The sequence below is a fragment of the Dendroctonus ponderosae genome, unplaced genomic scaffold, assembly GCF_020466585.1.
Source record: "Dendroctonus ponderosae isolate FM_Combo_2020 unplaced genomic scaffold, Dpon_F_20191213v2 Dpon_F_20191213_8, whole genome shotgun sequence".
NCBI classification, from domain to species: Eukaryota; Metazoa; Arthropoda; class Insecta; order Coleoptera; family Curculionidae; genus Dendroctonus; species Dendroctonus ponderosae.
The window spans coordinates 11,288,925-11,345,717 of NW_026019016.1; the positions used below are offsets into that span (position 1 = coordinate 11,288,925).

At 32.6% G+C, this 56,793-nt stretch overlaps 4 protein-coding genes and 2 long non-coding RNA genes across 6 annotated transcripts; 5 read left to right on the forward strand and 1 right to left on the reverse strand.

Moving 5' to 3' along the window:
• The first annotated feature begins 1,203 nt into the window (after positions 1 to 1,203).
• On the forward strand, positions 1,204 to 8,596 carry LOC125505468. Its single transcript, XM_048669292.1, has 4 exons — positions 1,204 to 2,121; positions 2,691 to 2,743; positions 4,290 to 4,476; positions 8,328 to 8,596. The coding sequence occupies exons 1-4, from the start codon at positions 2,098 to 2,100 to the stop codon at positions 8,502 to 8,504; spliced, it is 441 nt and encodes a 146-aa protein (XP_048525249.1). The 5' UTR covers positions 1,204 to 2,097; the 3' UTR covers positions 8,505 to 8,596.
• Positions 8,597 to 21,708: 13,112 nt separating this feature from the next.
• On the forward strand, positions 21,709 to 26,591 carry LOC109536192 (glycine-rich protein DOT1-like). Its single transcript, XM_048669243.1, has 9 exons — positions 21,709 to 21,863; positions 22,135 to 22,196; positions 23,436 to 23,623; positions 23,760 to 23,957; positions 24,028 to 24,516; positions 24,642 to 24,884; positions 24,980 to 25,724; positions 25,804 to 25,878; positions 25,941 to 26,591. The coding sequence occupies exons 1-5, from the start codon at positions 21,846 to 21,848 to the stop codon at positions 24,279 to 24,281; spliced, it is 720 nt and encodes a 239-aa protein (XP_048525200.1). The 5' UTR covers positions 21,709 to 21,845; the 3' UTR covers positions 24,282 to 24,516; positions 24,642 to 24,884; positions 24,980 to 25,724; positions 25,804 to 25,878; positions 25,941 to 26,591.
• On the forward strand, positions 24,484 to 25,077 carry LOC125505401 (glycine-rich RNA-binding protein 3, mitochondrial-like). Its single transcript, XM_048669142.1, has 4 exons — positions 24,484 to 24,520; positions 24,642 to 24,719; positions 24,810 to 24,884; positions 24,980 to 25,077. The coding sequence occupies exons 1-4, from the start codon at positions 24,484 to 24,486 to the stop codon at positions 25,075 to 25,077; spliced, it is 288 nt and encodes a 95-aa protein (XP_048525099.1).
• LOC125505454 lies at positions 25,467 to 41,796 on the reverse strand. The gene is made up of 2 exons (XR_007282179.1): positions 41,606 to 41,796; positions 25,467 to 25,748 (listed from the first exon to the last, which is right to left on the reverse strand). It is a non-coding gene; the product is annotated as an uncharacterized LOC125505454 (long non-coding RNA).
• Positions 28,037 to 35,584, forward strand: LOC125505452. Its single transcript, XM_048669245.1, has 3 exons — positions 28,037 to 28,441; positions 30,726 to 30,790; positions 32,802 to 35,584. The coding sequence occupies exons 1-3, from the start codon at positions 28,427 to 28,429 to the stop codon at positions 33,118 to 33,120; spliced, it is 399 nt and encodes a 132-aa protein (XP_048525202.1). The 5' UTR covers positions 28,037 to 28,426; the 3' UTR covers positions 33,121 to 35,584.
• Positions 41,797 to 41,927: 131 nt separating the features above from the next.
• On the forward strand, positions 41,928 to 43,344 carry LOC125505453. Its single transcript, XR_007282178.1, has 4 exons — positions 41,928 to 42,027; positions 42,130 to 42,188; positions 42,627 to 42,849; positions 43,168 to 43,344. It is a non-coding gene; the product is annotated as an uncharacterized LOC125505453 (long non-coding RNA).
• Positions 43,345 to 56,793: the final 13,449 nt, after the last annotated feature.

Genomic DNA, 56,793 nt, shown 5'->3' on the forward strand with positions numbered 1-56,793 from the left:
ATTAACAACTTACCAAATGGCTGTTCAAACAATCCAAGCAATGAATGTTCAAACATTAGATATTACACATACTGTCTGTCTCATTTACTTATACTGTTCCTCACTAAAGAAGTATTTAGCTTATACAGGGTGTCCCGTAAGCTCATGATCAAAAGGGTATATATATTCTTTGGACCAAAAGAAAACTATCTGACCTAACTTTTATTAACAAAAAATGTCTGGCTCTTCTGCTATTGATGGTCAGTTCTTCAAAAAATTTATCTTTTTTCAAATACCGGGAGAATGGTACGATGTATTTTAGTGAAACTCCCTGTGAATTTGTTCTTATGTAAGAGATTTTGATGAAACAATCGAGTTCAGCCGTTTTAGACACGTGGTGAATTCTTGAGTGTCGTGGTACAAAAACTACCAGCACTTTTTAGTTGAAGGATGAAATCAACTCATTTTTTTTAGGTTGATGCACTAATCATTTATTCACAATTTTGTGCTCTTTGTAAAATCTTGTAGCATTCATAGTTTTTGCAAAAAAAAAAAAATCCTTGCCACTTAAGAATTTTAGACATTAACTACAAATATCGTGATACGAGGCATAAAATCATTGTCAATTAATCTCACAAATTCGTGTTGAATGACGTTTTCTCACAAAGAAGTGACCGACATGGTCAAAGTATTTTTCAGGGTTTTGCGAAGACAATTTGCGTGAACGCATACGCGTTCACGCAAATAGTTCAGTAAATGTCTAGCATTGCTAAGTGACTGGAAAACAGACATATTTTTTTTACTCAAAAACTGTGAATGCTACAAGATTTTACTAAGAATACAAAATTGTACACAGATGATTAGTGCATCAACCTAAAAAAAATGAGTTGATTTCATCCTCCAACTAAAAAGTTCTGGTAGTTTTTGTACCACGACACTCAATAATTCACCACTTGTCCAAAATGGCTGAACTCGATTGTTTCATCAAAATATGAGTCTTACATCAGAACAAATTCAGGTTCACCAAAATACATCGTACCATTCTCTCGATATTTCGAAAGAGAGACTTTTTTCGAAGAACTTTGACCATCAATAGCAGAGGAGCCAGACATTTTTTTTTTAATAAAAGTTAGGTCAGCTCGTCTTCCATTGGTCCAAAGAATATAGCAGTACCCTTTTGAATATGAGCTTACGGGACACCCTGTAAATAGCGGTAGTGCCAATCATAAAAATTTGAAAATTTTTACTAATAAACGTTTTTGGTTATTTATAAGTTTACAAGCTAGTAAAATAAGTGTAGTAAACTTGAAACACCTATATGACAATATAAAAAATCACTTAGAAATTATGTACTTAGGCATTTACAAGTACCAAAGGATCATTTATCAAATGGCTTTTAAAGGCTCAGAACTTGTTGGTAAAAGAGAGCCTGGTACTAACGATTCATTGCATATTTCTATCAATGGATAGTGAAAACCTACAGCAAAATGCAATTGGTTTTAGGCTTCGTAGAGCCACATATGAATTTCTCCTATTAAATGGTCGGCTGGTTTCATCCGTGTAATTTTGTCAACTTATGCTTCCTCTAAGGCAATTTTCCAATTGCGACACCTATTGCATATATTGCCGATTGCACAATACGCAACAGGTGCTCATGTGATGGGAAGTAAATTCAGCGACATGTTTCATTTTGAATACATATAGTTTTTACGAAATTTATGTTCGCAAACTTCGCAGTTCTTTTGCCGATCCATCGAGGTACAGGAGCCTGTTTCCGGGCTTTTTTCGTCTCAACAACCGATCAACGTTTTATGGGAAAAGCAGCGGAATAATTGACTTCAATTAGTTCTTCTCGACTACCTCCGGACTGATCAACTCGCACTTTCATTGATACCTAGTGTTATTAGATTTGCGTCTTTTCAAGGATAGCAAAGTTTCGCGTATGTTGCATTTAAACAATGTCCGTCGATGAGTAATTATTCGTGGTTTGAGACTTCAAAAAGTGGTAGATTTAGCGACAAGCTGAACTTTACTAAATGAAGCTTTCTTCGTTAACTAGTGTAATAAAAGAGCGCGTACAATCGACAATTGAACCAGTTTTGCGATCATTAAAACAATATGAAGATCGTTTTCGTTTTGCAGGTGAGTGATTTGTTTATCTGCTATTGCATGCTAGTGATAATTGTAATTAACTTGTTACTTTTTTACGGCAATTATTAAAACATTAATATAAATGAAAGATTGAAATGATTGATCTTCAGAACGTTTTTTTGCATTAAAATTTTTAATTTAATTTAAATTTTTAAGTATTATGCAGTCTTTTATTCTGGCGCTATTCAATTGAGCTTTTTTGTGATTGCTCACAGTAAATAATTCGAATATTCATATCAAATTCAAATTAAGGGGAACTTGTCTGGAAATCAGAGTGTTTAGTACAATTTGAAGATTCTTTTGGGATAGATTTTTCATTTTCGTTTACTTTCTGAAATCTGCTGCCTAATCATCTATGTAATAATTTTCATTAGGCAAATAGATTGTTAACTTTTATGCTTTTGTAACGTATTTCAATCATTTTTATCTCATGCGGTTCAGAAAATACCTTTTTCTCTGCATGAAAGTGTAAAATAAACCAAAAATGACTGGGGCGCGTTATTTTACATGGTGTTTACTTTGTTTTCATAGTATATTTGTTTTAATGTTTACATTTTTAGGTCTGTTTGATAATTCATCAAAATAAGGCCGATAGTTCATTATATGGATTTGGGTAAGTAGTAACATTTCTTTCTGCTAATAAACTAATATTTCAGATTTGAAATGTATATTTCCTTTGAGCACATATTAAAGTTTCTATTTTAATTTTTTAACATCTTCACCTGATGTGTGCAACCGCAAATTAGCACAATAGATAAAGTAGCTTATAAATAATTAGAAAGCATTGGTTTTTGAAAAAGCGAAGTATTGGAACCTTCGTTAAATATGTTGAAATAAAGTTCCTTTCTTGGAAAGCCTTTAATTACCAAAAACCCGCATCTTCTGTTCCTTTTGACTTCACATTGCGACATTGGAATAACCGACATACCATATGTAAGATTGCGTTCTTTGATGTGTTTCGAAATGAGGTGAAATATTCCACAAAAATAAGCAGGTTTTAGTAAATAATTCTTATTGTTTGGCATGAATACCCGCATTATTACATATTGTCGTGAAAGATTGCGTATCCCATACACTAGTTTTCTGATAAGAACAATAGAAGGAACTAATTAAATTCCATGTAAGTTAGGATTTTGTTAAACTGAAGCTTTCATTCTTTTTATACAAAGCTGTTCTTAATCACATGCCACAAAGTGAGCTTTGAGTGAAAAAAAAGCGAGTAATGGCTCTATCAGCATCAAATCTCCCTTTCACCACATCTCTAAAGTGCTTAAGTGATTCGTGTTGTCGTTTAAACTGAAATTAGCGGGCAAGGGAAAGTCTTTAAAATCTCGTTAGAAGGAAAACACACAAGTAATAAAAACAATAATGGCGTAATGGACTGCTTCGAAGCAATGGATCATTTACTAAACCATCAAATTTTGAAGGAATTTGGGACAACAGGGTTTTCTACGTTGTTGGAACTAAGCAGGCAACGAAATATTTCATTAAAAATAAACTGTTTTGCTTTAATGAGCTAATATTATCTTAGCTGTTTCACACATTTTTCCGGGATTTCGATGTCTCTCAATTCAGGTTTTATTAGAGCCATAAACGTTAATTTTACCTGTTAAGGTGTGAAAAGAGTGTGTTATTTATTAAGTAATTTTCAATCCTAGCAGAAATAGAATGCAGAAAGGAATCACCAAGAGGACTTAGTTTTCGTATTGAAGATACATAGAAGGGTGATTTTTCCAGGAGTTTACAAAGATAATTCAATAATTCCCCGCTTTTCCCAATAAGTAAATAATAATATTTCCTCGTTTGTTTCTTCAAAAAATACAAAACAGAAAGTTAGATTTATATAATTTCAGGTACCCTTCGGAAGATTACGAGCGCATTCGAATATATCTGGACGATGACGAGAAGCTGTTGGTTCCAAAAGATTCAAAAGTCGACTATATTAATCCGATTAATAGCGAAGCAAGCGAAGAAGAGTACTTTGAGAGTGGCCCAACATTTCCCACTTATATCACTAAGTATGAGGTTTGAGCAAACCCTTACGTCTGCACAACATTTCCATTGGCACCGTCGTTGTTCATTTTGCACATTTTGGATCTTTTGGAAGCACCATCTTCGTCCTCGGAAATATTTGCTCTAACGGAAAATTTTCATTTCAGGGTTGCTAAAAAGCCTTCGTATGCACATTCATTTTACTCAAAGGCAACGGAGAAACCCTACTTTACTTTGGAGGATCTCAATGTGAAATCCGCACCGGTTGAAAGCCACTTTGGTGGATATTTGGGTGGATATGCTCCATCTTATAGGAAACCGAAAGCGGGAAAATACCGATTGTTGACACCACAGGTAACTATTTTTTTCAAATTCTCTGGAATTTTATTTGCCTTGATTTGGGTTAATTTTCACAATATTTTTCAACAAAGCAATTGAGGTTGAGAGGGGAACACAAATATGACGACTGGCAGAAAAGCTCAATACAGTGAAAAGCAGCCAAAATGGAAAAACAAGATCTTTGATGAAGATCAAGACTAAATTGGTATTTTTGCCTTAATTTGGTCCTTAATTTTTCTGAAGTTTAATTTGTTACATTCGTAAAATGTAAAAGGATTTTACATTTTAAATTTATTTAAACATTTAAATAGAAAATTTATTATTATACGTGCTAAATATGCCGTTATCAAAGTTTTTTCGTGACCTTAAATGAAATAACTTTTGATCTAATAGATAAATCATGGTGATTTCTTCTGAATCAAGCTTAGACAACCAAGAATTTTGGAAAAATATTAAATATGGTCATTCGAAAATATTCAATATATATATATTATTCAAGAAATCGTTCCTAATCTTATTTCTCTTTTCTGAAGAAACGCCCGGGATGCATAAATCGATAAATTGATCTTCAATTTGTATCTGGTGCTCATTTGGGTTGTCTAAAGGGACGGGTTTCGTTAGGAAAAAAATATTTATCTTTTGACGTTTTTAGGATGGGTTTTCACCAGGTTCTTCTTAAGCGAGTCTCTAAAGAACCACTGCCAGTATCTTGATATAATCAATTTAAATCTGTTGTGAATTTGGGTTCCTTTAAAAGACGGCTGTAATCAGCAAAAATGTATGAATTTGCACGTTTTTAGAGTTGGTTTTTGCTTCTGCACCATGTTTCTCTTGCGCGCGTTTTTAATCAACCACTGGGAATATCTGACTGCGGGCTTCAAGTTCCTTCAGACGAATCCTCAATTTATATCCGGTGTAAAGTTGGGTTCCTTGAGAAAATGGCTATAATCAACAGAAATTTATGAAATTTGGACGATTTTGAGCTGGTTTTTGTTTCTATACCATGTTTTTCGTAAGAGTGTTTCCAAAGAAACACTGGCAATATCTTAATACAGGTTCAGTTATCGACAGATGAATCCGCAATTTATATCTTTTTATGAACTTGGGCTTTCTGAAAGGACGGGTTCGGTCATAAAAAAATCTTAATCTTTGGACGTCTTAAAGGGCGGTTTTTTTTTCTGCACCAGGTTCTTCGGAATCGCGTTTCTAAAAAAACCACTGGCAACATCTTGATAAGAGTTCCAGCTACCGACAGATAAAGCTTCAGTTTATATGGTGTGAATTTGGGTTTCCCAAAGGGACGGCTTCCTTCAGAGAAAAATTTTGACCTTTGAATGTTTTTAGGGCAGTTTTCTTTTCTGCACCAGGTTCTCCTTAAGCGCGTTTCTAAAGAACCACTGGCAATATTTTGATAAGGGTTTCAGCTGCCTACAGCGGAATCTTCAATTTATATCTGCTGTGAATTTGGCTTCACGCAAAATCGGCAAAGTCACAGAACGTTTATGAGCAAGTCAAGTATAAATCTAATACAATTTTTTAAAAGTTTTTACACTATGAGTTCGCTCCAAAATACAAAAAAAATTACTACAATTTTTTTAAAACCTTTGAGTGGCTCCTAAAAAGTTGTTTTAGGGTTTGAAAAAATCTTGTGCTGCCAAACGTGTACCAAAATAGCCGTTTCCAGAAACAACCAGCGCTGCAAATATCTTTGATAATTTAAACTCCCCGGGCTCTAAAGCGATGATCAAAATGAACTTTGGTCCTGAAACATATTTTTACGCCAAGTCTATGGGCTTTTAATGAATTTTTCAAATTCTGAAAAATTTTGATACCTGACCAAGTTACAAGGTAAAGAGTGGAAGAATGTGCAAGATTGAGAGATTTACGATTGCCAATATCAGAGTCCATTTCGTTCCAAACTGTCGCAAATGCAAATTTTCTTATATACAGTGAATGTGTCGAGAATGCACTTTGCCAACAATCTGGTGTTCTATTTTGAAAATGAGTTAATCGAGGTAACATTATTTTGTTCGGGATTGAGAAAATCGTCTTTTCGACCTTAAAATCATCATAAATTTTTCAATCGATTGCAATTTTTAGAGATGCAGTTTTTATAGAAAATCGTACGTTTTTCGAAAAACCCAGTTTTCTTTCTGAACATTTCTACATACATAAAACATACATTTAAGTCTCTTATCTGATTTCAAGTTTGCAAAATACGATTTTTAGATCAAATCACTCGCTTTCGAACGAATTTTCAATGGTCGAAATCGGGCCCGTATTAAGAGAGTTACCAATTTCGCCAATTTGTCCGGATCCAAGTATATGTCTTTAATTGGCCTTTAAAAATTTTTACAACATTCCTGACTGCCTAAGCTTCATTTAAAAAAATCACGATGATTCATTGATTAGATACTGAACAGTTGCTTGAGTTTCAAAGAAGAAAAACCAAAATGTGACACTGTGCACCGCTAATATTGAAAAATATTCAATTTAAAATGACTATTGTAAATTTGGCTCTTCGAAGCAACGATCATGTGGTGAATAATACTAAAATAACATTATTTATTCAGCAATACAAACCTAATTAAGGAACAAACAAGAATCTAACCGATTCCCAAACCAGAAAAGCCACAAATAAAGTCATTTTCCCAGGCGGAGTAACTTTTAACTTGAACCATACAGAGGGACAAGGCAGAACCGTTTTGTGTAACTTTTTGAATGCGATGGGAAGTTGTAACAACGAAGCAGGCAATAAAATGAATAAAATTAGAATTAGGAAAAGTACCACCATATATCTTCTTTTTAAACAGCAGGGTGTCTGGGAGTGTGTGGGCGATCGAATTGAACTAGAACCATGGCGGTACCTTTTGCGGTCCGCTATGAAGAATTTATAGATCAAATGGTTATTAATGGTACCGATAAAGGAACATGTTATTTAAAGAGGAACGTGGAAGAACAACTTGTATTTTATACATTACAGCTGGAATTAGGCGCGGTTAAGCATTCTAAACTCAAAGGGTTTGATTGGAGTTTTCAACAAAAGTGCTTCATTACTTTTGAAGAGCTGTTGAAATTTTATCTCTCTCACTACGCAAATCAGTAAGAAAATGAAGGAAGGGAATAAAAAAGTTCTGCTTCATGGAGTTAATTTGGGTTAGTTTGTCTTATAAAGATTTCTTGCAAATGTTGAGGCTGCAGTTTGTTTTACTGGTCAGATCACAGTCACTTCAGTTGTTTGCAATTAATTTATTTGTTCTTTAGTTCGATTTCTCTGTGAGATGTTCAGGTTCCTACAGCTGCAAAGAGCTGAAACGATATCGGCAAAAACAAAGCGAATGACGAAAGCAAACTCAAAACTCCAAAAAAACATGTGAACACAAATTGAAAAATCACCCTGTACAAAACCAATTTCCTTGCTTCTTCCAAGCGCGTATGGTTATGCCCATCTTAAAGCTCCCAGCTAAGCTCTTGTGCTTCAGTTTTAATCAATAGACATCGGAAATTAATTAAGAAACCCTCCAGAACCCATCTCAAATCGACCATAAAACCGAGTGGTTCATATTAGATCAATTTTTAATTGGGGAGACGTTGACCCTAAGAAGAATACGTGGGCGACTTGACCACTGATCGTGTGTGAAACCTGCTAAGCCCTTTACTAAGTGAACACAATCTTGATTTAAAGATACGTAATTTCAGGGTTTTCTAGTTAAGTTAATGGGGATTTAAATATTTTAAGAATTAATTTACGCTGGTATTGGGGAAACCATTGTCTTTGTGTTCTCCTAAAAAGATGCATTGGGGTAATGAGTGAAGCTAATAAATGTAAATTGAGTGAACAAAGTAGCAATTATCTGAACTTTTAGGTTACTAAACAGCCACCAGCTTCTTTAGGCAAATTTATACTGCCGATCTTCCTTCTGCCTAACGCTTGGACGAAAGGTGTAAACCTCCAGGAATCCGAGCAAGTTAAACCTGTTACCGAACATTTAGAGGACGACTTGAAGTATGACTTCCGCACAAAAACGCACTCATTGCGTTGAAAATTAGCTCCTATTTTAAGGTCTTGTAATATGAAGTAGTCAATAGTGTTTAAGTAAGTTTTGTTAAAATAAACCGAAAATTATATGTAAAATAGCTTCATTTAAGATCATTTAGACTATAATTACTTATTTAGTTTGGATTTTAATGTCCTTAAGATAAAATGCCGACAATGTTTTTTTCGGGAAAAGTGTAATAAGGAATTTAAAACATCTTTAGTATGGGTTGTTATAAAGCTTTCACCCACTCTTAAAAATGTTGATTAAATCAGGAAAACATTTCTGTGAAAGAACGTCAACAACTTTCCGAAATAGTTAAAATATATTTAGGCAGCTGCGGTAAAAAATCAGTTAAGTTTTCTTAGAATATTCAATAGTTTTGAGTTCAACCGCTGACTGATCACAAAGACGCAACTTATTGAACTTGAATTTTTTTTAGAATTTTAGCCAATTTACGGATCCAAAAGAGCTCAGTTGTCCATTTATTAGTTCAACTCACGTATCTTCATTCAGTTCTTCTCCTGCGTATGTAAATAAGCAAAATGAAGCAATTATTTAAATGAAGCTACACAAATTTAAATGAAAGAGACCACAAGAACGCCAGCCAATCTCATTCGGATATCATTAATGAAATGGAAAAAATTAGTACGGTTAATCTGAAATTCGAATTCGACTAGAAACCAGAAAATTAAGATTTCTCCAGAAAAAAGCGGCGTTCAGTTTTAATCGGGATTCGTGCTTAATCAACTGTTGATTTTATCATGTGCAGTTAACGTTAGTTTGATTTAGGACAAATCCGATGGACTTTAACGGTGAATTTACACGTGCATTTCGGCACGTAGATCGAGGTTTTATTTCGGCTTTATTAGGATAATATTTCATCGAGCAGGTATTAATTTATCAAGTGGAAATCGGTGTAAGATCAGATTAAATTTCTTAGATTGCGGCTAGTTTATGGGTAATCGATCTAAGCACTGATAGGTTAAAAAACCTTTATTTGCTTTCTTGTATTTGTGCAATTGACAAATTTGATCATCAATTTTTTTGAAGTTATTCTAAGAGCGTCATTGCGAGGTAAAATGGTGATTTAAAAAATGTTTCATGTCGAAAACAATCAGGCAGTAAAAAATGTTTAATAAATATTGAAAGGACCTAATTCTGAAAAACGATTGTTTGATTATCTAATTTCTTAAATAAATACTGTGCCAGTTTCAACAATCAAAATAAGTTCTTTAACTTATACTGAGGCTTTTTATGTAGAATGTTTGAATTAGTTTAGCACGTTCGATAAATTTAAGTATGTCCAAACCTACTTATAAGGACAAAATAAGAAAAATTTAGTAAAAAACCTACCTGTCTAGAACAAGTTAAGGAGCGCTCGCCATCTCTACCTCAGCGAAGAAAGTAGATGAAGAATTGTTGAAAAACGCCCAGAACATTTTTTGAAGAAATCGCACCAGATGCTTTACAGAAGTAGCTTTAGATGTCGCGTTGGACGACAAAATTCAATTTTTTCGTGGTTTTCCAAGCGTTATTTGCATTTCAATAATTGTTTTTCTTAACTAAAATTAATCTAATTAAAATTTAAGCAAGCAAATAATTGATATAAAAATGTAATTCATTTGGACATATGTAAAATACAAACTTACTTGTTTGAAAATGTTTATAGGACGTTTCTAAGCTGAGAAGCTTGAAAAGCAAGAAAATAACCATAGGTTTCCGTGACCATTGCTTTAAACTTGAGAGTTTTTCAGTCTTTTAGGCCGGCTCAAGGATAATTTGTTTTGGACGTTTCGCAAGCTCAAGAGCATCCTCAGAGGTATGTTCGCATCCGTATCGAACACACCTCTAAAGAGCCAAAACACCCGTGCTTGGAAAACATCAGAAATATTTTTTTCACGACGGTCTGAAAAACTCGCCAGCTTCTGCCTTCGTTGAAAGGATGTGATATTCTTTGTAAAACTAAACTTTTTAAGCTAGCGGCTTTTTGAAACTGATGAGTTTTTCGTGCTTTTAGGTCTTCTTGGTCAGGGAGCCAACATGCTTCTGAAGATGGAAGTAACTCATGCTTGCGAAACGTCAGGAAGAAATTCCTATCGCCGATTGCCTAAAAGTTTCAATCAACAATGTTAATTGTTTAGAAAAATGCTTGTGAATCACAGTAATTTACATCACATGATTAATATTGAAATTTATAAAAAATTATGAACGATTATTATTATTTATGAATATTTTCTGAAAAGACACGCGAAAGAAAAGAGTAATTATTAGTTAAAGCTCTGCTCAGAGGTAAAACATGAAAGTTGTTTTCTTACTTTAAAATTTTCTCGTTTATAGCAGGCAAAATATGTTTTATGTAAATACTTTTCTGATATGTTTGTCTCTAAACCTTTAAATAATTACGTCTTTTGTGTTTACCGGCTATTGATAATTTTCAAGTATAATTAAAGATAAATATAAAATTTACAAAGGCAACATCATAGATATTTGTTGAAAATATCCTTATGGGTGATGCAAAGAATTAATTTCGGCAACCACAAAAAGTTCACACAGTTTATTAGGGGTGATATTAAAGTTTTAAAAGCAAAAGCAATTAGAAGCCAACCAACAAAGGGTTTCTTATCAAGCTCAAAATTTTAAATTCATTTACCATTGGCTTAAATTCCTAAAACGTTTTTGTTCAGCCTCTGAATAAAGTTCACTCTTTATCCCAGGCGGATGCTCTTTAACTCATCTATGAATGATATAACAGTTTCAGTTGCGAAATCGACGGTTTCCTAGTTAAAGCTCCACTGGAATAAATAACTTTCACCAAATCGCTTGAACTTTAACGAACTGGCTTTTCTATCAATTCGCTTTTGGCTATACATATTTAAAACCCATTGAAGTTGCTGTGTTTCGGCCATTTATTTGTGCCATAATTCTAACACACCTCGGAACTGGTTCTGTAGTAACATTTCCATATTTTCAAATTTATTTTGTGGTCCCGGAAACCTTGCCGTAATTTTTTTAACGAACTGGACTAAATGAATAAACATTTTACATTAGTTTTTACTAACAACTAGAGTCAAAGTATTCAATATAAAAATGCAACTTTGGTATGGAATCCTGAAGAGATATCGAACATGAATTTTGCCAATTAAGCTATCAGCTGGCGAGCAATTACGCGAATTTCTCCCATTTTATGTGACATGATGCATTTTTTGCTAGGTTTATAAAACTTTAAATAGTCGTTTAAGTATTTAATAGGAATTTTCAACGATTTCTCAATAGTTCATTCCCAGTATCTGTTAATTTTATTAGGGTTTTTCGTGAGCTTTGCCTTGAAGTTTCTCCAAGTTATTTTATCATACAGGCAAAAGCTGGAAGTTTTTAGGGATGTATAGTCCAAGTTTCATTTATCCCCATTTACTTTCTCCAATACTGGTATTGTTTCTTAGTCTTTTTTTAATAGTAGCGTTAATAAAGCTGCAACTTAAACAGTCGTTTAGGTATGACGAGAATTATCTCCGATTTTCCGACAGTTTTTTGGCAGTGTCGGTTAGTTTTATTAATGCTTTTAGTCAGCTTTGCTTTAAAGTTTATCCAGTTATTTCATTATAAAAGGAAATCCTGGCGTTTTTTGGGGGTTTATAGTTTATGTTTGGTTCTTATAGTCTCGCATATAACGAAACTAATTTCACTTTCTTCCAGTCGTCGCATTTTCTGTTGCGCAGACATTTTTTTCAGGCCTAATAAGTTGTTCCAACTAAAATATTTGTTTAAATATTTAATAAGAGATTTAAGCGGTTTTTCAAACATTTATTTGCAGGGTATTATTTGCAAGTTTATTAGTTTTTCTGAGCTTAACCAGTTTCTTTTTAAATTAATATAGCAAAATCTGGTCGTTTATGGTCTTAATTTCATTCATGTAATTTAAGTTATTTCACTTTCTTCTAGTCGTCTATTGCTCATTGGCTATTTTTTTACCAATATTTTAATTTAAATAGTTGTTTGATTATTTAATAAGAAACTTCAGCAAAGTTTTTCATTCAATTCAATTTCAGGCAAAATCTGGAGCTTTTGTGTGGTTTATGGTCCAAATTTCATTCAAAAATCCCTTTTCACGTTCTTATAGTCCTGGCAGTGGTTCTTAGTATTTTTTGTCAGACTTGAAAAAACCTTAAATTAAATATGTTGTGGTTGATTAGATGTGTGCTCTTTAAATTTTTAAATTTGTATTGTATAACGATGTCACACACAAGTGTTGAAACTCCACCAGGCTCTAGGCTAAAAACCTCTGTTTTCGATTTTAGAGCCCTGAGGATGACTTGAATAAAGTCGAAACGTTGGCCCACGAAAAAGTACTGTTTTATTTTGCCACCATTCGTTGACCGAAAATCCCACTATTGAAAAACTAATTACTTAAATTAAATCCTGGTTTAATTATTTAATAAGATTCTTCCCTAATTTATCAAAAAAAGTTATCAGTCCTTAGAGCATTGCCGTTCTTCAGCTGAGTTTCTTCCGTTATTTTATTATGAAAGCAAAATTGGTAATTTCTTAGGGGTTTATTTTTAAAATTTCCTACGAAACTTCCCGTATTACTAATCTCTTTCTTCCAGTTCTAGCATTATTTATTAGTACTTTTTTTCGAGACTCAATAAAACGTTAGCTTAGAAAGTTGTGCTCGTTTCTTTTTGTGAATGTATTCGGATATTTTATTATCAAAGAAAAACCTGAAGCTTTTTGAGGTTTTATATCCTGAATTTCATTATTAAATTGCTGTAGTTATATAATTCAATTAATTTCACTTTCTTCTAGTTCTCGTTTTGCTTAATAGCCTTTTTTGTTTACTCTTCCCTTAACAAGACTTCATAATAGTCGTTTAACTATTTAATAATTATTATTTTCAACAATTTGGCAATAATTGATGGTCAGTGTCTGTTAATTTTATTAACTTTTCGTGCGCTTCGCCTTAAAGTGTCTCCGGTTGCTGCATTATCAAGGCAAATTCTGGAGGTTTATACTTACTCTAATTCCATTAATAAATTCCTGTGTTTAACTACTCTCATTTTATTTATTTCCAGTCCTAGCATTGTTTCTTTGTCATTTTTTACTAGATTTTAAAAAAACGTGAAATGAAACCGTCATTAAATATCTAAAAGAATTTTGGCAATTCCTCATTAATTTTATTAGAGCTTTTTGTAAATTTTTGCTTAACGCTTATTTCATTATTAAGATAACGCCCCAAATTTCGTACAAAAATTCTCCCATGTAACTAGTCTCATTTCACTTTCTTCTAGCCTAGTCTAGTGGCATTATTTTTAGTGATGATTTTCCTTGCACTGGTTATTTGCTTGCACTTTTCTTAACATGTTAACTAAAATTCCAGCAACTTTCTATGCAGTTCCGAGGCAGCTAAAATTATGCAAATTTGCGCCGTTTTTCCTCGAAGAGTATCAGTTGAATTGGTGATTTACCTGAGGAAATTCTTAAAACGTTGATTATTCAAGAAATGTCAGATTAATCTTCGAACTCACTTTCACGTGATGATATATATGTACATAAGTGTAGTTTGCGGAAATTTAAATTTTAGATGCAACCATTACAATGAATTCGCAATGCAAATAGAAATAGCTGTGTTATATGCATGCTAATGGACACTTGAAGATTTGAAAGGATTTGCGTATGCTTTGGGCAATTGGAGATATTGAGAATATTGATAGAAAGATCAAGCCAATAGGTGCTAAAAAGTATAATAAAAATACATTACAATGAGAAGAAATACGCAAGTATAATAAAAATTGTATACGCATAGGTATTTCGGTTTTACACGGTTTGAGCCAAACGTGTCAGTTGCAATTAAATAATGATTAGTTTTCAAATTTATCAATGATTATGTAAATCCCGCCAATACAGTAATTTCTTCCTAAGAATGATGAGGTGAAAGGATTTATACGCAATTAGAGAGCAAAGACCAGACTAAAACTAAGCAGGAAATATATGCATCTTCTTAGCCTTTAACCTCTATTACTTTCTTTTTCCTTTATTCGCGCATTTAGGTAGGCATCGATTTTCGTTTTTCAAAGCATGGATTAACGTTTTGGTTTTTAAAAATTTGAACTTTTCCCGCTCACAGTTCTGCAGCTGATTTGTTGTTTTTTTACGCAATAAAGTGAACAATTTTGTTCTCTGAAGAACAATTGCACCAAAAGAGTTTAATTGTTTCAAGTGCGTAATTGCTAAGTGAAAGTATTAGTTGTTGCTTTCGAGAATTTTTCACACTGAGCAAAAACAATAGGAAACTATTAAAATGACATAAATATTGAAAGATGCTTATAAATGATAATTAAATGGGAAAACGTTTCTTTTAGTTCTTCTATCGCTTTCAGGACATCATTAAGGATTGTAAGTTTTAAACGCCTGAGGCCATTTTCTTAGATTTTGTAGTTAATTCTCTGAAAATAACGAAACTTCGTCTAAACCATCTTTATAAAAAGTGTTTAATGGATATTTATAGGCTGGGGTTATTAGTAAAAAAATATATAATCAAAAACCGTGATTATATTATTGTTTATGCCGGCCGTTCCCATTACTCCCGTTATCTATGATCTTCTCACGCTTGTGGTTTAGGTGAAACGCATTTCTCGTATGTTGCGACTTCGTTGCATCATTTGCTCAAGACGACAAAGCACACACGTATTTTAATAATAAGAAAAGCTGAAGTGTTCCTTGATAGTCCTTTCACTAGCATAGCGGGATAGTCTTCCCTGAATGTAAATATACTGATGTAACAGCATTATGAAGAGTTCTGAGTGCCAATTTAATAGCCAGCAAATACTCTCAGTGGTTTTCCTTACAACCTAATAATCTGTTGCGGCCTGGCCAATTTTTGCCATTTTTTTGAAGTGGAATGGAAAAAGTATTGCCTCTGCCTGCATGTCTGTTGGGTGACTTGAGTAGCTCAGCAGCCATGTTGTGTAGGGTCTTAAGCCCGGATAAAGTGAGGAGGGTTTTGAGGTGAGACTAGCAACCTACCTTGAGTAACAAACTGAAAAAGGCTAACAGATCAAAGAGAGTAGCCTCGGAGAGGACGGAAAAAACTTAWGTCGAYCCRGCGAGATTAAGAAAAAGACGATTTTGGAAARGAGAACACCTAGGAATATCCACTTGGAATGCCACAAGACTAATGACTACAGAGCAAGAAATAATAATAGAGCTCAATAACGATAATATAGATATATGTGCATTGTCACAATCGAAAAAGAAAGGCAAGGGAAAATTATAATTAGCGGAGTATATAGGAGGATTTTCAAGGACTGTTGCGCATTAATTTTGCAGTATTTCAGAGATATAGCGTTGAATTTAATCTTTTATGGCTTCAATCGTTGTTGGTTTGTTCGCCTAAACTTGTGGCTTTAAAAACCCCCAGATACAAAAGTCCAAAGGCGTTAAATCGCATTATCTGGGCGGCCAATGCCGATCTCCAAAACGAGAAATTACACTACCAGGAAATTACTCGTGTAGTAACTCAACAGTTTCTCTGCCTGTATGGCATGTTGCACCGTCCTGTTGATACAACATACTGTTGAGATCCATATTTTGCAATTTTGGCACAAATAAGTTAGTTAACATTTCACGATAACGAACACCACTCACGGTTGATGCTTGACCAACTGCATTTTCGAAGAAAAATGGTGCCCATGATCTTCCCGCTTTAGCTCTTGAGCCAATTCAACTTTGTACACATAAAGGTCCAACTTTTTTGTTAAAATTCRGTGYRTAGTGRTGGAAACACAAAAGTAAAATCTAAGACATTAATWAATAAAATAAAATAACTCCTGGTTCTTATTCATTAAAAGTCTCCAAAAAGARCGAGAATTTCTCCGACAAACTGGAGTTGCACTGGAATATAACTGCTGAATGCAGTTTTTAGGCTTACACCGTCATTTTTGCCATTTTAGCTATTGTTGTTTCTGATACCGTAGTTCTTTCTAAAACACATATCAGCTTTTCCTTCCAAGAAAAAATTGATAATTTTTTGAAAATGCGTTGTCTGGTTTTCCCCTTTAATTTTTATTATATTCTTATTCTTCCTGGGTCCAGGGGCGGTTACGTTTCGGCGAGGCAACAGCGCCATCATCAGATTTAAAATTGACACAAACTGCAAACACCAATTCACAATTCAAACATGTTCTATAAAAGCTATAATTTATAAAGCGTTAAAACATTCATCAGCTCTGTTTAACTCTGTAGCATTTAACGCATTTTTTTTAACATGCAAAGGTTTTTATACCTTTTCTGCATTTTTAGCTGTAAATGTGATTCCTTTTCTGTCCAAAATTTTGCCTGAGTATTCTGAAACTGAGCGACAATAGTTCATAAATTTAAGATTCAGATCACATTTATACCTGGTTAGAAGTGTTTTTCATATTTAGGTCAACTTTCTGACAACCTCTATACCTTCTAGTTTAGAATGCGTAAAGTTTTTTTTTAGTTTGGACAAAAGGTGCGACCAGGATTCCATGCCAAAATAACCCAATTTTCGTCAAATTCTAGCTCGATTTTGCCGTCTCCCTCGTTTGTCGAATTGTTTATGCTTCGATTGCACCCGTGGATGCGTTTTTTAAGACCGTAGTAGGAAGTATATGTTAAATCAGTCATGGATCCGAAACATTCCTTTTTATTTGGCTCCAATCGGAGAACGTAAAATTCCGATAAAAATTATTGATGCATCAGAACGAATCGCCAATCGCCCCGAGTGTAAAAAACTGTAAAAGTAAAATCGTAATTAATTAATGGAATAAAATTACTCGTGGTCCTAATTCATTAAAAGTCTCCAAACAGAACTAGAATTGCTCCGAAAAACTGGAATTGCACTCGAATATAACTAACTGTTGGATGTAGTTTTTCGGCTTACACTGTAATTTTTGGCGGTTTTCGCTCTTGTTGCTCTTAAATCTAAAATGAAAAATTCAGAATTTTCTGAAAATGCGTTCTCTGGTTTTCCTCTTTAATTTTGTAGCGCTTATCGTAACTTTTTTTGAAAATATGGAACGATTTTTATTCCTTTTCTGCATTATTTACTGTAAATCTGATTCCTTTTCTTTCCTATTACTTTTTTCTAATTATCTTTTCTTCTATTACTGTTTCATCTGTTTCCGGCCGTCACCTTACATAGTCGGCTTTTATTGTGTTTGCGTTTTTTATTCGGTTGTCCGAGTCTTTTTTTCCTCAAAGTTGCAATTTTCATCGTTTTCATGTCTCTCATCTGGTAAATCACTTCGGTAATTTTCTTATCACTGTATTTCCTTCAACTCTCTCATTATCTAAGTTACTGTATCTCGTTTTTTTTATTTGTATCACGTGAATTACTTTTTGGACCACTATTATTATTTTTGTAAATTATCTATTACAAGAGAAAGTTCAATGTCATCTGAATGTTCATCATGGTCAAAATTTACCTTTTCAAGTATTTGTTAGTATAGAATTACTGTTTGGAGTTTCCATAAAACTTTGTTTAAAATTATAAAGCTTCTTGAACTTTTATTCATTCGGTAAAACGTCTTATTGTCCGGTTTGAGTAAAAATAAATATTAAACTAAGTCTTGTCATGAAGTTGTTGAGCTTATTTTCTTCGTGAAAAAATGTAATGGCATCAATGTAAATATATGTTTTATATAATATAATTTAGTATCTTGCCTGAAATATTTGGCAACGTGATTTATTAATTATATCTACTTGACAAAAGATGCGATTTTTTTCTTTTTTCTTAATCAAAACCTACTACTTAAAATTGATCTTTTGAAAACCTCTGTTGTCTTACCATCCGTATAAACTAATTCAAATACAATAATTGTTTAAATTAGACCTAAACTGAAATAATTTTTTAGTGAAACTGTGATTAATACTTTCGCCAATTTTTGGTCTACTTTTTATAGAAACAATGCATGCAAAAAATATGCTTCAAACATGCGACACTTTCAGAGCATCAATTTATTTATTTACTTCGTACGTCCATAAGTACTTCTCCGTAGCACTTTAATGTATACACGATAATGCAATAACAATTTCGCTTAAAACAGGACTTTTACTTTTATTGACTGACCGCCAGTGAGGAAATCTGATTGACAAATGTCTCAAAGAACCGCTTGAGCCTTAAGGTATTGGAGAAAACTATTAACACATTTTTAAACTCTTTTGTTTAATTGACAAATAAGACGACTTGTTTTATGTAGATGTGTTTGTTTAAGTCGAATAATCATAATTTATGGTAATTCGCGTGCAAGAGTTTGTTATTTCGAATGTTTTCAGGAAATCATGGAAAATTTATATAATTTGTTATCTCTTAGTCAAATTTCATGTTTGTATATTTCCACGAATTTTCTTTATATGATATCAGTGAACTGCAATGCCTCTTAATGAGCGGTGATCCCATAAATTACTGGTCTGTGTGTCTGTTGATCTTTCCTGATGTTCTTTAATTGAAAATATTATATGCTTTTTGAGGATTTTAAAGATTAACTTGAATTAAAATAGTGTTAACTAAAAGCCATTTTCTTTGATTATAAATGACATGACGTGAAATGTTAAATATTTTCAGAAATGCGCATTTTTTATTGTCTTGTCGCAATTTTCAGTCAAAGGTTTGAAGATGTTTTTGGATTTATTTCAATGAAATCTGAAATTTCTCAGACATGTTTAATTTTTTTTAAGTTTAAAGATTATTAAATCCTCTTCGCTTTATTTTAATATTTACAGATTTTTATAAATATATGTTTATTTACTTGATATTTAAAAAAATCTATCTGATTTATTAAACGACAAACATATGTTGATATATGATTTTCCCATTAAAACAGTAAAGTTTTGGGCCGTGGAAGTTTTACTTGAAACTTTTTATTAATTTTTCATAAGAATTTTTTTTTAAGACGAATGAACTAAAAATATTTTTAACGAAATTTTACGGGGTTCAAGTAAAAACGAATTTAAATATCTTGAATAAGCGAAAAAATATAATTAAATTTGGCAAAATCCTTTAAGTTTTAACACCGGAAGGCAGAGGATAATTGACCAATACATACTTAGTAATAATATTAATAACGATAAAAGTAGCAATAACTAGTAGGATAACTAAGGGTAACACCAGAAGGCAAAGAAGGAATATTAAAAAGTAGCAATAAATGTAAAGGAATAAAATAGGGTAAGTAAAAAATTGAAAATCAGAAAGTAAATGATATGATTAGTGCATTTTTAGCAATAATATTCATGTTTAAAAACGAAAGTATTTCGCAAAGAGGTAGAAACTCCATAAAATTGGAATTTTCAAGAAACTAATTCATGAGAAAAACAGAGTCGAAAGGCCAATTTAAAGCAATAACAGCTAATTTAATTTGCTAAACTTTTTCTCATGCACATGGTTAACACGTTGAAAAGAGCGAAAAAATACACTTTTTAACTTAGTCCTACTTATTAGCGAAAAAAACATTAATAAAAAACTGAAATTTTTGAAATTAAAAATATTCGTAAAATATATTAAAGCAAATTAAAATCACCATAAAAAAAACAAAATCCAGAAAAGTTCCTATTAAACAGATTCCAATTGAAATTATTGGGTTTATGAAAGCTCCAATTGATATTTAAGATATTTAATGGGGATAAAGGGGTGATTATGATATATTTGATATAATAATAAAAACCCTGATAAAATGTTATAATTCCAAAAAAATATTTACAAATGAATTTAGATTCGGTGTGCTTTCTCAACCGTCTCAACCTAAACAATAAAGTTGCGTGCCTATGCGACTATTAAACTCTTTAGCATTTCGCTTAGCGAGTTACCGTTGACATTAGAAGAACTCCTAATTTTCCGTAAGTGGATTGAAATCAAAGAATTTGAAGAATATTTTTACTAAATTTGAAGGGTTAATTTATTAAGAGAAACTCGTACTAAAAGATTTAAAATTTTTATTTTATACTGTTGAGGTCAAAAGAAATGTAAAAAGTCTGTTAGTTAAAGTTAATATTAACAATTTCAAGTGGTAAATTCCCACATTATCTATGCACGTGGAAGTTAGCCTTGGAAGAAAGTGTTTCCTGCTGCCGGTGTGCAGACACGTCTGTTGTCAATGATGTCGGCAATTTGAACCCTTTCACTCTTGCAGAGATTCTAACATGACTCTGGGTCACTGCCAGCAACCATGTTGCCAGTTGAGTTTAATTTATTATTATTAATATTATCATTATTTTAACAAAAAATATATTATGTTCTCGGTCATAAGCTGATCTAGAAGTATTTACGTATAGCGCGTCCATCAAGCTCTTTGGAATAACACTCAGGATCAATTTAAGTAAAGCAGCATTAGATAAATCATTAAAAAAAATGACTAAAAAGGAGGAATAAAAGTAATTTGAAGTTTTCAATTAAAGCAAACTTTGCACACGGAAGCTCAACTGCCGTCACTCTTTCATAGCATTGATTCGAACTAACGCTAACAAAGGAAGACACTTTTGGATGTTTTAAAGTAATCGGTTAGTTTATTGATGTCAATTTGTTTCTCAGTAAATTTCTCTTTAAACTACCATTTTATGCAAATGTCGCAACTTTTCATGCAACTGTCTCAACAAACATGTTTGTTAAATATCCACTTTTTATGGCTCTATAGTTAGAAATAAGTGTTATTTGATTGAAATCAATGTTATAATATCAAAATAGTTTGTTTGTTACTTATTTTAATTTGTTTCTTTCAACTTATTGACTAAATTATTAGGACTTTACATGCAAAATATAATAAAAACATTAATAATACAGCTAATTTAAGGGAGTATTGGCAGAGGTAATATTAATTAAAGTAAACAAGAAGCAATGTTTGAAAAAAATTATTAAAATTTAAAAAAATTTCTATTTTTCAAACTGTTACTATAACAACCAAATAAAACACAATTTGAAACTCTAACAAAGCAGTTTAACATGAAATAGATACATTTAAAATGCAAGATGTTTTTGTTTTTTTTGGATTATGATGATTTAAGTGAGCACGCGTTTTCCTTATCACTGGAGCAATGGGGCAAATAAACACTCTCACAATTTTCTATTTTCAAATAGAAAATTTGTTGTTTATTTACCATCTTCAGTGTCTTAAGTATGCAATTGTGCAACACTGCGGTACTTAAGAAGATATAGTAAGAAGGCGCGCGAAAATACTACTAAGTAGTCATACTGCTCCCATCCCCACATCTTAAGTAAAATTATACGGGGTGTTGTCTCTTGTTTTGGCCATTTATATAAATCCGAGGTGGATTTCTTTGGTCACCGCATTCAGCGAGCAAAAACGCGAAGGTGCGCCCAGAGTCATACGCACCATGGCTTCAATTATTTTTGTAAGTTTTTATTTTTTGTGAAGATTAGTTGTGTCTTGTTTATGTAGCCGATTTTTTTTGCCAACATTATTTTTTACTCAATTCTCAATCAACTCCACATTTAATACATTTTTATTTTACTTACACAGTAGAATAGTAAATAGTTTTTCAAATTAAAAGTCGCTGTTTAAAAAAATGTGTTAACTGTTAATTTTGTTTTTCGATCTAGTTTAGATACATTTTTTGAACCATTTTATTTACCTTAACAATTTTCAATCAACATTTTTTTCAGGGCGCACTACTGCTTTGTACGGTTGTGGTTTATTCCGGAGCTACTTTTGGTGGGAAAGAACAGTAAGTTTAATTGATATTTTCACTAGTTTTTACCAGAATTAAACTTAAGCTTAACTTTTCAAAATTAATAGGAAAATTATAAACTAATTTATAACGATTAATAAATTATTTAGTTTTAGTTGATTAGAAATCAAAGAAAACAACAAAATTGTTAAAGTTAGATACCGAATAATTTTTCGCAAAATAATTATGCAAATTGTGAATGACTTTCGAAATGTTTAAATGCAAATCCTGCACTGCAAGCAAATAAAGTTTCCTTAACATTCATTTTTCAATAGCTCCGCAGGGTAAATCAAACACTAAATTTTGAAAATAAAATTAAACTAAAAAGTGCTCTATAGATTATAATTTATTATAATTTAAATAATATAAAATCGCCAACAACGAGCAAAAGATACGAGTAGAAAAGAAAATCTGTCACGTTTTCACTTTCCTTGCGGAAACTTATGTTTCGTTGCAGCTAATCGATGATAATTGTTAATTCCTGTTTCTATGATTCGTAACTTATAATTATCAAGTTTACAACACGAAATAATTAGAAACTTCAACACATGTGTTCTAGAGCAGCAACTTTCTACCAACTGCTTATTATCGGTTAAAGCAGTGTAAGTGATTAAAAAATTAATTAGAAATTAAAGTCAGTCGTTATGGCAAAACATTGCCAAATGGATAAATTGATATAACTTAAACGGTAAATTATAAACAGAAGCAAACATTTCATATATAATCTGGTGATCCCCAAGGCAATTAAGAAAGAAAGTTTGCGCTGAATTACGAATCAAATTTACGTGATTCTCTCACGGGTTTTTCCTCCCATTGTTGACTCAAAAGAAGCCCATAAATGGTAAGATACTTGTAATGAAGCGCCTTAAGAGTCATTATTAGCAAGGCATTTAAAAGGCGCTTTCTAATGCATTAAAGTATTTTTATTGAACACCAAATATGAACTTCTATAAATGTTGGTACTTTAAGCTATAACTTCGAGTTGTTTAATACATTTTTTGCTTCTGAAATCACAACGAAAATACAAGTTCAGTTCGGAGTTAAATCAAAGTTACTTTACTGGTAACTCAAGTTAGGAAAATCTAAGAAGAAGCAAGAAAAAGCGACATTGTTCAAAACTTTATGTTTTATTTTTACCGCAAAAAATAATGCTCTATGAAAAAAATGACAAACAAATTTCGAGAACACCGTATGCAAACAATCTTTAAAGGAAATATGAACATTTTTATTTTACAGTGTGCATATTAAAATCCACGTTCCCGAGCCAGCCTCCAGCCACAAAGTCGTTAAGCAAATAGTGATTCATGATCATGGCGGAGGACATGGCGGAGGAGGAGGAGGTGGTGGAGGATATGGAGGAGGTGGAGGAATTGGCGGAGGACACGATGATCATCACGGAGGAGGCGGTGGTGGTGGATTTGGAGGTAACAGCTAATTTTTCGATAGAAAAAATTCTCGGAGGCAAAAGGTTTTGAGGGGGTGATTCACTCTCAATGAAGTAGAACTCCCTATAAGGCAACATCAGCAAACTTAAAATTATTATAAAATTTTGGTTTTAAGGAGGTTTTGGAGGAGGATTTGAAGACCACCACGGCGGCGGAGGTGGAGGTGGTTACGGAGGAGGCGGCGGATTCGGTGGAGGATTTGATGACCACCACGGTGGCGGCGGATTTGGAGGTGGCGGTGGATTTGGCGATGGAGGATTTGGTGGCGGTCACAGTGACCATCATGGAGGCGGCGGTGGTTACGGAGGAGGAGGTACACTGCATTTTTTACTAGAAGCAAAAAAAAAACAAATTTTAATTAACAAAGTAATTTGAAATTTTAGGAGGAGGCGGAGGTGGCCATGGAGACAGTGTAACCTATACAATTGCGTTGAAAGATCATGGAGGTGGTGGAGGAGGAGGCGGAGGATATGGAGGTGGTCACGGCGGTGGTCATGGAGGCGGCTATGGTGGAGGTGGAGGATATGGTGGTGGTGGAGGACATGGAGGAGGCCATGGAGGTGGTCATGGCGGTGGTGGCGATATCCAACTAATTCAGTTACACGGTGGAGATCCTCTACCTAGTGGAGGTAACTGAATTTTGAGAAATTTTCAAGCAATAACTACTTACTTCTCCATCGCATGACATTTGCAGTTTTTCTCGATAAGATTGCGGATGCAATAGCTTAATGTTTCCCGCAATGAAAACCTTTTATTATTTTTAGGTGGAGGATATGGAGGAGGTGGAGGATATGGAGGAGGTGGAGGATTTGGAGTAGGCGGCGGCCATGATGATCACCATGGAGGAGGCGGCGGAGGCTTTGGAGGCGGAGGTTGGTACTTTACGGCTGTTCATTTTCAGTTATTACATTTAAAATTTTATGATATTTAACATTAAATTGTTGATAATTTACTACTACTTTCTATTTGACTTTTGAACGATTTCTCTTAAATTAAGGTGGATTTGGTGGAGGTTTAGACGACCACCATGGTGGCGGTGGAGGAGGATATGGAGGCGGCGGCGGATTTGGCGGAGGTAAGTTCTTGAGCAATTTTTGATGCCAATAAAATTTACTTTACATGAGCAAACTGAATTGCGTTCATACAGTTTCTTGTGTATCCGTAGGAGGAGGTTTTGGAGGTGACGACCACCACGGCGGTGGTGGAGGCGGATATGGAGGCGGCGGTGGTTTCGGAGGCGGTAAGACTTCTTCTGAAAATATTTTCTATTCAAAATTAATTATGAATTTCATTATAAATATGTTATTGACTGTTATACATTTTGTTTCATTCTAGGTGGAGGCTTCGGAGGTGACGATCACCACGGAAGTGGCGGAGGAGGTTACGGCGGCGGCGGCGGATTTGGCGGAGGTTTGAATTGTTTCTATTCTTAAAAAATTACTCAACACTCTTGTTTGGCTTTGAGAATTCCATTTTCACATTAAGTCCTATTAGTAAACGGCAGTCCCAAACGCCGTAACAGCTCGGAAAAACATTTACTTGAATTGAAAAAGTAAAGATGTTTCAAAGTTTTGCTAGCTAAAATGTATTTCATATTTATCGGATGACTGCTAAGTGATATGCTGAATTATGATGAATGATTCAAGATGCTGTACCGAATGCTTCATTTTTCATCTGGCCTTTTTTAAATTAGTATTTCTAAACAGTGCATAAACCCTATAAAGGTAGACAAAAAAAAGAAATATATTTAAAAAGCAACAAATTTATTAAACTCAACACCAATAACCATTAGCCTTAACCTTAACATTAAAAACAAATACAATCAAATTTTAAATTTAATCTACAAAATCTGCTTAAAAAAATGTTCTCGCTCGAAACAAGCAGCATTTAATTGGCTGATTCTGTTTTTCTTTAAAATAATTACATGAACACAGGTAGAATTCCACTAGATAATGAAATAAACAGAAAAAAAAATAAAACACTTAACAAGGCTGAAACAAAATTGTATTTTCAGGCGGAGGTTTTGGAGGAGGCCACGATGATCATCACGGAGGTGGAGGAGGCGGCGGCTTTGGAGGAGGTAAGTTTTGAAGCACAACTCGTGCTAAAGTAAAATAAATTATTAATACCTCAGATAAAAAAATAAGTTGTGCTTTCAGGCGGTGGTTTTGGAGGCGGTCATGACCATGGAGCTGGTGGGGGCGGATACGGAGGAGGCGGTGGCTTTGGAGGAGGTAACTTTAACAATTTCCTTAAGTAATAAGAACTCGATAATTCATAGAAAAAATTAAACCAGGCGGCGGACTCGGAGGTGGCCATGATGATCACGGTATTGGAGGAGGTGGATATGGAGGCGGTGGTGGAGGAGGATATGGAGGAGGAGGCGGCGGATTTGGAGGTCACGACGATCACCATGGAGGTGGAGGCGGTGGATACGGAGGCGGTGGTGGAGGATATGGAGGAGGCGGAGGCCACGGAGGTGGTGGAGGAGGAGGCGGACATGGAGGAGGTTGGGATCGGAAATAGCTCTACCTCTAAACAAGTTCTTTCAAGTCGTGTCAGTATTAATATAAATAATTTGAACACTCTAAGCGCATACTGGAAAATTTATAATTTGGACTGTCTACTAAAACATTGTTTGAGTGTATATTTTTGGTTTTGCGTATGTATTTTCAGGTTTAATTCTTCATATTTATAAGTGGTTCGCCTTAAAGTTGTTCAGATATCCCAAAAACACCACACTAAATGCTCTCTAAAATAATCAAATTAAAGTTGCTTAGGTCAGAACTACACTTAATGCCGCTGTAGCTCATTGTGATTGTATATTATACCATCTTTTTGTAAATATTAGGTTGCGAATGTGTCCGTTGTTATTACTTATATCTGTAAATATTACGTTTAAGGATGTTAATTATGTTAAATAAAATTATTATATTTTTTATACGAATGGTTTATTTATTTGGGTGGTGGGAAAAGGGTTTGGCGCCTGCAGGACTGAAAAAATAGTATTTCATTGTTCTTTAATAAAAAATAGTACAATATTGATTTGTAATATGTTGGCAAATTTTCACCCAACTTAGGGAAGAAAAAATCTCTGTAGAATTAAGGAAAAGTTAACGCATTTTGCTCAGGCAACATCTAGCAAATTTTGATTAATTGACTGTCCTTTGTCTGATATTACTTCTACAGATAAAGTTGGAAAACCTTTAAACTACTGACACGCACAATGGCAGTAAAGCGTATATTTCTAACAATTATGCAAAATACGTATTCTAATTGCAAAGAAAGTAAATTCGTCTCTCTTTGAGTAGTAAAAATGCAGAAAGTTTCTTCCGCGCAGTAGTTTGTCATTATGCTCGATTTAACATGTAATTGTTCCTAGAATAACATGTAATTTTCTACTACATTTCGTTGCTTGATCTATTCTGATTTACGGATGGAAACACTTTAGATAGACACGATCAATGATAATAGCAGGACTTTCTTTCGATATGCAACAATAGCAAAATTTACTTTGTTGTATACATTTTATTTTTTCCGGCTGTTTTTGATAGAAATTGTTGAAGGTTGCAAAGTTTACTGTAGTTTGATGAACTTTCCTGCTTATTTGCTTCTGTTAGCATCCATGTAATTTTTTGTATTAAAGATAATTCATTGTGTATATTTTCCTGACTGTATTTCAACTTAATTCAAAATAAATTCCTGGGTTCCAGTCAATTTTATTGTTTACTATTTAAAATGTCACAAAACGTTTCGGTGTTTTTCTCCTCAGTGGCTTGCCAAATGTGAAGGAAGAAACAACCATACATACAAACTGATGATGGTGGAGAAAAACACCGAAACGTTTTTGTGACATTTTAAATGGTAAACAGAAAAATTGACTGGAACCCAGGAATTTCTTTTGAATTAAAGATAATTCATACGCAAAATATGTTAATGATTAATAATAGGAATGGTTAGGTACATACTGAATAAAATAAAACTTAAATTCGAAAGCTACTTATATTATATTAAAATTTTTCCAGATGCTTTAATATTTGAAGAATTTTTCAATGTGAGCAGGGAATTAATTAATAAGCTCCTAAATTTCCTTAACACAGATGAAAAGTTATAAGAAAAAGCAAAAAGACTCAGTTAGACTTCGAGCCCATCACTTATTTAAACAAATTTATTAGTTACGATTAACGGAGCTATTTACAACTAAATATAAAATAAAAAATCATTGATTTAAATTTAATTTTAATCGGTTTAAATAGTAATAGTAATGAAAGTATTCCTATTTGATTTATTTTTGGGCATACTGAGGCATAATAAAAACACTTTAATACAATTTTCTGATAATTTAGAAGCATATACATACAAAAAAAACCATGTAACGTTTTGAAACTTTGTTAAACGTTTGAAATTTAATTCTGCAAAATTTTGCATGCATTAATCTAGAACACTTTCCGATTGAACATTTCTCTCGGAAGTCGGTGAGATTCAATCAGTCCGCAGATAGCAATGCTTCAGCTTAAAAAAATCAGTCTGCTGTTAATTTGTATGTAGAATTGCCAGAACATAATCAGTGCGTTAAAAGTAAAAATTTCAATTTTTTCTACGAAATAACAGCTTAATGCAGGAAATAGTTTGTTCTCGCAAAATCAGCCACAGCCCCACTATAAGAGTTAGTTCCGAATTTATTTATAGGAAAGTATAAGACGAGTTTCTTGATAATAGCCAGAGAAATCGTCAGTGCCGGTTTTCTTGGTCTTGTGTCTTTTCAAGGATATTTGATTCAGCATGACGCTTATTAGAGTAAGTAATTAACATTCTTCGTTTATCGTGCACCTGTTGCCCATTTGTCAGACGTTAAGAAATCACTTTATATTGTTTTGATTAATGGTCCTGTTTTCCAGTGTCGATCTATTATTGATTTGTTTGTTAATTTTGGATTTTTTTTTGGAATTTGCTACTTGATCTGGTTTTTTGGCTAATTTAGCTCTTATCTTATTATATAAGATACCGACAAATTTAAACAAATGCAAGGGTTTTAAAAAGTTTGTATCTAATAAAAGGTGTGTGAGTTTAAATGGAATTGGCCTTTCTCACGGCTGCTTTTTATATTATTATGTTAGTAATAAATTAAAACTTAGTTGCAAAAGCTGAAGAACTGCGTCAAATATTTTAGTAATGTATGTTTCAACTTACAATCAAGCAAAACCCGATTTAAAAGCTGATCTTTTAGAACTTATCGATGTCCAATTGAGCAAATTAATTATCTTTTTACAAATACGGTGTTTGCCAATTTCTTCCAAAGTTGTACATGTTGACTGATTGATTGATTGATTGAGACCCGATGGTAACGTCTTGATATGAAATGCAGATGCACACGCTTAGAACATGTTTTCTTTACAAAAAAATGCGAAAATTGTAATTAACACCAAATTTTCACTAATAGTTTGGCGAGAAAATTTCATATTTTCTACAAATTGCCGAATTGAAACGAAAAACTAATTAAAGATTCCTTCAGTTTCTTCAGCGTCAAAAAACGTTATCAAAATATTAATAATTCAATAATTATTTTAGTTTAAATGATCTTAATAAAATGGTTTTCCATATTTAGTTACTTCATAACTTTTTTATAAAATAATGCTCTAGAACATGAAACTTCATCATTTTTATTTGTAAAACGCGTAAAAGAGCTGCATTTTTTAAGTATGTGCTTGTAAGATCGTGTAATTTTTTCTTCTTTTTGCTTTTCTATTCGGTATCATATTTAAATACTTTTTGAGAGTTTATTTTCATATCAGTCCTGACACTGTTAGCAACTTTTCTATTTGCTTGAATTATTTATCTTTTCTTATTGCGCTTAATGTAAATTTTTAAATTTTAACAAATTCTTAGGTTGATTTCTATATAATTTTAAGAGTAACTTTAAGAGAGAAATATGATTAATGCTATTTCACTAGCAAAATAATATTTTTGCAAACTCACGACTTTTTACATTCCCACATTTCGTGTGGCAGTGAATTGTTAATTACATATGTGTTTCACTTTTAGTATCTAAATCTCTATCGATCAAATTCGCAAGAGAATTGCTAATTTAATTTAAAGATGTTGGCACTGTACATGAAGAAAGAAAGGCAGTTGAGATGTTGTTTTACCAGTAAAAGCTAAATGCTTGATCTTTTACATTTTCAAGTGATTAATTAGTTAGATAGAAATATGTGTTCGTCCATTTAATTAAAGCACTAAAATTGAAAATGGACGAAAGACAATTGATATTGGTAATGGCTAAAGTGGATTACTACAAGTATCTAATATTCAATTTATTTCAGTTTATGAATGATTGGATTTCGAAGTATTTACTAGGACAGGTTTAACTAAGCCCGAAATTTATTCTCTCATAGAACTCGGTCTTAATCAAATGTACTATAAATAATTTTCGTTATATCATAAATACTTACGCCTTACGCTTCAAATGATATAAGAAAAACATGTTGGGCAAATTTTGTTTCTAAAGCATATGCGAAAGAGCGACGATTTCGATTCGATTCTATTATCGTCTATGCACAATATGTATTTTTTAAATCTTGCAACTGATTTAGTTGTAGTAAAAATGTTTATTTGTTAGCAAATGCTATCGGTCTTTTTGCCCTGGGTTAATTACAGAGTTTTGTAAGTAAAATTAATAAATAATGTATATAATGTGCTTAATAAATAAGTATATAATTTAGATATGGACTGATTTAATAGTTTTGCTTCTTTGATATTTCTCTGTTAGTTTAAGAACGATCTTCATTGCTGCCTAGCTCAAATAAACAGAGCTAAAAGCGGCATAAAGCAAAAATAAATTTGAATAAAACCGAAAGACCTGTATAGGTCGATAGCGCTTTTGCATAACAAATAAAGGTTATTTACTGCAACTTCTATTATATTTGAAGATCATTGCAAAATAACTAGCAAGAAGCAGTTCTAGGGTATAGATTTTGGAGAGTTACTTAAAAAACCAAATTTATTAATTTCATATCTATTACTAAATTTTGTTGTTATGCGTTTCCTGAAAACAAACTTTTCTTATTTCTTATATGATTTTTAGGTAATTTTTATGGCAACTGTGGGCTTTGCTGTGGTAAATTCACTGCCTGCAGGTGGATCATACCAGTAAGTACAAACATTCACATTAGACCTAAAACTGAGATTCAAACAGTCCACAAATTAAGTGATAGTTTAGAAACCATGGCATAATTAAAAAGCAGGAAATTATCTAAAAAAACTCTGCTTGCTGAAGAAGTATAACTATTATCGAACAATAATTAAAAGAGATCAATCTAGAGACAAATAAAAATTCAACTAATCAACTAAGGAACAATTAAAATTAACTAGGCAAGATTGCGAAAGTGCAATGAAATCAACATATTTATCTTATTATTATTTCACTATTCCAATATGAAAAAAAAACTGATCTTAGAGCGTGACTGATCTTAGTGAGAATCTTAACATTTATATTAATTCAATGTAATTTCAACTAACTTCAAAGAAGTGGAGAAGATCATGCAGTAAAAACCATAAACTTTTTAGTAACTTAAGCTACTTTAAACATTTTTCAAATATGCAGAAGCAATAACAACACAGACACTTTCTTTTAGCGAAAGTTATTGCACATATTACGCAACAATTGACAAATCCCTTCATTGAAATTAATAATGTGACCATTTTTAACAAGACCAGGCAACATATGGCAAGCGTAAGATTGACTTCTTCCACTTCAATGTTAATGTTAATATTTCGAATTGATGCTGTTGCCTATCGGTAATGGGTAGGTAAATTTGTAAAACGAGTCATTATATTTTTGTTATTGACTACGTAGCGAGAGTTGGGTTTTCTAAATACATGAATTAACTAAATAAATTGGAAAATTTTCTCCTAAGTGGTTATTGAAATTGCCAAACAACATCTTCAGTTTATTGGCTTGTTATTCGTTACATATACTTATGTGAAAATGGGTAGAAAGTAAATTGGAAAGTAAGAGAATAGAAAATAGAAAAATGCACCAACAAAAAAAAGTAAACGAGATCTATGCGGTTTTTGATACTATCCGAACTAGAATCGACGTTTCTGCCTAATTAAGTGGCAAAAGCATTAAATTCACTGATTGTATTGTCGATATTTTCATTTAATTTTGAAACATTAAAAATAACTTGAAGTTTCACAAAATATCTTGACAAATTATTGCAAAAATAAAGTTAAATTTCCCCAGTTAACTTCGGTAGATGAAAATAACTAAAGCGATACTCGTTCACGCTCAGGGCCCAAAAACCGAAAGCAACAATTGTTCTATATATTTCAAGCTATTAAAGCTAATCATGATATATTCAATATGGTTCGTAAAAAATTTAAATCTATATAAAATTCAGATAAACAGAGGAACAAAATTATGAAGTTCCATGTTGTTTACCCAGACGAAGTTAGGTCTTATTCGTAATAAGGATTCTTGCTCAAGCAAATGAATCCAATTAAATGCCCGTATTTTTGTCTCCAAAAAAATGTTTCAGACATAATACCAATATTATTAAAAAAAATTCCATTGTATCTTTTCAAAGATTTTTAAAGAAAGTTATTTCGGCTACTTTAAAAATGATGTGCGAAAACACACTTGTGGCCACAATGTCTTCTGACCCAATATGTGTAACTTTGCCTAAAGATTTTTCTTCTAAGAACTTGCTATAGAAATTCCTGAACGGCCTTAAAACCATCGGAATGGTCCTATAAAGAACGCAAAGCGACATTCTTTACATGTTTAATGATATTTTTAACCAAATAATTGGAAATGGTCTCGAAATGCTTATCCTTATTTGCCTTTAAATGTTTACGTAACTTTAGTAACTCGGTCATTTCACTTTAACGCTTACCATTTCGATTATCAACAGATTTCAAAATTTGGAAAGGAGAATCCATGTTTAGAGAATAATTGACATGAAATTTAATTTTGATGATATATTGAAGACATTTTTTACGCATTCCTTTGAGTAACATATCTTTTCATTTAATATCATCCGTCTTCTTTTAATTAATTTAAATTATGTTGGGAAAGGAAACACACTTTGTTTGTTTAACCGTCTGTTGAATAACAATTCTTTATCTTAAAAAAATCTAATAATCTTTATGCTTTCAGCGTCCATCACAGAATTCACGTGCCGCAAAAAATCAAGACAATTTACCACACGAAAATAATCAAAGTCCCCGAACACCATCATCATTTTCACGAGAAGGAAAAAATCATTATTGAAAAAGAGCCACCCAAAGAGGACCATCATTCAATTGTGATTCAAGATGATGATGATGATCACGAAGACGAAGTCTGGTCGGAGTCGGAAAATTCTGCGTTCTACAAGAAGAAGAGAAATGCCCATCATTCCGTCCATGAAACTAAGCGCCCAATCAAGAAAAGGAGAATAGTTCAACGATATCCATATAAATTTCATAGGCCTTAAGCAGGCCTTTTAGTTTGCAATGTTGGTAGTTTAGGAAAATATTTATTTATAAATAATTGATATTTGGACTGTAACAAAGCTTGAAAGGTGCTTTGAAAAATCAGCAGAAAATATGAGTGAAAACCAGGACGTTTTGTAAATAGTAATTTAAAATTTTTGTAATTTTATTAAATAAACTTTTAGGAACCAAGCATGAATAGGAATTATTTATGATTTTAACGGGTTTTAATGTTGCGATTCCAAACATTTTTTATTTCACTTAATTGGGACCATTTACTTCCTTGTGTATACTATTTAAAATTCAGTGCTGTTTATTAACACGTATTAAAATATCTATCGCGGCATGCTCCTAGTTGGACATAAAAAATGTTTTTTGGATTTCAGCGCCAAATGTTTAAAGATATAAATATCTCTTCTATTTACAGGGTGGTTTCTATAAATCCTGTTTTAGTTTTGGTCTTGTAGCTGTAACTTTTCTGCTCTTTGATGGATTTTGAGGATCTTGAGCCTATGATGAAGCGAAATCTTCATAGACATGCTAAGACATGACAAGAAGATAGATAAGAGAAGAAAGTTGCATGAATAATGGCTCAAATGAAAATTCACACCGAAATATGTGATTCTAGCAGACTTTCACCTAAAGTTAAGTTCAGATTCAAATATGTCGTTAATTTATACAACTTGACATACGGAATTTTTTTCGCTAATCCAACTTCACCATAAACCCTAGATTTTGAAAATCGGCTGAAGAGAAAAAAATGTATCCCTAAAAGGCCAAAACCTGTTCATTTCTTTGCCACCACTCTGTAATTAAACGGGATGATCGAAAAGTTCGAAAACTTTTTTCGAGCTAAACCTCGTGCAATGCATGAGGTGATGAGATCTAAAAAAACCGTCTTCGTGTCCAACTGAGAACAAGTGGAACTTTCGCCAATTTTGCATTGTTTCATTTACCATTCCGTAGAAACTTTATATAGACCACTAATTTTTTTGAAAAGTACACGCGCTAACAGAAAAAGGATTGCACTAAATAACGCTTCGGACAGAAATGAACTCGCTCTGATGGATCAGAATTTATCCGGATCCCAAATTTATCGAAATTGGTCAGTGTAACGTCTATTTTGTTTAGCACAGCTTTAGGCAAGTAAGATCAACTGATTAAATCAATTTTGTAAACTATTTCTAATAAAACACGCAATTTGTTCAATTGCAGCGTATATAAAATCATCATAAGTAATAAAATAAAATATGAACAAAAAGGCTAAATAGCCATTAGAATAAGATAGCTATGTAAGCCATAGCACAGACAATAAATTCGACTAATTAGGAAATGTATGTCGGATCTACGCCCAAAGCGAATTCAGTAATATTGGGAAAAATCGGTTGCATTTGAACCTACAGTTGCGTAATTATGCAGCAATAAAACAATATCAATACGGTTTGCTGCACTTTTTGCGTAATTGGAGCGACTGGTTCAAGATTACGTTTCAAGTTTGCGAAAACATAATAACTTCTTTTCTCTTTCCCTTCCGGCACGACATTGAGACTGAGAGTGAAATTGCCACGGTAAACGCCTTTTAAATTACTTTGTAGTTTTGCTAAATGTTTGTTTAATGCGTGAATTGAGTTCTGAAAATTATTAATTGCTCAGTTAATCGGGTGTTTGCTTGATGCAAATATATACAGATATAACTTTATGTTCGAATTACATTTTTAGTCAATTACATATACCAAATAACGCTTATAAAAGGAGGCATGTTCGACATTTGATTTTTTCTTATTTGCGTAACATTCTTTGGTTGACTGAACCATCTCGCTATGGAAGGATATCATAAGGAGTCGCACTCTCCTACTGCCAATTAAGCAACAAATGGGAGCTTATTAAATTTGTAAGGACTCTATGGTTTAACTATAGAGTAGAAGTTTGTTATGAGGTGATTTAAATATGATATTGGCACCACCAGAAATTATTTGTTGACCACAAGGGTCTTGCGGATAGCAAATCTCTCGTGTAAAAGAAAATGCTCTTGTCTAGCTTGTGCTGTGCATGAAGTCAATTTCAAGCAGTGGCGGAACTTCCGTCGCTTGTACCGTAATATACTATTTTCACCACGAACACCTGAAGCTATTTGAGGGTTATTCATTTTAAATATTTATTCTCGGTCAGGTACTCCTTAATATGGAGTGGGTTTTGAGCCGCAAATTTTTGCCGAAAAGAAAATCTTTGGAAGAAGAAAACGGATCGCAGGAAAAAGAACCTTTGTAACTTCTTTTTTTTACTGGAAGATGGTTGCAAGAAAAAAAAATGTGCTTGTGGAGATAATAAATAATAAGACGGTCGTTTTTGGAGACCCTCCACACTCTTTACGTTGTCACGAGCCCAATAATGAGCCGATTTTGAAATTTCAAGAAGGCAAATAAACCAAAAATCACTTGAAACTTCACGTCTCAAAACTAATCAAATTAAAGCCTGAATTTCAAATTTCAAAGAACTGGACAAACTAAAAGTTTCGAACTTTCGGCTGTAGGTATCAGATATGGCAAGTTTTTATAACCGCCAAACTACAGCGCCGATATTACCAGGGAAGAGCGTTTTTTTTAAACCGTCTACATTGTTCCACACAAAACTGGCCCAGATCTTATATTCTAGAACTCTCAATCTTCCCTAAAATCGAGTCTTCTCGAATTTTCAATTTTTTTTTTCATTTTCAATCAAATTCGGGCCTTTTGAACGCATGTTTCATATGAAACAAGTTCGAAAAGCAGCGCTAACTACGGGCGGAATAATCCGGGAATGGTTGTTTTTTGAAACCGTCCGCACTCTTCACTTTAAAGATTACGCAATTAATCGACGCATTTTAAATTTGAACAACTCAAAAAAAAGTGACAGTTTCGGGCTTCGAATGCAGTGTTCGGCTGTTGAAAGTATGTAAAGATGTGGAAATTCAAGTCGGATTAATCCGGAAATATTTGTTTCTTAAAACCTTTCCTTGAAGCGAGTCTAATTAACAGCAGTTTCTCTGGCAGAACTTAAAAAAACTGAAGAAAGAGCACTGGTGCAGCTTTCGAACGCTTCGAGCTTTCGGAAACCGCAAGTTTCTTACAACTCCTGAACTATAGCCGGATTTATTCCGGAAAGTTTGTTTTTTGTCTCTCTCCATACTCCTCATATCGGCACAAGCGCAACTATAGGACGATTTTGAAAGTTTGTATCCAGCTCAGTAGCCAGCAGCTCTTAAAGACAGTAAAACGTGGTAAAACTACAGTCGGATAACTGCGGTAAGGTCGGTTTTCTAAACTTTTTTCTAAAAAAGCTGGAAAAGGCACATACTTTTGCTTTTCGAATGCAGGTTTCTAAACCAGGAAGTTTTCGAAAACAGAGCAGCTACAGCCAGACGTGTTCTGGAAAGTTTGCGATCCTATACACTCCTCACTCTTCAGGGCGCAATTCAGGGTGGAATTTGAAGCTTTCAAAAAATGAAGAAAAGCAAAATATCCAAGTTTCTTGCAGCGTGGATACTACAGCCTAATTTGCAACAGCAAGTTTGTTGTTCGAATAATCTATACTCCTCACCTCAAAACGAGCTCAATTGATGTTCCGGTTCGAAATTATAAAAATACAGGAGAAAGCGAAGGTTTTGAGCTTTAAGATGTCAAAAGTTCATAAAGCCGCAGAAAACATATCCGGATTTGTCCGCTAGAAATTATTTTTTGCTCCTTTTTTCTTCTTCCGAAGGCGGAGCTTCAGGAAGTCGCTGAGACTATGGCAGATTTTTTTTCAAACCATCCATACTATTCACCTAGCAAGAACCCTAGTCAATGGCCGATTTTAAAATTTTGAGTTAGTGAAGGAAGTCTCTGAAACTCATTAAAGCAGCGCAGCCACAGCGATTTTACTGGAAAACGGTGTAGTTTTCTAAAACTGAAGAAAGCTCGGTTGAAGAAGTTTTTGAAACTGTCCACATTGTTCCACGCCCAGATAAGGCCCTGTTTTAAAATTTCAAAAAATCCCAAAAATGCAAAAATTCTGTGCTCTTGTTCTTATAGTTCATATGAAAGAAGTTCGTAAATCAACGGGAACTACGGGCGGATTAATCCGGGAACGTTAGCTTGTTGAAACCCTCCGCACTCTTCACTTTAAAGCGAGCGCCATTAATCGACAACTTTTAAAGATTAATCCGGAAATGTTTGTTTAAAACCTCACCTCGAAACGAGCCAATTAACAGCAGATTTTCAAACATAAAAAAACTGATGAAAGAGTGCAGATTTCAGAAAGAAGCAGGTTTCAGACACCGCAAGTTTCTTAAAATTCCTAAAATACACCCGGATTTATTTCGAGAAATTTGTGTAAACTTTCTAAACTCTCCACATAAGAACCAGCGCAATTATGGGCCGATTTTGAAATTTCTAAGAACTGAAGAAAGCAAATATTATCGACTTTAGAAGCCAGCAACTCTTAGACAGTAAAACTACATCCGGATAAGTTCAGTAAAGTGTTTTTTTGAAACTTTCCACACCCTTCACCACAAGACGAAACGAATGAAGGGCCGAATTTTTAATTTGAAAAACTTTTGAAATTTGAATTTTTTGAAAAAAATTGGAAAACGCACGGACTTTTGCTTTTCGAATACAGGTTTCTAAAACATCGATGTTACAGCCAGATTTGTTCTGGAAAGTTTGCGTTCCGATACACTTCTCACTCTCCACTACAGCCTAATTTACAGCGCAAAGTTTGATGTTCGAATCATCTACACTGCTCATCTCAAAACGAGCTCAATTGAGTTTCATCGTCGATTTTTCAAAAATACAGAAGAAACGAAGGTTTTGAGCCTTAAGATGTCAAAAGTTCCCAAAGCCGCAGAAAGCATAGCCGGATTTGTCTATTTTTTAAACACTCCCGTCTTTTGGCTTGTGAAGACTTCAATTAAGGAATGATTTTGAAAATTAAAAAAATTGCGGGAAAAGAAAATTGCACGTTTTTGAAAGTCGCCTTCCGACAGGGGAGCTTCAAGAAGACATTGAGACTATAGCAGATTTTTTTCGGAAACATCCATCCATACTATTCACATCGCACAAACCCTAGTGAATGGCCAATTTTCAAAGTTTGAAATAGTGAGGATAACGCAGATTGCGGAAACACCGGAAACTCACTAAAACTGCGCAGCTACAGTCAGATTTTACTGAGAAAGCGCGTAGTTTTGAAAAACTGAAGAGCGTTCGGTTCTCCAGTTTTGGAAGGCAGGTTTCAATATAATTGAAGTTTCTTAAGAAAGCAAAGCTACAGACGAATTTATTTACACTGGAAGCTTTCAGAAATCCTCCACACTTTTTACCTCAAAACAAGCCCAATTAAGAGCCGATTTTCCGAAGTGGAAAAAATGCCAAGCTTTGAGCTTTCGTGAAAAAAAGTAAAAGCCTCTCAGAGAAAACCTTCACCAACAGAAATTCTTTCGATGGCGGTCTGAACGCCCGAAAAACGGACCAGTTGCAATCAATGGCCGCAAAGCTCTTTTAATGCGAAATAGGAAACTTCTCATTAATTAACCATTTTCTTGACAATATAGAATGCCATATTAAAATTATTTTATTGCAAATATTATCTCAGTTTTTGGCCTGTTGACACAGTAAAATAGCCGATGCACTTCGAGTAATAATTAAGTTTTCGCAAAAAAACTTAACCAAATGGTCCAGTTGTGAAAGATATTAATTATTTCAAAATTTGATAATTGCAAGCTAAAACGTTTCTAACGTTCGGAAGTTCTAAAATATCAGAAAATGAACACCCACAAGTTGGAAACGAGCTATCCACTATTTATAACCAATAAACTGTGGAAACTTTTCTTAAGTAATCGATTACTTTAATTAATTCTCGATGGTGTTTTGCCTAATATATTCATGTCTTAATATTCAGATGAGTATTACTTCAGTCAAAATGGCCTGTATTACATAAAATTCTCATTCTCAGCTTATTTAATCGAACACAACTAAAGCGGGAAATCGTTTTGGTTCGTCCAATAGGCTCAAACGTTATTGAAATATTCATTATTTCATAAGAGTTCCGTCGTTTACACAAATATTTAGAATTTATGGCATCAATCGTATGTGATTGCCAAATAAAATGTTATTTTAGTTTTATTAGACTTTAACTTATTGACTGATTTAATATTTTTTAATTTATTTTTGTAAAAAGTGCCGTTTCCATACTGTTTTTGAGATGACCATTATCTATTACTAACTTTGTCGATATTAAGCAACAATGTTTGTCTTCACTGGATGGCGTTTAGGAGTTTAACTTATTAACTGAATTTATAGTTTAAAATTTATTTTTTTTTGGTAAAAAATGCAGTTTGCAAAATAGCTCTAGTATCAATATGACTGTTAAATTCACCCATATCTATTTTTTTTTTGGTTCAAACGATCATATGTTCTTTTCCTGCTAGTTTGTAACACGAATTTTTAATTTTCCGTTATCACTAATAGTTGTCATATTGCTTAAACCTCAATATTCATATTCGTTACTCTTTTTTCAATCCTTTTTTTTTTAATAAACGTTGGATCAAGTTATGTAAAATATTAATTATTGCATTAATGTATGCCAACCAAAGAAATACAATCCGATTATAAAACTATGTTGATAATCATCCGGGCATCTGGTTACAGCTGAAATATTGAAAGGTCAGTTCGGGAAGGAGATCTGAAATTTATTCAGAGGAAAGAGAGTTTAAGATAAACGGTTATGTCTTTTTATGTAACTTGGCTTACTTCAGAAAACGCAAAGTCATTGTTGACGAGTATGAAGTTTTTCTCCGATCTGGAATTTTCATAAAACATCTGAAGATGCATTGAGGAATTTTGGAAAGTATTGCAGCGAAGAAAACTTCGAAAATAAACATTTTTAGAAAAAAGTTCAATAAGCTGCTAATGAAACAATCATCTGAAATACATTTTGAAAAACAGTTTTACAGGTTTACACTTAAAAAATAGAGAAAACAATTAAAAAAGGCAAATCGACATGTTTTGACATATACGAGGTAGATTTTAAGAAATTATTTTAAAATGCCCAAATAGTCAGTCGGATAAAAAATTTAGTTAGCAAGAAAGTGCGAAAAACAGTTTTCTCCGCATAACTTCAGGACCGTCGATGTTTTTAAAACAAAATTATACCTTTTTTTAAATATTTGAAATACCTACAATATGAGACAAAAAATAAATTCAAATCCGTTCATTTGTTTACTCAAAAAACGAAAACTGATTTTTTTTAAATTATAATTGATTTAGTTTTGCTTCAAAAAATATCACTGTAACTTTTTTTGAAGGCCTTTGTAATAATAAGTGGTATAAACGTTGGCTTAAAATATTCAATCCTTTTTGTTCATTGCCTTTTGTTATGTTGTCCATTTGTTCTTGAGACGTCGGAGAGACTTCTTTGAGGCTGTATTTTACGCGTAAAGAGTTATACCACAACGTACAATAAAGGGCAATTTCTTTGCTAAATGGTCAGTTATTTAAACATTAAGTTGAAAATCAGGAATCTGTGTGGGCCGGGCTCGCAGTTGCCCCGCGGCTGAAGTTTGGCGCGGTTGAATTTTCAACTTAATGTTTAAACAATTTACCATTTATTAATCAACTTTTCGTTTACTGTAAGCTGTAGTATAACTCTTTACGAGTAAAATATAGCTTTAGAGCAGTCGCTCCGACGTCTCAAAAAAAACTTATTTAGAATCTAGCAAGAGCATTTTTTTAACAACAAATAGGAATGAACGAAAAATCAATATTTTAAGCTAAAATTTATACCACTTACTTAAAGTATACAAAGACCTTCCTACAGTATACAGTTATAGTACGATTTTTTTAAACAAAATTAAAGTAATTATAGATAATTGATAAAAACCCTTAAATCGGCGTTTTTTTATTTCGGTTTTTCGAGTAAACAAATGAACGGATTTTAATTTACTTTGTCTCATCTTGTAGGTATTTATAATACTTGAAAAGAATTATAAAACTGTTTTTCAATGGCATGAAATGTTCCAAGGTTGTGCGCAAAAAAACGGTTTTTTGCACTTTCTTTAATTATTTAAACAATCTTCCACAGCCGAAAATCGGGCTCAAACTATTGTCCCACTATTTTGACATCTTTCCGAACCACTTGCAATAATCTTCTACCTTCATCTATTTATTACCCGAAACAGGCCTTTTAAAGTCTTATCTGACTGGAATAAAATTGGAACAAAATGCTCCAAATGAACTTAACTTAACCGCTTAAATTAAATGATAAATATTGATTTCGTTTCCCACAGTTTCCTAGAATGTGACTAGAAATAAGAAAAAAACAGTACAAATTAATCTCAAAATTTGAGTTCAATTGCTATAATAATAAATCTCTATGCAATAAAACTGTTTTTCGACATATTGCTTTTTTAAGCAAAACTGCAATTTGCAACAATGGCGGCTTCCTGATGTGCAAAAATTACAGCATTTTACTCACCATTGCACAATCGTAAACAAAGAATAAAGCAAATTTAAAAATAATGCATATTAATCGAACCTAATTAATGTCCATTAAACAAACACATCGCCTAATAGCTAGTGTCTTTTCCCGTGCTTGGACTACCGATGGCGTTCCGTCAAGTAAAATTGCCACATTTGGACTCTCACTTTACAACACACACACAAACCAATCTGACGAAAATGTATTTTTGTTCGGGTAAGTTAAAAAGGAATTTTCGGCTTTATGTAATACCTGATACCAGTTTGGACTCATAATGCAGCTAATTCGGTAGGGGAAAATGCTGCCACTTCATATATAAACTGAATCATTTCGGCATGTTCGGTATCACTTTCTGGTGTTCTAGTGACCTGGTTAATTAGATTATCAACGACATTATCATGATCTCCATTCGGGTTTTCGTAAGTTTTTTATTTTGGTTACTTTTTTATTTAGTGAAGATTTGTCTAATCAATTTTGACAAAGTTTCAGCAGCCGTTTAAAAACAATCTTCTGATTTTTAGGTCGTGATGCTATCGGTCATCCTTGGTTTGGCATGTGCAGCACCAGGATATTCATCCCAGTAAGTTATTAATTATTAATAAATAATTAAAAATATAGGTTTAACACCCAATTTATTTATCGCCAGTTTTAATTTTACCGTACTGTAGTTTCTGAAGTTAATTTTCATATCTACTAGTTATGTGTATTTCTGTTATTTTTATTTTCACTCAAAGACAAAAGTTCTAATTTATCATATTTAACTCAACAATTACTCATTGAGTTCAAACATTGTGTTGTTCATTTTACACATTAGTGACTATTTTCATGAAAATATTTCGAAATTTCTGATAATACCTATTCCTCCTTCCAAAATTTTCAAAATCTTTCTTTTCGGTCTTTTCATCTAGTTTTTCCCAATCAGACAAATGAATTTCTCAACCTTACAATTTATAATTATTTATTATTACTTGCTCTTTAGGATGAATGCATTTGAAACCCTATATGATTTTCTTTACAGTAAACACGTGAAGATTATTGTGCCATCATACCATCATACGGTCCATCATCATCACATTGAAAAAGTTCACGTACCAGTGCATGTGCCAGTTCCCGTCGTTAAGAAGATCTTCATTCCGATTGAAACCCATCACAGTCATCATGATATTCATGAAGAGGTCCATGGAGGTTGGTGGTAATCTAGAAGAAGCGCCAGCTTATCTGTACAAAGAACATCCAAATAAGTAAGTAAATTCAGCTGCGCTCTCTTGAAGAAGAATTTAATAAAATAACTTTAAAGTGAGCTGTAACTTCACACAACAGTTACCGTTACTTCACTTGAAAAATGTGCTAATTTACCAGCGGAATAGTAAAGTTTCCATTCAAAAAAAATCCTTCCTTTACAAAACTGTAAAACCTTCAAGATTTTGCCGCAGCTAAGCTGCAGCTAGAACTAAAATCTGTAAACGGGTGAAAACATGGTAGTTAAATCGTAATAACATTAACATAACATAACACATACATTATTTTGTTATTTATTTACTAAACTTTAATGCTTTCAGGTGTTTTAGCAGCCAACTTTTGGAAGGAAAGTGCAAGATGTCTCTACTGCTGTAGCTGTAAGTCTATGTAGTTCCCTCCATCTGTGTCCTGCTTATTACCAGTTAACGTTGCCTAGTTTTAAATGTCAATTGTTAGTCTCTAATTTTTAAGTAAAAAAACAATTCTATACTGTTAAATATTGTTTTACTTTCCTTAATTTCACATTTTTGATAGATGTAAGATGTTTTCACATTGACATAAAACATAATTTTTTAGAAGCTCTATATAAAAATCGCTGAACTTTTAAGGCTTGCAGCATTTTGCAAAACTCGTAATTTTATTCTTTTTGGTGAAACATGTTTAGGTGCTTGGCTTTATCGGCCAATAAAAAACGGCAGAAAATAAAACGTTATTTTTCTTCGATCATGCTGAAGGCTCTAAAAGACAAAGATAACAGTAAAACAGTAAGGACCAAAACATAATTTACAAACAAACCAATTAATAATAAAAATCATTACAAAGTCATAAGTATAAAACGATTCAATAAGCGATTGCCAAAAAACGCAAAGGAACCAGTAAAATCTAAAATCGAATATAAGATATACAGGGCAAAACAATATTATTTAAAAGCAAATTTGAAAACATTATATAACAAATAAATCAGAGAGTAATCATCTATCAAAGAGTAATATTTGATATCTTTATTGTTTCAATGGAATATTTAAATTGTTCCTTTTATACCGCTTGTTATTTAGAAAATCGCTAGAGTTACATTAATTAATTACATAATCAACGTCGGTTTTATGTTGTATTTGCCTCAAAATTGTTAGTCAAAATGTTCAGCGTTGCAAAATAACAAATACATATATCTATACTTACACATTTTAAAAAATTACGCAATGGTTGTGAATGATAGAAAAAAAGGATTTTTTTTATGAAAGACGACAAAAATTACTTTCTCAATAACGGAAAATATAAAATGAGTTTATTATAAATAAAAATTTAATTTTAATTTCAACTTTAAAGGCGTGATTTCAAGCAGCGTAATGAGCTCCTTAAAGAGAGTTTTAAAGATCATTCGGGGTATTGTGTTGATTACTGAGTTGAAAATTGGTGAATTATATGAAATAAGAGTATTACTATAACAGAAATCCATGAAAATTAATTAAAAATTGTAGAACAATTAATAAGGATGAACAAAAAAATATGCGTAGGTAGGTAATTGAGTGGAATTTTCGTCACAAAAATTTGGCTAGTTAATGAACGATTAGAGGGTTAATTATTGAAGGACGAGTGCACCCCCTTGTGCGGGCTTTATGTCGACTAATGATAATTTTTCTAATTTAATAGACAATTTAAGAAAATAAATACTTTGTGTGATGGAAAACACGCACGGGAATGGCAGGCATATTATGAATATAATGCTGTTATTATAATTAAGTGGGCCCGATTTGGATTATTGAAAATTCTTTCTAAAGTGAGTGATTTTGTCTAAAAATCGTACTTTGCAACATTGAAATCGGTTGAGAAACTTGAAAGTCATAAAAGTTTGAAGGTTGAAAAGGCGATTTTTCAAGACAAATGTAATCGATCAATGTTTCCTTTGTAGATTTAATTTGTAATTTTTTTTTGAAGAAAACAGTATTTTGTCTGTAGAAATTTTCTACATAACCCTTAATATTGCGCCGATTTAAAATGTATTATTCACACATTCACTATATGTAAGAAAACTTGTTTGAAGTTTGAGTTTGAAAGGAAGACTTTAAATATTGGCAAGCGTAAAACTCTCAAACTTCCACTCTTTACCCTGTAACTCGGTCAGTTATCAAAATTTTTCACAAATTCTAAAAGTCTTGAAATCCCCATAGAGTTTGGGTAAAAAGTTGTTTCAGAGCCGTTCAGGAATGTTCATTTTGGTCACCGTTTCAGCTCCAGGGTTCAAATTTTCAAAGATCTGAAGCGCCGGTTGTTCTTGTTCTCAAGTTTGGCGGCGTACCAAAATTTTTTAACCCCAAAATGTATTTTTAGGAAAAACTAAATGGTTGACAAAAAATTTTGCAATAAATTTTTTGTTCAAGAAATTTCGAAATTTTGGAAAATTGAAAATGTGCAAATTATTCACTTAAGAGTAAAATTTGGAGCAAATTGCCACTTTTCATTGCATCGTTTTCGTTTATTGTTTAAAGTGCTACTCCATGACCCCCCCTGACTTGAAAGCTGATTCCGTCCTTTCGTGCACAATGATAAAAAAAAATAATTATAAAAATTAATGTTAAACGTGGAAATTTCATCAAATTATTTTAACTTACTTCTCCGTGTTACGAAATTTACTATAGATATTTTTTACAGCTTTTACCTTAATTTTTTTCAGTTTAATGCCCAACTCAATACAAAGTAACTTATGACAGCAAGTAACAAAAATCTTATCGCCTCAACTACGAAACTTGATGTATAACTGATTTTGTTGGACTGTACACATTGAAAAAAACCAAATTATACGATAGGAGTAAAATAATTAAATTTGTAATTATTTCAAAAATTAAAATTTACACTTTATAAATAGCACGCTTTTTGCCCAATGTATATTCTTGTGCCTGGAATTCCACGAAGAAATGTAAAAGAGAAAGCAAAAACAATAAAACTGGCGCATTCGGCAATTTTTTTTAATAACATTTGAGAACAGGCGAATGTTTTGTTTAACAATTAGTGAACGAATAAGAAAATGTCCACCTAAATATCACTATCTCCTATTTAATCGTAAATTTCAGCAACATTGTTTGATGAATTGTAAATGATATTGTATTTAAAATTAATTTATATTATTAACATTTTCTTATCTACAGTGAACTAAAAATGAATGATGGGAAACTTTCCTGAATGTTTCGCACATTTAAGAAAATTATCTCAAGCGAACTGTAGCATTATTAAGCTGACTTAAAGCCTTAATAATTAGCTTTTTGCAGATTACTTAGCTAATATAAAATAAAAACATATACATAGAAAAAATTTATAAAGATCTGCGTAGTATCTTGCTGGAAAGCTTAACTACATATTTAATTTTCCTTCTAGTTCTTATTATTTACGCACTTCGTCCATAGAAAAACACACTCTCAGGCCTTAATTCAAGCGACTCTCATGCGTCTCTTTCGCATTGATGTGCCGAAAATTTCAACAAATTGGCTGCGTTCAGTGACACACTTTTTGGGTTTTGCACATTTAGAAAATACATTCCATTACGGTTGCACAACAATAGATACAGAAATAGCTTTCCAATAGCAAAATATATTATGGGCAAATATATATGTTTGACAAGAAGACGTACTGAAACGTTTCCGACGAAGTTAACTCATCATTAAAACTAGACAGAAAATAGACATCATTTTCACGTTAAACTAAACTTGCTTTGCAACTTCCTCCATATCAATCAAACAGATTAGAAACGCAAGAAAACCCGTCAGGAAACAATGCTTCATCTTTCAACTACGAATTCCACTTGCCACTGTAGGCATCTTCTATCTAAGGAAAGTGAAACTGAAGCCGAGAAGAAATTTATTGTGGGATGATGAGCCAGCAATAAATGTGGGTAATCGTCGAGATCTTCATGCCAATCCTTACATAATCGAGATTATACAGCACTGCGGATATGTTGCTATTTATGGCTCCGTTTATATAAGAATAATTACACTGTCCAGTAGGAAGAAAAAATATTTTCTAATTAATACTAGAAGGCGATTACTTGAGATCATTTAGTTGTCATAGCGTAGAAGAAGCCACTTTAGAAACTTGCTAAGTAATTAATTGTACTCAACAACAGTTGGACGGAATTATGCCATGAAAAAAATGTTTAACGTACACTCTTCAACAAAATGAAATATTTACCAATAATAATAAGTTCTATAGAAAGGATTCAATTGGCTTTTTAGGAGGTAAAGCTGGTACTTGTAGATTGTTACTTTAGCTGGAGAAAATGGTTTAAAGCAGCTCGTTTCAACATGTTTCAAATCTACATTAATGAGAACTTTTCAGTGTTCATGTCCTAGTGAACATATAAAATCTGTCAACAATACAGCAAACTAAATATCATTGATAATAAAATCCATTTCAAGCTCAAGTTGGCAGCTCTGTGCACATTTTTTAAAACATTCGAAATAATTTGGGAAGCAAATTGAAAGATTTTGCAACTTGAGATTTCAGGCTTCATTTGGTTTTAAATCAGTTAAGCTGACATTTTTTTTTAGTAGGTAGGCGTAAGCTTCAAGCAATTCCTCGACAGGGACATCTCATTGATCACCAGCAATCTGAGGAAATCTGCTGAATATGGGAAGTAAAAGTATACAAGATCTAAAATATGAAATGCATATGTTAGTAAATACTGTTTTCGAATTATGTAATTACTATTATTATAAAGTAAATATTCGATTTCAGTTGAAAAACATACGCTCGTAGGTGTTGACGAGTAGCTATTCAGGTAGACCAAGCAACCGATCTAAATGGAAACATTATGCAATGAAAGGAAAAAAATCTCGAGTAGAATTAACATTATTATTTAATTTAAAACAAGGAAGGTTATTAAAAAGCAAATCAAAACATCAATAAACTTAACCCATTTTATCGAGGAATTTGATACGCTTGAGTAATGCTCACGCAACGTTTAACACAAATGATAGTAAAAGTGTGAAGTAAATACAAATAGACAAATCGGAATTTAACAGGCCATAACAACGAGGACGAAACGATTGCTTCTGCACAAGAAATGGCTAGACTGTAAATGAGTTTTACTAGACCGTTAAAATGTTTGGTCTACCATACAGAATCCCTATGAAGTTCATTAATTTGGAGAGTTTTCCAAATACTTACAATATTTTATCGTTTCGTTTTCTGTTTGTTAAATTCCATTCCGTGCATAGTTTTTACTTAAGTTTACTTGCACACTTCGTGTTTAAATAAACAAATTTGATTATAAAAAAATATTAAAAACTGATTTTCTGAATAATAAATGGCAAATTTGCTGAAACAAATAACAAAGAAAAATTGACGACATAATAAATATCTTTAAATATTTGCTCAAGACGCCCTTCAATGACAAAAGCTGACAAAAAGGTAACAATTTGGATGATTTATTGTTTCAGAAGTTGATACCTACTGGGAGTTTTGTAGTATGTATTTGGTATGGCGATTTCTCGGGTATTTCTAGGATTGAAAAGTCCCTATAGGCACGTGCGCGTAAGACTTTACTTATCGAGCTAAAGGGTGTGAAAAACTTAACTTCACTTTTTGTTTTTTTTTTCCAGTTATTTTTTATTTACAATCGATATTTAGACGACATTTGATATTTGGGGGTTCTATAACATGAGAAATTTAAATATGTTTTGTTGGCTTTTCCATAAAAGAGTCATAACTTTGTCGTGCATGGTTGTATCAAATTTGTCAGCAAGACTGGTAAGTAGGTAAAAACGGTGTTCTATAAAAATCGTTATAAACATCCCTGTTTGAGATATTTTGATTGAAAATAATCGACTCTTTCGTTTTGCCAAAAGCAAAACTAGTTTTGCAACTCACTTTTTAAAGTTATTTAAATTTAAATTTAATTATCTTAGCATACAATTAAGGACTCTTCATTATTAATTTTCGTTGTGAGCAAAAATTGAGAAATAATTTACAAAAATTAAATTACATGTAACACCCTGTAAAAGTAAGACCTTACGGACCGATGCCTATATCAACTTATTGTCTTAAAAATACTTGAGATTTACGCTGTAAAATATCAAATACTAACTAAAAAACACCCGGTATGTGCAACTTACTGAAAGTAATTCAAAATCTGCAAATTTGAGGCACTCTTAAGATCTGCTAATTTCCTAAAAGTGCGAAAAGAAAACACAATAAAATAAACATTGTGTTTCGTCTCTAGAACACTTTTTGGAAATAAAATAGGAGAATCATGGCAAGTTTAATAGTTTAAGTTATTATTGTGAACGTATATTTAAAAAGGTTATGAATGAATGAGTCTACATTGAATGTGATCTATTTACATTTTCTCCCAATTAACATCAGTTTTGCCATAATTAGATGTGAAAACACGCCGTTGTCGTCGCATATGTAAAAAAGAGTTTGTTCGACAAAATTTTAAACTTTCCGTTGAAAACTTGTTTAATTTCGCTTTCTATCGCTCCAGTTCACACACAAAACATTGTTACTAAATTTTCAAGTTGTTTTATTTATATTTTATACATTTTTAATGTATAAAACAAATTAATTATAAAATAAACATTTTAAAATTGACGAAAAAGAACACAATTATTTTTCTATCAAAAACTACAAAATGCTATTTTTGCACTCAATCAGAAATTTACTTTGCTATAAATAAGAATTGCAATTCAAATTCAAATTTAAAGTCGAGATTTCAACAAGCAGAACCAGTTCTTAAGAGGATTTTTAAAAATCTTGGTTTAATTTGTGGACGAATGAGCTCAAAAGTATTAGCATTAGTTCATCTTAGTGTATTACTTATTATTAAAGAAAGCTTGGAAATAATTAAAATTACTTAAACGTTTTGTAAAAATTAAGGACGACTTTTTGAAATTTATCTCATAAAAATTTGTTTAGTTAACGAACTAGATATAGTAAAACTTGATAATTTATTGTCAATGGCAGCCATCCATTTCTTATGACCCCATTTTATACATTAGTTTTAAAAAAATTCTCAACTTTTTATTGGCTTGATGTTAATTAAATAGATCGTATAATATCTAGCAATAATAATATTAATTCAGCTTTTTTTTATCATCATCATTTACATTAATTCTAGTTTTAGAATCAATCAACGTGATCTAAAAGTCTTGAAAGGGTGATCAGGAACACTGACTTCAAAAGTGTATAGTATTTACGTTATTAGTAAAAGTATTTACAAAAAATAACACCAATTTTGAAAGTTTTGTACATTTGCTTTAATTTACTTCTTCTGACTCATTTTACTTTTACTGTTTTTGCTATGATTGAATGCAGCTCGACTAAAGGAAATATTGACAAAAAATTACGTAAAATGTGTAAATTTGGTAAGAGTATTTTAGTTTTTGTTCCAAATCAGCAAACTCGATTATAAAAAACATGGATAAATAGTAAATTTGCTTAAACAAATAGTAAAGAAAAATGGACACCCAGAAATCTAAAAAAATATTCGTTTTATGTTTTGTTGAAGAAATTGTCGAAATTTGGACGATTTCTTTTCCCAGAAGTTGATTTTTTAATATTAAAGGTGCCATTTACTAAAAGTGTTGCAAAATATTCAAATTTAATACACTGTTAAGATATTTGACAAATTTTGAAAAGTACGCAAAAATTTACACTTTTACCCGTTCTTGAGAACACTTTTTGGAGCAACAGGGCAGGTTTAGTAGTTTCAAGCTTGTTATTACTGTGAGCGGATTAGCCATAATTAGATGTGAAGAAACGCCGATTTATCAATAAAAAGTGGTGTTTGGAAATATTTTAAAGTTTCAGTGAAAAAAACGGTTTTCTTTTAAAATACAACTTCATTTACATCATACAGTGGACACAAAACATTTTGACTAAATCTTTAACTTAGTATAATTAAGCTTGCTGCTGTTTTTTATTATTATATAGTTATTGTATATAAAAGTATTGTTAATTAAATTTCAGTGACTCTCCGACATATTCTTCTATAACAGCAATGTGAAACCGAAAGTGAAAGGTCACATCCTTTCTCTGCCAAATGTTTGATGCTGTTTAACCTTTCACACAGCCCGAGATTTTGACTAGCCATATCGCACGAACTGATAGAGTGAAAGTATATTCAGTTCGACCTTTAATACTCTTCATCTACCATTACCTGGAAAATTAGCTTGTTGTTATTGAACTATTCTTTGAATATTTTAAGAATTGCTTCTCCTGGAGCTATTGGGAAGCTGATTACTGTTTCTTTAATTGCTCAATTCAGTCTACAATACATTATTTTGGCTACTGTAGTACCAACATATTAGCATTGCTTGGGTGCTAAAAGGACGGACGACAAGGAAATAAGACATTAAACTTTTGGAATGTACTTACCACCGGTTTGATGACAATTTCGCACTTCCTTATTAATCTAGTTTTCACTCAACGGAAGTTTAATGGCATATAAACCTTGTTTTAATTTACGCAATAAATGGTTTTTGCTGTACGTTTGTTGCTAATAAAATTTCGGTAGTAAACCAGCACTTGAGGAAACAGTACCAACAAAATACACGTACGATATTATCTGATGTAAATACAGAATTGGAGATGTGTTAAATTAATCTCATGCACAAAAGTAACATTTTTCAAATATTATTGAATCAGGTCCACAGCTTCTTAACGCTGGAAGGTCAGAGAAAATTAAGAAATAGTTCAATGAATATTGTTTCCCGAAGGAGCATAAATTTTGACGCCAGTCAAACTGTAAAACTACTTCAAGCTTGAGGAAACTCCTGATTCGGGAAGAACCTCAAGAAACAAAAGAAAATCGTGTGTGTCTTCAAAACTGCTGAGAAGAACGCCTTCCATATTGGAAATGTGCTATTAACATTTATATGACAAAGAAAATGGCAAAGGAAAACTTATCTCATGTCAGTCATGCAGACTGAGATGAAAGCAATAGATCTAAACTTTAATCTTTCCATGTATATTTATGAATTTTTGTTTTTATTTATTTATTTTACCGTTAAGCTAACTGTCAATTTTATTTACACCTTAAATGGTGTAACTGTTCTTGACGCTCTCTTAACTCTGAAGCACACTCCAATAAAGGTCGAAACGTCGGCAAATAATTAAAAAATTAAGTTGTAATTTTTGCCCCACATCTGCTGTTTTTTAAACTTAATTTTGAGTATCTTGAATACTAAAGGTTTGTAAGTCTATAATTATTATGTTCTTGAAACACAAAATATCTCGTAGATAAAGTAGTTTAATTTACGTATTTTTGCTTTTAACAGCTTAGATTATTGTCCATTGTCAACTATTATATTTTCTTGTATGTATATGTATTGTAGTATTTTAATTTCTTGGCGCGCTTCTTTTAACGGAACCTTATTGATAGCAAAATTTATAAGCTTCAGTTTTGGTATTTTGCATGTAAGGAAATGGAAATTAATGATGGATGATGATTTACATCTACATTTTGCTAGGGCAATGTAGTGAGTAGTTTTATCTCATGTTGAACCCGATATTGCAACCACTGTTTCGCCTGCGTATTAAAGTAAGAGTATAAGATAAAATAATTTATACTGGTAAAAAGCAGGAAAAAATGGATTTACGTACATCAGAACTCTTTAACGACTTGGATGGTGGCAAAAGTTTCTGTGTTGCTCAAGTTTATCTTAATGTGTTGCTTATTTTTCTTGGTTTAAGCAGAAATATTCCAATAAATTTCTTATTTTTATATAGCTTCATAAACAACCGGCTGTAAAATGCATTCATTTCCAAGAATGAATTAACAAAAACTATGTTTAAGTAGAACCATTCATTATGATCAGTTGCCTTTCTTATTTAAATTGGTCAGATGATCATTGTATAAAATAAATTTTTAGCAGTTTGCGTATCAATTACATTCTACCATTAACTATAATGTCATTATTGTGCAATAAAAGCAAACTGAACAAATAAACGCTAATTAGTGGTTTCCATGCCTCACGCATTGCGCAATTGGTGGGAAACCGGAAATCTATGAATACACGCAAAGAAGATTTCATTTTCCTTGCTAATTACCTTTCTCTATGCACTTGAAAATCACTATGAGAAATTATTTTGAGATTTTCTCATTTGGGTGCTGATTAGRAATTTCGCTATTCTACCCCATATCAATGTTTTCTATCTGTAATTTTTTTCATCATCAAACATTYAWTCATAAATYYWCYARWTTAGTTGRTTTYTARTTTGGAAWTYCATCYAAAACTTACGAAAYAATTAGAAATCAATTAATTTTGAAATAATAAAATTTCAGGAAGAAAAWTGGCCAGACTGAAAAAAWATTGATGATAAAATTCTGCGGTTACCAGCGGTTTTATATAAGTCCATACCCTAGTTATGTGTTTCAAAATTTCCTTAAATGTAACGAAAAATTGCGTAAAATGCGAAAATTTTATTTCTTATAGCAGAATATATTTTCTATCAAATGGCGTTAGCGCCAAATCTCTGTCCAAAATTAGCCCAATAAATGACGTTATATTCCTATATATAAATAGGTTATATGTGTTTGAAAAATTTCCAACAAAATTGCCAAATCTTATGCAAATTTGCAAGTTTTAACACTTATAGAGCAAGATCTTTGTTATAAAATTACGGTAAAGTCAAAACTCTATATGTTTTTTCATAGTTTGAACTACAGATCTTTTGAAATCAGTTCAAACCAATTCAGCTAATTTAGTTGGCCATTTATCCACCTTGCATTCGTTGACCCACATTTTCCAACCAAATTAAATTTGGCAAATTGAACCATTCTTGTTACGTCCTACTATTACTTTAAGTGTTTATTACTATTCCATTCAACGGGCAAATCAATGCCTGTCTAGCTTATATAATGCATTATTATTATCTAATGATGCGTAAATTGAGCAACCAAATCTATTTGCTATGGTCATTTTGCGCTAAGAACGTGTTTTTATTTATGACCTACATTATGGACATTATGGTTAATATCAAGTAGTGTAATCAGAGAGTCCGAGTGCTTGATTACTATTTAATAAAATCGTCTTTGCGTATTGTGCAAATATGTGCTTGGTAAATTCAGTTGGTTAGGTAAGCAATATCATGCCTCATTTAACTGGGAAATTGTTTGGGCAAATCAGCTTTGTGAAGAACAGTTATGCATTTATGAATGTATCTACTTTGGTAAAAGTTGGGGGAAAATTCACGTTTTTTGATGAAAAAGAAAAGAATGAATTTGGGCTTATTGAACAATGGAGCTATTTAGAAGCTAAATACTGCAAAGAGAAGAAATGAAGGGACAAGCCGTTGGTGTAAACATTACTTAATATGGAACCATTTCGTAATTAATTGTAACCGTACAAAAAAATCTTACGTATTTATTTATATAGATTGACTCAAAGTTGGCGGCACTCCTTTCAAGAGGTTCTAGGGGCTCAGTTGGAGAGTATGAGAAAAATATTGCGCAATCAGTCGAGAAAACTTACTCATTTCGACAAAAATTGTGCTGATTTTTTACCGACTTTCAAACTCAAGTCTGAAAAGTGCGGCTCATGAAGCGAGGAACCAGTCTGCAAACAAATTCGAATTTCCAAAGAAGTAAAAATTTAGGTTGTTAAGCTTTCAAGGCCGTGAATTACACTTAACTCCAGGTTTGCGTTGATTTTTCGTCGATTTTCAAACTTGATCCTGGAGAAAATAGTTTTTGAAATAAGCAACCGGTCGGGCAAAAAATTAGTTCCGAACAGCAGCAGTCCAGGTCTTCAAACCCTACAAAAGATTATCGATTTTTTAAGCTGAAACAGTATTAAATTTCAAACATATCCATGCTAGTGTGGATTTTTCACTCACTTTCAAACCTGAGCCTGAAAAGTGCGGTTTTGGAAGAAATTCAATAAACAGCCGCACTATAAACGATTAATTAGTATCTACACACTCCATCCAAATCCAAGCCAGCACTGATTTCTGATCGACTTTCCAACTTGTGCTTAAAAATAAATTGAAAAAAATTAGTCAATGTTGAAAACAACTTGTGATTTCGAAACAAGTAAAATTAATATTTGCTCAATGGATAAACTGTTGAGCCTTAAAGGTACTACAGAACCGCATGTTATAGAAATCCAGGTTGGTGTCGATTTTTCAACGACTTCTAAAAAGTACGGTTTTTGAAGCAAGCAACTAGTCAAAATAGAAATTATCATTTTAAGAACAGCAGAAAAAATCGGATCCGCAAAATCTGCAAACAATTAATGAGGCCTTAAGTTGCAGTCGTATAGAATCTCACTAAAATTCAGGGCTAAGTTTTGATTTTTTTTGGCGATATGCAAACTAAGGTCTGGAAAGTGCATTTTTCAAAGCAAAAAAAATCAGTTCGAATCTGCAGATTCGCAGACTCTTAACGAACCTTTCAGCTACAACCTTGTGGAATTTCACTCAAATTTAGGCCGGCATTTTTCGCGACTCAAAAGCTATTCTTGCTAGAATTTTTTTTATTTTTCCGTCGATTTTTATTCGTTTGGTTGACCATACAGCAGGCGCTTGAAGCGAACCATATCTTCACGTAGGTATATCCGTTGCATGTTTCGTAACCATTATCCAAGATCGGTTAAGAGCGTAAGTGAAAAACCAGAAACATCACAAGGTACGCATACACTACTTGCTAAAAGCACTTGCGAATATAATCGTGTTCTTCATATGGTCCCATGTTAATCCTTTCACCGGCTAATCTGCATACTGTGTTCGAACATCATGGTTAAAAATTCAACTAGATTTTTGCATACCTAAAGCCGCACAAAACAGCACGTTCATAATTGCAAAAAAAATCGATTTAAAAAGCTTTCAAAACCTAAACCAATATTGGACCAGTTGATGACTAGCTATTTTTAATTATATGCAAATAAATATTAGTCCATATTTCATCATTAGGACTTTCTTTCCTGTACCGCACAAGCACGTTCTTGTCTAATTTCTGTTGTGTAACTCAATCAAGCATCCGGTGTCTATCTATTACTTTAACTTACATGAGTGTGAGATTAATAACCACTCCTTAGACTGGTCTATGTCGCCTACTTTCAACGCAAATATGTTTTTCAAAATTTTACGTTAGAAAATCCACCATTCAAAGCATTTCTCATGCCAAAGTCTGTTATCTAATAGCAAAGTTCAAAGCTACCGGGTATATGACATCAATTCATTTTATATATAAACAGTTGATTTAATTTATGACCACGGATATTTCAATCAAACGTTCAGCATTCCAGCAATTTTACAACTACATACCTTGTTAACTTTTCTCAATTAAAACGACATACTAGTTTAACTTGCTTCTGAATTATTTCCTAATAAAAATGCCGCAACTTTCCTCACCTTCAATTGCTTATTATTCCACTTGACCATAATTTAAAAATTGAAAGGCTTCTAAACTATACCAAGTACAAAGAAACTAAAAATTATTTACCAACATCGTGCTGTGACTTACGACAGTAAACTAATAGAATAAGTATTAAGCCATTACAATGACCTTAAAATTAATAAAATCTCGATGATGAGTCGCGTAAAAGTAACGTACTTCTTCAGGTGCTGACCTGAATTCCATCGACTATTTCAAAAAAAATATTATATAATAAAAACGCCCATCTAATGTAGTTTAGCAACAACTAAGAGAAAAAATAACAGCATCTCGATGGTAATTATGCAGCGAAAAAAATTGTGTATTTGATTCTAATTTCTTAATATGTTTTCCTTGTAAAGTTGCAATCACTGCATGCTAAATACAGGCAAATTAAGCTTATTTCGAAACTGAAAGCCGGTAACAAATATTTTTATTTACATTGAATGCTTAGGAAATGTTCGAGTAGAACAATGCCGGATGGTAGATTTACTTTGCAATATCGTGAATATTCAATGCCGATTAGGGTGGTTCACTGACGCATAGAAAAATGCAGTATTCGTAATTGCTTACAAATTAA

What these genes read in the sequence shown, in the direction of transcription:
- LOC125505468 (XM_048669292.1), top strand. Translation starts at nt 2,098, where the DNA reads ATGAAGATCGTTTTCGTTTTGCAG. An exon ending in AGTTCATTATATGGATTTGG is followed by an intron (nt 2,744 to 4,289) that starts GTAAGTAGTAAC and finishes TTTTCATTTCAG; the next exon opens with GGTTGCTAAAAAGCCTTCGT. An exon ending in ACCGATTGTTGACACCACAG is followed by an intron (nt 4,477 to 8,327) that starts GTAACTATTTTT and finishes CTGAACTTTTAG; the next exon opens with GTTACTAAACAGCCACCAGC.
- LOC125505452 (XM_048669245.1), top strand. An exon ending in CCTGCAGGTGGATCATACCA is followed by an intron (nt 30,791 to 32,801) that starts GTAAGTACAAAC and finishes TTATGCTTTCAG; the next exon opens with CGTCCATCACAGAATTCACG.
- LOC109536192 (XM_048669243.1), top strand. An exon ending in ACTTTTGGTGGGAAAGAACA is followed by an intron (nt 22,197 to 23,435) that starts GTAAGTTTAATT and finishes TTTATTTTACAG; the next exon opens with TGTGCATATTAAAATCCACG. An exon ending in CGGTGGTGGTGGATTTGGAG is followed by an intron (nt 23,624 to 23,759) that starts GTAACAGCTAAT and finishes TTTGGTTTTAAG; the next exon opens with GAGGTTTTGGAGGAGGATTT.
- LOC125505401 (XM_048669142.1), top strand. Translation starts at nt 24,484, where the DNA reads ATGGAGGAGGCGGCGGAGGCTTTGGAGGCGGAGGTTG. An exon ending in CGGCGGCGGATTTGGCGGAG is followed by an intron (nt 24,720 to 24,809) that starts GTAAGTTCTTGA and finishes GTGTATCCGTAG; the next exon opens with GAGGAGGTTTTGGAGGTGAC. An exon ending in CGGCGGTGGTTTCGGAGGCG is followed by an intron (nt 24,885 to 24,979) that starts GTAAGACTTCTT and finishes GTTTCATTCTAG; the next exon opens with GTGGAGGCTTCGGAGGTGAC.